The sequence below is a fragment of the Lepeophtheirus salmonis genome, chromosome 6 (assembly GCF_016086655.4).
Source record: "Lepeophtheirus salmonis chromosome 6, UVic_Lsal_1.4, whole genome shotgun sequence".
Taxonomy (NCBI): Eukaryota; Metazoa; Arthropoda; class Copepoda; order Siphonostomatoida; family Caligidae; genus Lepeophtheirus; species Lepeophtheirus salmonis.
This window is the reverse complement of record NC_052136.2, coordinates 29695064-29761843: the sequence shown is the minus strand read 5'-3', so window position 1 is coordinate 29761843 and position 66780 is coordinate 29695064. Positions and strand designations below refer to the sequence as shown.

The following is a 66780-nucleotide window of genomic DNA, read 5'->3' as shown; positions in this document are numbered from 1 at the left end:
ATTCACTTAGACGCCTCAAATTTTAACACGAAAAGCATTTATATGTCAGTTATTGTTTTAATATATTTAAAAGTTATACCTTCAAAAACAATTATTTAATGAGAGCTCAATACTCTATTTTGTCCATTTTTACAAAAAAAAAATCACATGAACTCAATCAAACGACTGTTACATAACAACTATTAGTCCAATCTGAAAATTTGGTAAGGATCTGGCAACAGATGCCAGATAGATGTGACTAAGATACTTGGAGAGAAGGTATATCAGAGACGCTATTTTTATTGATAAATACGCCCAATTCTGTGACGTAATATATCAAAATTTTATCAAGACAAACAATCATTTTTAGTATTTCTATGTAGAAAATATCAAAATTTGATTGGATCAGATGATGACTTATGCCTATGCTTAGTGATTTAATTAATTATTCGACCATATGGCTTTTTATTTGGGACTATATCTTATGTGTTCATGAGAAACGTTCTTTTGCTATGAATCCACCTATTCGTTTCCTTGTTTCTTTTTTTCTGTTTCATCGGAAAGAGTTTCTAAATGAGTTTCGACTGCTCTCATCCTCATTTAGTTAGAGCATGGTAATTTCAAAGAAGTTAAACCCACAAAAAAATTGTATTTTTAGTGATCAAGAACTGACTCAAGAAGGTGCTGAAGAGTTCACACCGTTTCGAATCCGGATCTTTCTAGAAAATATAAATATAGTCAATTCATGAATCTCTTTGGTCGTAATGATGGATGAATAATTTAAGAGGAGTTCGAAGAAGTCTTAATTGCACAAGGATTGATTTCCTACAATTATGCTTTTTTAACGTTAATATAATTAAGTTGAAGTCTTTGCATGACAAGTCATTTCGAGGAGTTTGAAGAAAATGACCAACATTTCTTCTCACAAAAGTCAAGATAAAATTCACTCTTTGAGTACTCAACTACGGCTAAATATCATAATTCAGCAAACTATTGCACATATTTGATATTGTGGTTACGCCTATTGGCTAGTAATATTATTCCTAATTATATCATTAATAAACTTGCAAAAAAAAAAAACTGACTATATTATGTTTTATTCAGGGAGTAATTTTATTCATCGCCTTGACGCTGTTAAAAATGATGACTGACCTACCTTGTCTCTAAGTATCTTGGATGTGACTAGCTTTTATTTACGAGTGCTGTTATCTTCATGTTGATGTTGGAAACTATTCAGACCCCGTCGTATATATAATATATATACAATATACATACAATCACTAAAACAAAAAGGTGCTAAAATTATATATCACGCAAAAATAAATCCGAACTTGTCAAAAATACTGAATGGTAGAGTTTGTTTATAAAATGATTTTATGTATGTTTTAAAACATGTTGGTGAAGTTTCACCAGGGATAAGACACCGGGGATATCATAGTCCAGGGAAACAGATTTTGCATCCAAAATATGATGAGCTGCAAGAACAATATTTTCCTTTATTCCAGAGTTAAGCGCTAAGAAATCATCTTTCTTTAAGTTATGAAAAACAAAATGCTCTTTTCTGTTAATATCTCAGAAACACAAATGAAGTTGTTTTTGTTATTGTTGCAGGTTTATGTTTTTAACATTGACAACGAGAATGTTCTTTCTTTTTACTTTATCCTACTCCAAGAAGACCCATTGATCGAAGTGTTTGAGTGCCATCATACGCAATAACTTTTGTAAATTCTTCCCTCCACAGAAACTTACAAAATTGAGACGAAATCTGACAAGAGCCTCAGTTTATCCTGCTAGACTTCTTCCATTTGATTTTAAGCAACACTTTGGTGAGTAATGAAACCTTATAATAACATCCTTCATCTTTTAATGTTTATTATATGAAAATGTCTCTGAAATTAACCTCATTGAAAATCATCTTATCAAAATAAATCCTACTTCAAATTAATGTTCACCTCAAAAACGATATGTTAAGAAACTTCAAAAATTATTTTATAAAATAATCCAAAAATTTGCTTTATTGAAGAAAATAGCAAAATTGATTCTTGGAGAAGGTGTGAGGCACATATTTTTAAAACTGTCTGAAAGGGACATAACTCAAAAAGATGACGAAGCAATGATTTTAAACATAAGAAGGTATTTTTTTTTAATACTCGACAAAATAAAAAAAAAGTTACAACTTTTTTCGTCAATATCGATCCAAATTCTTATAAGAATATAATTGAACAAAAGCTCAAGTAAATTGCTTGAAACTAGGTTCCTTGACAACATTAATAAATAACACAAACATAGACTCCCTTATTCTAAATATTTAATGTATTTACAATGTATGTACTGTACATGTTCAAATAATATGTGAAATAAATTAGTCCCAGTCTTACAATCTAACCTTTCAAACGTATACTTTCTTATCCGTACACCTACTATTTATTTCATTTATGTCCTTTCTCGTGAGAACAGGCTAAAATTTAAAAAAATACTTACATTTTCATTTCCTACGTTGGATACAAATATCTATAGATGTAAAAAGAACCTTTCGAAATGTTAAATCTACCTTTAAAATATTATATTAAAATATGTATAAAATAACCCTGAGAGTGAATATGGGCATTTTGTAGAGAAAAATAAAACAATTTTTGATTAGAAAAGAAAAAAAATATCATTGAAACATGTCCCTTTTAAAAGAAGCGTTGGGACATTCATTTTTTTTAAATGAATAATAGAATTATAATACATCTTATATATATATATATTTTATTTTTTTAACTGGTCTTATGTTTTGGAATTGGTAATCTGAATAATGAATTTTCTTTTCCGTAGTAGTTGTCATTATTATTTAATTCCTGAGTAGTGAACATCCTATCCTAAATAGATTCAATTATATTCAAAACCTGATTCAACATTCGTGTGTGCCCATAAAAGACGGAACGTAACCCCGAGGATTTGTTGCAGAATTATAATTATAAGTCATTGTTGGACTCAGAGCAGAATTGTGTATCGACATTGAAGTAATTCTAGCAAATGTACTGGCGTATATCATTTTCTCCTTCTTCCCTTATTACAACTGATTGTATTTGATCTAATGAAACGTCATGAGCATTACTCTTTCTCTCTTCAAAAACATTTTTAAATTATCAGGGTTACCATGTTAATTTTTGAGGGTTTTTTTTTAACATTCCCATTGTAAACAGGATTTTTATCACGAGGTATAAAACTCATTTTGTTAGCTTTTGGAGCAACAACTTGTAACCTTTATCCTTTCCAAATTTGAATCCAATGGGTTTTGAAATCTGGTCAATTTTGGAAGAAACGCTCTGCAAGAAGCCCCGACATAATTTGGATGTACTGAAAGCCTCTTTAATTACGGAATGGGGCCTCATTCCCAAGAAAATAGCCCGTACCTAATGAGACGTCTTGCCTAATAGACTCAAGGCCGTAAAAGTCGACCATTTTGATTTTGTTTCTTCTTCCATTCAATAATATTTATGTAAATTTTTCAGTTATTAACTATAGAAATAAAAAAGTTATGTCTGATTATTCATTTTACAGTATTTAAGGTCCACCCTGTATATAAGGGTATCCTTCTTAGAGTATTAATACATTTTATTGTCCCAAAATCATATAACAGAACAGATGATGCTAAAAAGAGGTGGTAATTCCGTAACGCTATAAATATTGCTTCCACTAGCACATAGCCTTCATTTTTTTACTGTTTAATTTTAATGCAGCTTTTATTTCCTGCAATTAAGCGCATCATTACGAAAATGAAATATGAGGCCACTCCTCACAAAATATGTATGCATTTTGTGACATATACTTTTTTGGCAAGTAGATTATTTGGACATGTTTCAACTAAATCATATTTATTAAAGTTGAAATGTCCTCCAATGAAAAAAGACGACAGCTTAAAAAAATCAAACCTACATACATATAATGTGTACTTTATACAGCTTGTCATCTGACATGATTTTGGGGTGATCACTGATCAGAGTACTTTTTCCAAGACAAAGAAAATATCAAAATGACTTTAAAAAGGATAAAATGATCTCATTTTTTATAGGTTTTTTTTTTTTAAATTACTTTGGCTTTGCCCATGACAAGGAAACCAAAAGATTGCAGAGTAGATACTACGATAAGACAAAGACTTGAAAATATATATGGCACCATCGTTTAAGTAGCATATCAGCCATTGGTTTTTGAGTGTTTGAATTTTGTATAGATGGTGCGTAATAACAATTATTCTAGAAGGACTAATAAGTCATAACAAATAAGATAAACAAAGTATGTATGAAAATCTGAAAATCATATTTATTTATAATTAATTAATATAATACCTATAATCCATACATAAATAGAGGCAAAACTATTAGCTCGATAAAAAAAGTGTATGGTTATAATAAAAAGATACAGATTATCTATCACGGGATAAGTTTTGTTTTTGAAAATGATATCAAATTTATTAAATATTTTTTACACTTCTTCTTAGGAACTTAATTCATGAACAAATATAATTTGTAGATCTTTTTTGATGTTAACATCTTGAAAAAAAAAATTAGGCTCATATTGTTTTCACACATGATCAATCTTCATTTCATCCATCAACCTTTCTTTCAAAAAAAGAAAGAAAAAGAACCGAAATCAATTAGTTGTTAGTCGATTAGTTCATTCTCATCAACTGTAGGCCTATTTTCTATTCTAGTAGGACTATCCCGGCTAATATATTGACAAGTTGATAAATTAATCGATTTTTGGCAGTTTTAAATTATTCGGTTATCAAACGATGTTGGTCCATTTAAAAAAAAAAACGAAACCAGGTATTTTGTATATAAATAAATAAAGTTGTTTTTTTTGTTAACCCATTTTTTACTATGACAATCAATGTAATTTAACAATTGTGTGACGTAACGTAACTGTCACACAAATTTGTATTATTTTTACTCAGAGGGGAAGGAGATTATATAACAATCATAGATTTTTCTTAAAATTTGTTATTTCTTAAAAAGAAGAGGTCCTGTGCATCAGATGCAAAGAACCTCATTTAAAAATAGTGAGTAGAACTAATTTAATAAAAGATTTTCTGAAGCACATCGATGTATATATTTTTTTCTCCTAGTTTGGTACAAATAGTTGGTAAGGTGTATGAGTATGTACCTTTCGATTTGATTTTATGTAACTATGGAATCTTACAGACTTTCTAACATTTAATAAACTGCCCCACTCTCCCCACTTTTGCTCATATGAGCAAATCAAAATTCTATTATTGCATTTTTTTTTTTAAATATATACTTTTTGTCTCTGATGAAGTCATAGATATAAATATTTGAATACAGAATTTGGTAAAAGTTAAAGAAAAAAAAATCATTCACTATGTGATCCAGTGGATCCTCTTTCTTTTTGTGAGAATTAGGACGGGTGTGGGTGGTAAGGGGATAGGACAAATGTATGCCCTACATTAGATGAAATCAAACACCTGCAAGACAAGTAGTTTGATTTCATCCAAAGTCTTGTGAGAGTGTCTTGATTGGAGTCTTCTTGGGAGAGGTTAATGTGAATGGACTCACTCTCGAAGCCACTCAGGAAAATTTTCCCGTGTCCAGAACACCCGCTTTCGCTTTATCAGGTCCTACGATTTTGCAATCAAGCTGTGTACTGTTGGACTGATGTTAATCTATCTATCATCAAAGCTGTTAAGGACAAAAGTAAGGAGATCTTATATTGTTGATCTTTGTTTTGTTGGTATACAATCCAAGAATAACCCACGGCTTCTCTAGAACTTCAAGGAATGTATTCCTGTGATGCTTAGGGACAAGACCAACAAGAACGTCTTTATAGTTTATATACAGTCTCTGATAGACATCTCCTTTATCAATAGTTCATCCACGACCAACAAAGTCTACACCATTCATGGTTATGTCCCTTTAGCTCTTGATCTCTTCTTTGCTTCCTGTTAGTCCCAATATGATTGGCACTCTTTAGGTAGTATAACAGTTGATGTACTATACCAAAGCAACACATAATGTCGTGTAGAGGAAGCATTTGTGACTTAAGAGCAGTCTGATCCTTCACCAAGGGTGGCTATGTAACAACATCCCTTTCATTGTAGTCACCAGGTTCTGTAAAGGCCTTTCCACTCGGTCTTTTCTTCTGACAGTTGAAAGTCTCTTTCAGCTTTGGACCCGTCCTTTTAATGTAAAAAATGGTTCAAGGCCTTGGTTTTGGTCTAGCTGACCTTTTCCGCACACCCTGTCTTTGTCCACGTAGCAACAAACGTTATATGCTCTATCTAACTCTGTAAGTAACTTTCTCATCTTCCCATCGACAAGCGTAAGTTTTGGCACAAATGTTGTAACGTGTTGGCCATTTTGTTCTTGTCTTGAAGTGTAATTCTCTCTTGGTCAATCCTCTTGATCTCTTGGCCTATCGTATCTATATCTTCTTACCCATTAGGATGAAAAGTGGGCAGTGTGTGTGCAGTGAACCAGGCTTTTCCTTTACATAGAGGGGTGTCCCATTGGGAGTATCATTAACACACATGATGTAGGATTTGTATATAAATATATTATGTGCTGAGACATTGGCAAACTAACAGTATTTAACATGTGAACCTGATCCACAACCGCCTTCCTTATAAGCCACAGCAATCCCTAATTACGATGGAAATTGCAGTAATTCTTTCAATGGGAACCCAATGCCAAGAAATTGTAAAGAAAATTAAATGGTTGGAAAATGGGTATAGATGGAAGTGTAAGGGGTTTTTGAAATTTTCAAAATTTTTGCCAATTGATCATTGCTACAATATAAGACATGATTTTCCTCGTTTGTCGTCGAGTCCTTTCTCCAGCAGTTAATTTTGCTGTATGAAAGTGTATCCTCCCTTCTCCATAACAGAAACACCAAACTTTTCAATGGTTAAGCTTCTCTGTATCATAGAACAGGCCTGATTTTTTTTTTTTTTTTAGAAAATAAATACTGAAAAAAAAAAAATCCTCGATTTTTTAAGTCCTTACATAAAAAATTTTAAGGGAAAATCGATTTTTTTTCTTATTTACCTTTTTTTAGAAAACAAATCCTTAAATTGATTTATTTTTAATTTCTCCTTTTTTTTTTTTTTTAAGGGGGAGGCTACAGCCCCTATGGACGCCCCTGTAGCCTCTCCTTGAAATGTAACAAAGAGAAATATATTCATATAAATTGAATATGTCTGCATTAGTGTTGAGACTCGGTCCAAAATTGAGCTTTTTTTTCGGTTCGGTTTTAAGTATTTTTTTTACTCTTGAGTGTAGACCGATACTTAATCACTTTCAAAAAGTGGACCAATTTTTTGGGTCTCAGTTTTTGACTGATGTTCTCCCTTCTCCTGATTTGTACAAATATGATCTATACATAGTGATGCTAATCAGGAGTATTTTGGGCATGTTAAAGAAAAAAGAAACCGAAAATGAATATGCTAACCCAGCAATGGGAAGAATGTCTTGGAGGAGAGTAGCTTAGCTGTCATGACCTATCTTTAGATCAGCTACAATCAGCTGTGACGAGGGAGGAGAAGGAAATGAAAAAGGACGTAGGCAAGAATTCTCCCATGTCGTTCAAGTCCAACAATGACTTACAATTATTACCCCGCTAAATATCATCAAGGTTACTCCCTCTCTATTATGAGCACATGTTTAATCAGGGGTTTGAATATAATTGAATGAGATAGAAAATGAAGATCACCCTTCAGGAATTGAATAATAATGACAGCAGCCAAGGCTATTCTCATCAAGTTATCCATTTAACAAATATATCTTTATATACTGTTATTGTATGATGTACCAATGTTAATAATTTTGAACCATATGTTATTTGTGTATCAAAAAATTATCTATAGAATCGATTGGACAAAATTTTAAATGGGATTAATTTTTTCTTTGTAGTCGAAGTAATTTAAAATATCAAGTTCAAAAATCTAAAAATCCCAACGGTCTCAGACCGGTCTTGGATTTTCGGACCGAACCCCAACCCTAGTCTGCATATTCTATTCATTTAATTGTCAACGTCGATAAAAGGATCACACGTGTTTATTTATTAAGTGCTGATTCCCAAATAGGAATTAAAAAATAAAACCCTGAAAATAAATAATAAAATAGGTAAAAAAAACTATTGGAGCGATGTAGCTTAATGGATAACGTGCTCTAGTTTAAAAAAATTTCATTTTCTTTAACTCAATGAGCGTAGTTTCGATACTCACTTGGTCCTGGAGAAGAAAATATACATTAGGATTTATGTATATGGACTTTAAAGACAATTACTAGGCCAAATGTAGTAATTTTAATAATATACACGGCATTACCTCACTAACACAAAAACTCCGGTGTCCGGTCAAATGATTCTGGTAAAAAGGTTGCGGACAAAAACGTTGGGGTAATATCGTTGCGTGGTAATATCGTTGTGCATATTATCTTTGTAGGAAAAAAACGTTGGAGTAATATCGTTGTGTACATTATCATTGTAAGACAAAAACGTTGTGGGTAATATCATCGAAAAGCAATATCATTGTAAGTAATGTTATTGCAAGACAATAATATCGCGTGCAATTTCGTTACAATTTATATTATATTCAGAAGATAAAACTATTGCATGATGAAGAAACATGCCAGGATAGAACCCTTCTAATCTATAATAACCCCGGCCCACAGGTTGTATAGGTAAATTACTGGGCCCGGGACGTATTTTGAGATATAAGAAGGGTACATTGATGCTCAGGGAAGCCACGTCAGATAAATGCAACTTTCCTCGGGGCCCGGGACTTCACCTGTATAACCTGCGGGCCAGGGTACATTTTGGAATATTATAAGGGTACATTGATGTTCAAAGAAGCGGTGGCAGATAAATTCAATTTGTCTTGAGACCCAGTTCTTCGCCTATACAGTCTGCAGGCTGGGGTACATTATAGCATGTTTGAAGGGTCCCTTGGTGCTTATAAACGTGGCGGCGGTGGAGTTTAAACTACCTCGGGACCCAGCAGTTCACCTACACAACCTGTGGGCCAGGGTGTATAAATAGATTAGAAGGGTTCTATCCTGGGATTTTGCAGTATGTATTTTGGTTTTCAGGTGTTGATTGCTTCGTCTCACTCGATATATCATGGCTATTTCATAATTTAATATTTTTGATAAATTATCAAAGTAATAAGTTACTATGGAATTATAGAGACCTGGAATAATCACTCAGAATTTGTATTCCACAATCCACATGAGGTGAACATTAAACAAGTGATTGGTTGAAATAAAGGAGAACATGGCGTTAACCCGTTAACAAAAAAATATCCTATGTATTTTGTCGTCAGCTGTTGTCAATTTCATCCTCTCGCAGGATACGTAATGTCCATTTCATAATGTATTATTTTTGATAAATAAATAAAGTAATAAGTTATTCTATACTTATACTCCGTTTCCAAAAGAACAAGAATACAAACTCTTGTTGATCCCTTGTCGTTTATATAAAATATATATATTGACCATTTTATTATTTATATAAAGAAATTTTGGTTATCATATAAAAATACAAATTTATAGCTACATTTTCAATAGAATATTAGTGAGCAATATTATAATACAATTAATTTTAAAAATGGTGACAAAATAATATGACGGTGATAGTCTGGGAGTACAATAGAGATATACAGCAGTTGGTAGGATTTACTTACTTGGCTAACTATCAGAGGATTTTGGCCCCTTTTTCTGTTTCTTTTCAGGTGAAAGGTTACGTGATACCTTAGAGGTAACAACGTGGGGAGGGAAGGTAAACTTCATGTTTTACTCCATTCCCTCAAGAGGGTAAATAAAGAAAAAACAATCAAGCTGCATGCCTGATTATTTCATCTATCTAGAATTCCATGAGTGTACATTATCAAGTGAAAGTATTGACTGGTATGGCCTTTAAATAGATACAAACAGTAGCAAACTTATGTAGGTATGTTCTTTAATCTTTGGCAAGTCTAAATCAAACCAGCTTGAAGTAATAGAGCCAAAAACAAAAAAGTGTTGCAACTGTTCCTGGTCTCGCCTACTACTACTACTTGTATTTCGTACATGGTTATATCCTACTCTTTGGATAAATGTGTGCCTTCCAGTCCCACCTTTATAGGATGGCCATGCATTGCTTGGTAAGGATTTCGCCCACTAACAAAGTGAAAGCGGTGATTATTGGCATATTGAATAAACCACTATACATCAGCCCACTTACTGGTCTTTTAGTCACGCTGCCACATCATAAGAATGTCATCAATGTCTCCATTGCTTCTCTCCTATGATTTCTGTGATTGTGAATGTTATTGCTTTCCATGTATAAGTTCACTTGCACAACTTGTGGGCCGAAGTCTATTATAGATTATTAGAAGCGGTCCTTCATGCTCAGGGAATTGGTGGGGGTCAGTAACGATCCACAGTTTTGAACAGTAGTTCAGTAGAACAACCTGTGGTTGGGGTGTATTATAAGATAATAAAAAGGGTACTTGATACTCAGGGAAGCGGTAGCGGTAGGTAATGATCCAACTTTTGGACCATAAATTCATTTGCAGAATCCGTGGGCTTGGATGTATCATAATATCTAATAGGGATCCTTGATACTCAGGATAATGGTGGCGATAGGGTTTGACCCCCCTTAAGGATCAGCTGTCCACCTTCACAACCTGTTGGCCGATATATATTTTGTAAAATAAAATTGAGTCTCTCTTGACAATTTCTTATCATATAATAGTTTGATTGTGTAAATACAATATAAATTTCAATGAAAATAAACTAGAGTATCAAATTGCTTGCATAGAAATTGTATCATAATCAAATCCTTAATGATCAAATTGCTTGCAATGAATTGTTTAATGATCAAATTACCAAAAATCATTTACCTTATAATCTAAATGTAAGTAAAATGACGTCTTCATTGGAAATTTTATGGATTACCCGTAACATATTTATGTGTAATTCTGAATTCATTTTAAAAATTGTGAAGAAATTATATGACAATATAGTCTCGTTGTAATTAAGAGAAAAATAACAGTCGGCTCACTACAAGATGATTTCGAGCCTTTTTTCTCTTTCCTTTGGGAAAAAAGTTTGCGTGATACAATAAGGGTTACGGCGTGCTTTATTTACATAAAATTGTAGAGGTAGATGGAATATTAAAAGGTCATGAACCAAGATCAATAACCAATATTGTGTGTTCTAGGTTCGACTTGGTCGGATACGGCTCTAGCAGTTTTATTTATTTAAATATATTTAAATAACACTCAAGATTCAATTTTAATTATTTAAAATAATTATTCTGATGAATATTTTGAACATAATACCATTTCTGTAAAATTGGCTAAATATGAAAGAAAATAACATTGATAGATGGAAGTATACAATTTTAGTAGCGTGGTCCGTGCACCTAAATGTTTCTCTTTACCCGTAAACCCGTTATAACATGTATATTTAAACTATTCATAAATATAATTAAGTTGACTTTTAAAAACTAAGAGTGAAATCTTGCAAATTGTACCCAATAAAATGAATCTCTGTTATTTTTATGAAAAAAAATTATTTTAGTATGGGAAAAAAAAATTAAATATTTTTAAATATTTAACCCAACCTGCAGATTAAAAGTCAACCTTGAGTAAAGATACTTAAAATAAATAAGTATGTATTTTATAACCCTTCAATTATTACTTTTTTTCTTTTATAATGTCCTTACTTAAAAAAAAAAAAACTAGACACATTTTTCTCTGCCGATAATTCAATTTCTTCAAAATTTATCTAAAGAAGAAACTTCAGTACTGGAAAATTACAATTTTTGTTTCAATCTAAATATGAGAATGTCCTTTTAATTGGTTAGATGGAGTTGCACAGATTGAGTGTAAGTAAACATTATAGTATTACAATTACTCCAACTAACCTAGGAATCTTGTGTGAATTCCATGATTTTAGGAAAAAATGGTAAGGAAAAAAAGACAGGAGAAAAAAAAAAAGGAAAAGTGTATAAATGTAAAAAATGTCAAGATTATTTTAAACTAATATAATCCCTATCACCAATATAATATATATTATGATGAAAGAAAAATGAACAAACACGACAGAGATTCCAATGGACAAATTGTTAATCACTTAATTCTCCACTATCAGTTATAATATCATTAGACATGATAAATTATTCATATCTCGGAATTATGGGAGAAGCATTTGCATAATACTAGGCAAGAGCAGCAATTTCCAGTCCGTTATCATCCAGGATGTTTAAGAAGAAGAGGTGGGGGGGATGTCGTACGATAAATTATCGAGGGGATTCATACAGGTAGTCAAAGGTCAAGTCGTGAATGGAGAGTACGAGGAAAACTGAAAAGCTCAACACAGTTGTAACAATCTGAAATTGCAATAGAACATGGTCTTCGTCCCTTCATAAACCTTCTTTCTTGTCCAAAGAGAACGAAACAGGATGCATTACGTAATTACGGAAAGGACTTCAATTATCGAAGTTGTTTATCTAGGACTGTGATTTCATACTTCCAGTGTATCAAGTCATGTTATGAGAACCATAACAAGAGACTTATAGGCTATTTCAACGAATCATACTATATTCATGACAGTAATTATATCAGTTTAAAATGAGTATAGAATAAAGAAATTTCATCTGTTCCTTTGTCTTCTACTAATTGTAATAAAATAAATTTATAATGAACGGAACTTTTTGGATTTCAACATCGTTCAACCTCTCTCTACATAGAAACAATATAAAACTACATATATTATTTTAAATATAAATATGGAGGATGATTCTAATATCGACCCAACAAGGGGTATGAAATGGGAAACCATCACCTACAGCAAGTTGGGGAAGGGGGTTAGATCTCAATACAATGTACTAAAGAAGAAATCAAAAAGGGACTCGAAAGAGGTCAATAACAAGAAAAATCCTTATACAAAAAAGAAGGATTCAAAGCAAGCCCCTAGCATTATGAAACGAGGGAGAGGGGGCCCAATTAATGAAACCCCTCTTTCAAAGAGAAGTCATATTCCTCAAACGCCTACTGAGGACAATGAAGAATATACAAAAGAAACTAGGCCCAAAAAGAAGTTTCTTTACGCCGACATTGCTAAGGTGGCAAACGAAATTATCATTATAAGATAGAACGGTAACAACATTTCCGTCCTTGAATGGAACAAAGTTACTGAAATACTTGACACAGACTACGTACGTCGTCTGTCTGCACCAATCGGAGACCTAATTCCTAACTACGAAGGGCGTCACTATATGTAAAAGAGCGGTCATTCACGTAAATGATGATGCTTCTAGACAATATGTCCGAAAAAGCATAATTGCAACTACACCTCTCCTTGCGACCTCAAGGGTGAAGTGGAGCGAATGAGGCAACTCAGAAAAAAGAAGAAATACCTCACGGGTTTCGTTCGTGGGGTGACTGGTAACATTGGAGACAAGGTTCATGCTCACATTATAGTATATCAATGCGATACTCGTCAGAATAAAGGTAAGGTGGAATTTGGAAAATCTGAAATTACTAACTTTGGTAAGATTCTCTACATATGCGTACAACCACTAGTATTTGGATAGGATTCCCTATCAGAATAGCCTCAACAGGAAAGGTACGTTTCCAAGACGCAAGGAAAACACACATTATCCAACAAGAGGACGAAGAAGTAGAGGGGGACACCACAAAACTAAACCAAGGGATTGATAATAAATGAAAAATAACTTGTGACATTAACATAAAAGATTATACTGCCACTAGCAAAAAAGATAATACTGAAGTTAGTAAATAAACTGAGAATGATAGTGGTGGCAACAAATCAATAGATATTGATGGTGCCACTCATGCCAATTGTAGAGAGAGACTGAAACTCTCAATTAAGATGACAGACCAAGAGAACAAGCAACCGGCCAGCCACGTACAGAGAAAGCTGATCAGGACCCAAAGACGGAAGTTAAGAAACCAACTAGGAAGAGTCCAAAAAGGCAATCCAAAATAGCCATGTTCTTTGATAGTGCTGCAGAAGAATGGATCAAGCTACAAAAACCACCCAAAAAATAGTTATGATTAGCTGCTTGTATAGTAACACTCAACACTCTAAAGCAGCAAACTCGAAGCTTAAATTGCGAACATCACAAATATCCCTTATCACTGAGACATATCTCAGTAATGGCACAACGAAAAGTAGCGTTCTTAGTGGTTTTACAATCCACGACTCACCCAGGTCAAATATAAGGGCTTGTATACGATCTACTAACCTTTTGCATGCATGGGCAGTTCCAGAATTTTCAGACAGAGACCTCTGCATGATATGTATGAAAATAGATGGGATAGTAACGTATATCGTTGTTGCTTACCTTGACTAATGATTACCTATTGAGAATGAAGCATTGTTACTTCTCATTAAGCATTGTGGACAAGAACATAAACCACTTCTCTTAGCTATGGACTCAAATGCCAACTATCAAGTGTGGGGTAGTAGATAAACTGACATAAGAGGAGAGTCTCTAGAAAACATCATTGATAAAACCAATTTGACTGTTATAAACGAAGAGAATGAGCCTACTTTCATCACCCAACGAGCCAGATCAACCATCGACATCAGCATTCCTTCAAAAGTTCGAAATAATAGGGTGGCATGTAGATCTTAGACTTTCCACAATTACAAATGGATAGCAAAGTGATGGAATATGCCACACATATGATGTACCTTGGTGTGACTTTCATCAAGGACTCACCTGGACAGAGCATTTGAAAAAAAAGCCTCCAAGTGTTCTTAGATATGGAATATGCCAAGGTAAACATAGGAAAAAAATGGGGGCTGACCTCAGACAAGGTTATCTGGTTTTATGAAGCTATGATCATCTCCTATGTGTGTCTAGTATGGGGACATGCAATCAATACAAAAAAAAGTGCAAGGAAAATATTAAATACCAATTAAATGAAAGCATTCTTGGCAATGACTCATACATTTCGATCTACACCAACTGCAGGAATGGACGCAGTTTTGGGTATTGCTCCTCTGGACATATACATTAAGGAACAAGCAACGAAATAAAGATGGAGAATGAATAATTTCTTACGTCATACCTGGGATGGAATTGGGGATCACCTTTGGTGATGACCTCAATTTTTCAAGCAATGGCTTCATTGAATAAAGAGGCTTTGTGTTTCCAGCAGAGATTTTTCAATAACACAAGGTGTAGAAGCTCTTCTCAAGCTTGAAAAAATACTAAACAATGTAATAATCAGATCGGACTCCCAATCAGCAATTGCTGCAGTCTTTAATCCACTTACTACTAGTAAATAATGTTTAAAATGTAAAGAAACCATTGTAAAGACTAGTAGACAGTATAATTCGGAAATCTACCTCGGTAACCTTGTTTATGAATAGCAGCCCTTGACAATGAATATGATAAATATTATTACCTCAATATATAAATAAAAACAACAATATTTGTGATGAGAATAAGACTATTTTATTTAGAACAGAATGCAATTTCGACCTCTTCCTGATAATCGCAACAAAATAGCATTGACTGAAAAAAGGGAGAATTATTCACAGTGCAGAACTCCTTTTGTGGCGTACATTTATAGCGCGCCAAGTTAGAACTCTTTCTCTCTGTTGGCCCTAATAGACAAAAGGAGAACATTGGACAAGTTCAAACTTGTAATTATTAATTATACAAACGTGGTTTGTATAATTCAAAATGCAATATCATGCTAAAATAATAGATTTGCCGCGACAATCCCCCATGAGACATTTAGCGATCTTAAGAGATATAAAGGTGGCATAATGAAAGATAAATTCATTTTAAGGAATATGCAGATCCCTAGAGGTTGTTGAGTTAACATGCGCATCGTTACCTAAAGGTGGGATTATGTATCATTTCTTTAATTGGACCAATGACGTTGTCCATTCATTAGGCTTTGATAAAATCGTGCTGGTAGTTGCGAACTTTCCCACAAAGCTTTTACTCGGTACCCAACTGTATAAGTACGAAATACAACTCGACTATCGATCCGATGAAACCCAAAAACACGTAATATTACATGCTCGAAAGAAAAAAAATATATATATATAAATACTCCCCCATCATCGGAAAACAATCGAAATACATCTAAAACCAGATGGTTGATCCTCAAAACCTTGCCATCCTTGTTGAAACAGACCGAAGTAAGATACCTCTCAGGAGTCTCCTGGCTGAGGTGAAAAACTTCACACTCCAATTAAAACCGATAGCTCGGAAAAACGGAGCATATGTAAATGGGGAACGCCTGCTTGTCCTGTAGCTTCCAGCAACCTGAGTCTCAGCCGGAGTTGAAATTCATTCAGCTGTACTGAAGATCAAGGAGTTTGGATTCCATAGGGTTGTAAATCCCTTATAGACCCTCTGGTCAAGAAGGTTGTAAGGCTTCTGGTACCTCGGCATGTCCGACTACTGCTGGGGTTTCCAACATGATTTGAATTTATCCGTGCGTTTCTGTCGGCTGTTCACGGATGTGAACTATATGTCAGAATGAAAAGTTATGCCATAAAAAACCTCTCTTTGGGGGGGGATGTAAAACCTCTGAAAAAATGTGGCCCAACTCCCTTCCGAAGCTATTTCATGGGTATTTATTAGATTTTTGATTCTATGTATATGAGGAAAAAATACTCGCAGTAATGATGAAAAGCTCTTCAGAATTTTCCTTTACTACGGATTTTATAATAACCTGGGTGGTGCCTTCTCCTTCCTGCCCCTACAAGGCTTTCACTGTTAGCAGTCTTTCTTTGAAAGGTCCTCAGTGAAGCCTGTAGAGGACTCTTCAGCATCCTCTAAGCGCTAAGGTGGAATGAGAACAGACTCAGTGGTTGTAGTTATTTACTCCTTGCCTGGGTCAGTGTCATTGGTTTCTCCTTCATCATCAGAGTCCTGGACGGGTTCACCTAAGACGGAAGATTGGTTGGTCCCTTCCTCGGGAGTGATCAATCCCTTTGTTTGGGTGACCTTCAATATACGCCGTCCACTTCCGACATATTCATTATCTGAATTCAGATTTCCCAAGTCTTAACTCTTATCGTCCATCTCGACGGGATATTGCGAAGACTCAAGCAAAGCAGATCTTATGATAACCGTTATTCCTTATTTTCTTGAGTTTGTCAGCCATGCCTCAATATATGGCTGAACCCACGGTGTTTCGGGAAGAGCCTAACTCATTCATCGTCAATTTATGGTTATTTTTCCCCTGTTCATTTAAATGTATCTTTCAAAATATAATTATAAGCTTTTTCTTAAATTAATATACATATATTAATTTATACTTTTTACACGATATCCATTCGATCCTCCGTCCGTTCGACACTTATTTTATGCAGCGTAATTTATGCTAGACTCAAGAAAAGTCTTAAGACTCGAATCAACAAATAAGTTGTCAGACTAGAAGTGAACTCTAATTAAATATGAGGACTTGATAAAAACATTTTTTGAAATTTGTTTAAAAAAAAAAATTAGGAATTCCTACTTGTGAGCAATGGCTTGAGATAAAAAAAAAAGACTTTGAACTTGTAATATAAGAACTTTATCCGCCTTTGTCGATTCCTCAACCTTAAAAACCAAGTTGTTTAAGCTTTTGAGTAAAATCAAATAGTATAGGTATTTTATAAAAAATAATTTAATAAATGTGTTAATTTTTAAGATTTAATTACCTTATGATATTTAATGGCTGCACTACCTATTATGATTATCAATCAATGCCCCATTAAATATTTTTAGGCAGTTCACAAGTTTTGTCTCGAATTACTTAAAAATATAATGTTGCAACATAATATGTGTACTGTATTTTTCTTTATTATTAGGAACTATAAAAAATTACACAAATATCTCAGTTTCCTTCAGATGATTTGTCCGTTTCAGAAGAAGTTTTCCGATATCTATTTAACTAATGGTATACAAAAAAAAAAAAAAACTTAAGAGGAACTATCCAAAACACGGTTTGAAATAAAATAGTAATAAAATAAATCAACTTAAACAATTTATATTTGACAAATAACAGATTTCTAGAGACATATAATGAGCAAAGCTATACATTATTTTGAGTGTCAACAAATAGCAATAATAGTAGTAGTAATAATAATAGTAGCGGAAAGTGTCGTGGAAAATATAAATTCAATGAGCAAATTCCTCGTCGTTTACCTTTTCCAAAAATTTCTTTTTCATTGTTGATCTTTCTGTCTTTTTGGTATACGACTTCTTGCTACTCTCGTTGTAGGAGAATGGCTTTGTAAAAAATGATCAAGGGTAAATTAGCATTAACATGAGGAATTAAAAAGGCTCATTTATTAATTACCTTTCCCTTGGTCACTTTTTTCTTAGCCATAGCCTTTCCTCGAGGAAATGGTCCAGGATGAAGAAAGTTTGATTTATGAAACGATCTTCCTCCCTCAAGGAATCCATAATAACCATTTTCACCCATAATATTTCTTTTTGGATACCTAATTAAATATTCATTGTTCATCAATTCTGGAATGATGACCGATTTCATGATTTCGACACGAGATACTAAGAGCTCATCATTATCACACAACTCGTATAAATTTTGAACTGAAGCTGCTTTTTGTAGATACATATGGAACAAAACACCATCGAAGAACGTCCATGGCAACGTCATATGAAGAGGAAAAGGCGCACCACAGGCATCGTTGGCAAATAAAGCCATTTCAACACCTTCCATGAATAATGAGGCCAATTGTACTCCTCTAGGAGTAACTGCATCCAATTGGGAGGGATCTGAATACGTTCCTACCTGAAGACTAGTCAGTAAGAATACATCCAACTCAGATTTTTTAAGTACCGGATAATTGGAGCTAACCATGATGTACCTTAGAATACATGCCATGAAAACAAAATTAGGAGGAATTAAGTGGGGTTGGAGAAGAAGGGGTTTCACATCATCACATCTCATACAAGACATGAAAGCTCGTATTCTTTTTTCTTTGTCTTCCATAGAAGTTCCAAACCAAAGCCTTTGAACAGTAGGAACTCCCCAAGGAACTTCAACTCCCTCAACAATACATGGTTTTTGGTAGGAGTTATATGGCAACCATTCTCGGATCTTAACTTCATGGCTTTCAGGGAGGTCGAGTTTTTCCAGATCTTTTTTGAGCTTTTTTACTTTTTCGGATGCGATAACTGTATCTTCCTCTGAAAGGTTTGCAGTTTCTGACTTTTGGAGCAATCCTGAGATTTTGGATTCCAAAGTACGCTTCGTCTCTTGATTTTGCTTTCTAGTGAATTTATGATGATGAAGATTAAATAGAATAGCGTATACATATTGTCTTAAAGGTCGATAAAATTCATAAATTCTAGGGAGTTCAAGATTGTTTGGTTTCATATTTTCTAAAATGACTGGGAATTTTATTTCACCATAACAAAGGACCTGATAGATGTAAGACGACATGGCTCCAAGTCTATGTCGTTCTGTTGCGGTACGCCTCACTTCATATGGAATTGGAATAGTTTTAACGTCTTCATTGGTATGTGATTCTTCTTTGGCAGGACTCTTCACATATAAAGATTAATTATAAATCACGTTAATTACAATATTCATAAAATCCTCACCTTTCTTTCATTTGAATATGAAATATTATTAACAACGGAGGGACCTTTTTCGCTCTCGGAGAGGACTGAAATGCTAGCTTTCTCGTCAAAGCAAGGGGTTAATTCATTAGCCAAATGATTTTCTATATTGCCCCCATTACTCAGAGTATGACACCCTGACACATTAGTACTATCATGCGAACAAAACTCAATTCCTTCTTCTGGCAAACTGTGTAGTTTTTGTGCAATAAGTAAGGGCTCAGTCTTTCTGTGTTTCCTAGAACCTTCTAGAGTTCCTCGAAAGTAATATTCCATACTTTCCTTAATTTTTTTAACACGCGGATCTGGCCCTTCACTGGTGGATCCAAACAAATGATGTCCTATTTTTTCATAGTTGTAAACTGACGATAGACCTCGAATGTAATAGACAATCTCTTTAACTAATTTATGAATAATCTTAATTTTTTTAACTTGCTTTAACTGAGGAACAAGTTGGTTATGAAAATTTGATAAGTCATCAACAGTTAAAATATGATTTCCCAATAGTGCGCCTAGTAAGCAAAATTCTGCAGGATTCAAACCCAGGGACTTTCCTATACCCTTTACATCATACTCTCTTGTAATGATATTAAAATCTAAGGAAGGTCCAACAAAGGGAGGTGCAAATAGCCTAGGACATTTAAAGAAGAAAAAGTCTTGAGAGCCTCCCAACACCCCATGGAAATTGTTTTTCCAATAAAAGTCCATAATATCAATTATATAATCGTCCAGAGAACAAAAAGCTGGGGTATTTAGAGTCGCAAGTCCAAGTCTCAATACACTTTTTAAGCCACAGGGTGGAACCCACCATGATGCCGGAGGAGCTAAACCAGATTTTTAAGGCGTCTAAATATTTTATTTGCATTATCCTTCATCTGTTCTTGACGCCTAACCCATTCCTTAAATCTGAAAAAAAAAAGAAGAGAATAAGAAATGATGTGAAACTTTTAGTTCAATTTAATTTCATTCAAATATCATCAATTCTGGAAACAGAATTGGTGTTTATGAATCCATGTAGTGTTCTTCGGTATACCGGTACAATATATAGTAGTACCATTGTACTGACACGTTTCAAACGGTTCTAGCACTAAATTAATGCTAGAACCGGTATTAACAACGCCACTACGTCATATTCATATCTTGTGTGGCAATATTACATCTATGTATTAGCAATAATGTAAGAACAACCTTTTGGGTTCATGACTTCCGTTAAGACAGACGGCTAATAAAACATGATAATCACGCAGTTTGGCCATAAAAACATCCAACCCCTTCATCATGGAACCCCATTGACCACCACAGACCCAATCTAGAATTAAATTAAATAGTTTAATGATATTTAAAACAAGCGTTGAATGAAAGTGAAATTACCAGAGTAATGGCTCCCATAAAGGATATGCAAATGATCTTCCCCATTGAGAAGGAGTTTAAAGGGCTGATGAGAATGATCACGTTTGTACTTGTATGCATCCGGTCCGGTGAGGCTCAGAGTTCGGATGTTTCGATGGTCAGTGAAATGCTGCTCAAGGAATCGGGTTAAGTCATATGGATGTGGAAAGAGAGACATGGAGGAGATCTCCTTATGAAACTTGTTCACGCTGTTAGTAGTATTGTTCTTTCCCATTTCAACTCATGAGGATTTTTTACTAGCTGTTTGATGGGGAAAAAAAGATGATTCTCCGGCCTCGTGAAGAGCAAGAATAATAACAAAAGTGTTTTGTTTTTCTACCGAAATAGACAACACTGGAGCCAAACCAAAACAAGAGCAGCTAGAAACAGAAAATAATAAAAAAGGAAGGAACAATAAATAAATAACAAAAAAAAGGAAGAACAAAAAAGGGAAATGAAGGAGGATTGAACGATATCTAGCTCTGAAATCGAGCTATGTAATAAGTTGGATATTAATTATTAAAAATTCCATATTATAACGGCATGCTACAAAGTCAGAACTCCCATTTGTCACAGAATAAAGAGTCCTACTCACATAAAAAAGTCATGAGTCACGAGCATCTTAGAAGAACTTATGTCACTCATTATAGAATAAACCATTCAAAATTCTTAAAATATAATCAGTAGCAATTAAATATTTGTGTAATTATCTACTTATTATATTATTTTTTATTTTTTTAACCCTTGTTTCTAAATAATTATTTAGATTTTGTTTGCCTCCGATAACATTTCCCCTACAAATATTTAGGAATGAAATTAAAATAAATATCTCCGGAATTAGGTGTTATATTATACAGATCAGCTAAGGATCAAATATCACATATTCATAAAGCTTTCATACGAGTTTACTAAAAGCTTGAAAGGAAGAAAAACATCACAGTAGTTTTTAGCAACAAAAATAGAAAATTTTGAGATTAACATTACATTTTCATGGGATCTAACTTAAAATAAAATAAAAAACCTATTTGAAATCAACAATTAATTTTTTTCGTATTTCTTAATTCTCACCAAGTATAAAAGCCTCCCTAAATTATGCTAAATTTTGCTTTTATATTGTATATTTAAATATATTATAGTATCATACATATTTGCAAGGATAATAGAATACAAGATTATACCATAATGCTTTTTAATAGTGACGACATAAAATAGGATTGGTTGTGTGTTTTGTCAAAACCTCTCCGTCATGCCCAGCAGTCGGTACGATACATCAAATTGAAAATTCTAGCAAACCCGATTACATGATGGTCTAACATTGTATTTTTAAAGTAAAGAAAGAGTATTTACCAAAAAAATAACCTTCAGTCTCCAATGAAAATTTTCATTGGAGACCATCTTCCTTCCGTGACTACACATTTTATCCACGAAAAATAAAAATTAGAAATTCAGTTTTAATAAAAATACAAAATTCCCGTTGTAAAGTGCTCTTTTTTTTTGCTTAAACAAACGTTCAAAAATCTCTTGCATGAAATGTTACAATTTACAAATGTTCTCATTTCTAAAAATTGTGTCACTTTGCCACTGGCCCTGGGGAAATGCATCGCCTAAAACTTGTACTGGCTATGACACACATTTTAATTGACATATCCACAGCATAAAATTAGATTGTAAAAATTTGACTAACTTAATATTAATAGCAATAACTATTGCAAATATGCTATTAACAAGTCAAATACTAATTTAATTTTGAACACTTTACTTTAGCAGTCAAAAATAGAGATAATCGATTTTGACGTGAAGCGTATTGTTGATAAAAAGTAGTATAACTTTTGTAGACTTTTGTTATATTATTGGACCAATGTGATAACATACTAAGTGCCAAAAACATAAAAAATTGAGATTTTTATTTTGCATATTTCTTTATCTGCTAAATCAGTGGCGTCCGCAGTATTTGCCTCTACGAATGCAATGTGTTATAAATATATTAAGTACAAAATCTTGGTATATGGCTATGACAATTCTATCTGCAATGTAGTGTTGCATTCCTTCATAGAAATTGTGACTATTTTACACTAACTAGTAGCTGTAGTGGAGTGCAATTCATATTAGTAGCTTTTAATAAATATATTTTTAACAATATTTTACTAGTGAACTGTATAATTCCAACCAGATAGCACAGTTACGTGCATAATTTATATATTTTGCCTGCAAAAATGTACTCTCTGGTAAATGCATTTTATAAATTCGGTATTTATAACATGCAAACATAACTTAAAACATACAATCCAGTGACTAGATTATATTAATGGTAATAGCAAACTTTGAATCTCTTAGCTTCAATATCGACAAAGATATGGACACCCAAATATTGAAAGTTAAATGTCTCAGTTCAGCTTTTTGTCCCAATTGCATGTTTTGCGCTAGGTAAACGATATATTAATTACACAAACCAACAAAATTATACTTTCAAATTATTTTTTTTTGTCGACTCGTGTTATTATTGAATGTTAAAAATGGATAAGTACCACGTTTAACAAATGCAAAAAAATTAAATATTAATGTTAGTACTTATCATATTTATACTATGTAACTGACAATTGTATACACGGGATCAGTTATGAAGAGTCCATTTTGATAAAGATTTACACATAATTTAATTGCTATTTACGCTCCGGAGACTTCTTGACCTAATTTTAAATATAATTAATTATATATACCTATATAATATTAATCAATAATATGTACTATATCAATGAGGTCTTCTTAAAATGTGTGTTTGAGATTGAGTTTGAAAATAAAGCTAGTAGTGCATCTCCAAGAGAGAAGAGGAAAAGAGAGAGAAAAAGAAGGAATTTTTAAATACCCGTCAACTCGCAGGGACTGAATCTACAGACTATAATATTGAATGCAGTGTTTTGAGTGGAGGAATGTATCATGGAAACAAGAAACACCTTTTGGATCATTTAAATGGATTTAGTCATCAACTTGATGCGATTCGTGATAATTTAGAGGTGTTGACTCTGCGTAGCTATCGACAGAATTCAATTTGCCTTGAGGCGGAAGAGGATCCCTCTGAGCCCACGTACACTCTTCGTTTCTATCCGCGTGAAGGAGAGAAAGAGAGCCTCCTTGCCATAGGGAAAGAGGAAGGACAAGTCCGGCTAGAGGATGTTAACACCAACAAGACTCTCTTCAACATTCGTGCTCATACTAATGCCATTTTTGACCTGGATTGGTCTCCCAGCGGAGATGTGATATGTACGGGATCGGGGGACGAGACTCTTGGTCTATGGGACTCTTCTAATTTCAAATCTATTCAGTTTCTTCGGGGAGGTCATGAACGCACTGTGAAAACTCTTCAGTTTGCTCCAGGGTCCGATAAAGTGATTGCATCTGGATCCAGAGATAATTCTATCATTCTTTGGGATGTTCGATCTCCTGTGCCCATGCTCAATCGTATTAAAAATGCTCATGTATCCAAAGCACATCGCTCTTGCTCGGTTACATCCATTAAATTCCTACAGAAAGACAATTGTCTTGTCTCAGTTGGAGAAATGGATGGTCTCATCAAAGTTTGGGATCTACGAAAGAATTACTCCTTGTATAAACGGGATCCTATTCCAAGCTATAGTCTCCCACATCCAGGAGGATCCTCTTCTCTAGGATTCACTTGTTTAGCCGTTGACTCCTCCAATACGGTTTTTGTTTCTTGTATGGATGACAAGATTTATCGATACAATCTAGCTAGCAACAGTGATCTTCCCGTAAATACCTATACAGGATATGAAAACAATAGTTTCTTTGTTCGTATTTCTCTAAGTCCAGATGAAGAATATCTTGCATCAGGCTCTAGTGATTCATTTTCATACATTTGGCGTGTCAATTCACTCGCATATGGACAAGAAACGTATCCAATATGCAAGCTTCAAGGACATTTAGCAGAAGTTACATGTGTTGAATGGTGTAAAGGTAATTGGACTCTAGTTACCTGCAGTGATGATGTCCAGCACTGTATATGGAGACCTGATCGAAGGGATATTGAGAATCCAAGTGACGTCTTTGGTGAAACAGTTCCTTATAAGCAACCCATTCCTTTGACCCCACCAAGTAGATATACATCTTTAATTCCTAACACGACTCAAACACCGCCAATTCATTTTACTCCTTCTTCTTTAAACAAAAGAAATAGATCCGATAGAACGCCGGGAAATTCTACTTCCAAAAAAAGGAAGTTGACTCCATCCATCTTGAACTTTTTCCCTAAAAGTGGTAGTAAACGTAGCTTAAGCGATAATGAGAGCTGTGCTTCGACTCCTCCGTGTAAAAAAAGTAACATTGAAAATGTTTCTCCGCAAAAGGAATCCCTTAAGACACTTGTGACTATACAGGAACGTGAGCCTCTTATGCACAAATCTAGAAATAAGAATGTTAAGAAGTTATTTGACGAAGTCACTGAACAAAGCAGTACATCCTCATCACCTTTTAAGTTTGACAGGTATCCATGCTCTCCGACCAAAATGCTCATATTATCAAACAAAGATCTAGAATCTCCGAAAAGACTTCATATATCTCCAATGAAGCCATTTTCGCCCACGTTAAACCTTCCCAACTCTGTAATAGATCGTCAAACTCCTACATCTTCCTCTAAAAAGCGGGACAGACCTATTAATTGGCTAACTTCACTTACCAATAAAAAGAAGAGTAAAGCAGCTAAGAAATTGTAATCAAAAGGATCAACAAAATGATACGTTGTTTTTTACTCTAAAGGCATTATATTTTTATCATCGTGTGTATTTATTTTTTTAAAGCCATTTTTGATTATATTTATATTCATTTTTAATAACAATAGCAATTTATGAAATAATAAATAATTCCATTTGTCTATAGGGAAATTTAATAAGATATATTTTTTTTTTTTTGGGGGGTTAAATGAATTACTGGCCTTCTTCAACATTATTTCATACGACTGGTTCATTTCAATATATTCATAATATTGTAATTTGTTAATGCAAGTGCAACCTATGAGATCAGGTGTAGAAATTGTATTGCATATTTAGGGGGAGGGGAATGTCACCCTTGCATTTTTGCCCTTATAATAGGAACAGTAGATATATACAAGAGTATTTACTTCTTATTTACATCTTGGTAATAGGCTATTACTTCATAATAGCTCTATGGTATGAACAGTAATAATTCTAAAATATTGTCCTTTAAACGGAACATTTTAAAATCACATAACCTACTCATTCGAAAGTTCCCAACGCAAAGTTACTTTCCAACCATTGAGATACTCTATATTTCCAACCCTTTGTCACTCTAATCTAAATGAAGAAGAATGTTGCAATGTTTTTATAAACTTATTTTACGTTATTTAGTCCGGGGAGTACTAAAGTTATGTTAACACGTAGATGCACAGTAGAATTAAATACATCCTGGTAGTAGTTTAAAGATTCACTACTCATTAACCTAGGATTTTCAATATTGATACTTTTATTTTCGTTTATTTATAGATTGCTGGTTTCAATTATCAACTCTGTTAGAACAGGGGTTGGTTTTATCGTGATTGACGTCATAGAAAAGCGACATCTTACGAAAATATTATGACAAACATTGATCATACTATTTCCTCACACTACCGTTCCTCGATGCACTACTTGGTTTAATGCTTTAGTATTGTCAATAATTGTCATAATATTTTCGCAAGATGTCGCTTTTCTATGGCGTCCCTCATTTATTTATTGTACGTAGTACAATACTAATAAGTTTGAATAAGTTATAACATGTATTTAATTTTTTCTTGTCTTAAATATTTTATAATTTACATATTATAAAGCAAATTTGAAACAAATTACTACAAAATAATGGGTCATTGTAGTCTCCGAGGATGCAAAAATAGAATTGGGTCAAATTTACAAAAGCTTTAAGGAAACGTTCGCTCTTTTAAATTTCCCATTCCCAAAGATCCAAAAGAAGTCGCAAGAGGAAACAAATAGATATCAAATCTTTTATTCCTTCCTTATTTGAAACCTACTGACCATTCTGTATGTGAAACTCATTTTGAATCATTGTTCAAGCAAAATGTATATGAATAATGAAGTTAATAAAAGTAAAATAGTACAGTACTTGACTAATTCATGAGAGAACAGGAAATTATTATCCAAAATGCTTGAAATAATAATATCTCTAGCGGACAAAAAAAGTAAATTTTAACCAAGATATTTTTTTGGCTAATAGTGACGTTAGCCTTCGATGCGCTACATGGTTTAATGCTTTAGACAATACTATTTCCTCAGGCTAACGGTGTTCGATGCGCTACTTGGTTTTATTCTTTAGTCCGCTCAATAAATCCTGATCGAGTTCTCGCTCGGTTACTATTTTGTAATTTTTTGAGATTTCTTAAAGCAATGAGCGCGCTCCAGTTCAACTAAGAATGAGTGGTGCTCATTTTTTCGCTCTTATAAGAGTATTTGAATTTGACAAATCTTTATGATCGTAAATAATTTCCTAAAATTTATATAACATATTAATTAATTGACCAGTTTTAGAAAATTCTCTCTCAAACAGTAGCTGAGCACATCAGTGTAAAAATCAGAAAGTAAAACTTGTGCTTCACTAGATCTAACGAAATTCTGCCAAATATTCAAATATCTTTGAAAAATAATTATTAAATTGACAAAATTCACGTTACCAGATGCAAATTTGATAATATGGAGTTCTTATGGTTAGTGGTTCTCAAACAGTGTGGTTGGAGGGAAGTTCAAGTATGCCGTACAATTTTTGATAACCATACATTTATTGTAATAGCTTATAATAATCCAAATAATTGGTTTAATTAAAATAGGTATGTCAATAAATTAGCATTTGTCTTTTGGTGTGACTTGTGGGAAAAAAAATTGGGAACCACCATCTTAGGGGATATGTTATTACGAGGTTTCGTCCAGTATCATCCAGATAATTAGTTTGACCTTAAGCCCAGGGATCTCAAGTTTTGTAATTTATGCTTGTGTGAGATTTTGAGATCTTATGTCAATTTACCACATAAAAATATAAGAAAATCGTATTTCAGTTGGCTAAAGTGCCTTTACAAAAAAGAAACGATTTATCTTTCAACGTAATCTCCGCACACGAAGGAGCTAGTGTTGTGGAGTTGTGATGCCTTGATTCTTTGCTATCAATTTTAATATCATTAGACATGATGGAGTATTCATATTGGATAAGACACATGGATTGACGAACAAGCATTAGCATTACATTGAGAAATATAGAGGAGCTGATATTTCTGAGGGCCCAAAATCATCCCATAGAGTTGGCCCAACCATAACCATTGTAATATATATTCACGCAACCTAACCAGCATATTATATTTAATTTTTTTAATAAATATTATAAATTGAATTGCCCATAAATCAATCAAAATCTACTTTTTTTAAAGTAATTTTTTTTAAATTGAAATATAAAGTCTATTCTTTAAGTTCAGCTATGATATAAAGCATTTAAAGAAAAATAAAAAATAAATTAGCATCTAAGTAAGGTCTTTCATTTTAATCGTATTTTTGGGGGTTATATACATTTTTTATTAAATGCAATAAAGATAACGTAATAAATAATTCATTTTTTAAATGATGAAATGTTTTTATCAACTATTTATTTACTTTGATTTTCATATATATCGTTTTTTTTTATGTCTAAATATCGCACTGAATCTTAGGTATAACCTAAAAACTTGATTTTTTTTAAAAGCCTTTAAAGGTCAAACCTTCATGGATTGAAAGTTTTAATGATCATATTCGTGTTCACCGGCTTAAATAATATTTATATATTTGGAGTTGAGCCTGAGGGCGTTCCAAGACCTTAATTTTTGTTGCATAGTGTTATTGTTTGTAATCCAAGACAAGAAAGTCTCAAAATAAATACGTTACAACTTACAAGGTAGAATAAGCAGAATGCAAAAATGTCACAAGGTAAAAGCTTTTCAAGGCAGAATTTATTCATCATTTTTTTTTCTTATTTTTTTAATTTTATATATGTGAGTATATAAGAGAGTTACAATAGATTTTCTCAAAATTGAGTGTGGATTACGTTTATATTCATCGACAAATTTTCTAGTAGATACGGGAGAGCAAGTATCTGTTATCCCATTTAAAAAAATATAAGTCTTGTTCAAGAAAAACTGTCCCTATTATTGAATACCTCGTTGATGTTATTTCTATTTAAATCTAAATCTAGAAAATCTAGGAGATTTTGAATGGAAATTTATTGTGGTACAAAGTAGTTGTACAATTTTGGGTTCAGTTTTTTGTATATAATTTCAGATTTAGAATTAATATCTCCAATAAGAAGTTATTCCGAGATGAACCGTGCTTCATTTCAGAACTATCGAAGACTCAAGAAATCAAATCGAAATATAATGATGTCTTTGATATTAAAAGTTTCATTGAAACTTATCCAGCTCATGGAGTTGAACACTATATCGAGACGAAAGGTCCTCCTTGCTTTGAGAAATCACACAAGTTAGATGGTAAGAAGTTAAATTTTGTACGAGATGAAATCAACGAATTGGTGAAGAAAGGAATGCTACAATAGTCTTCTTCTAATTTTTCTTGTGCTATTCACTTCGTTCCAAACCCCAAATGAGGTTTGCGAATGTGCGGCTAATATCGTCTATTAAATAGGATAGTGTAATTAGACACAACGTATAACCAAATACCTATCAATAACTCTTCTATAAATATAACTGAAATCATTGCAACATTTGGTTTATATGAACATTTAAGTGTGCCTTTGGGTCTTAAAAATGTAGCTCAAATATTTAAGAGACTTATCGATTCAATTCTACGATGAATTCCAAATGTGTTTTTGTACCTTAAGGATATCCTTGTCGCTTTGGAGTCAATAGATGAGCATTGGAAAACGTTGAACGTGGTTTTATCCAGACTTACAACAGATGGTATGATCTTTTCTACTGAAAATGTGAGTTTTTTTATAAAAATCTGTAGACTTCCTTGACATTCTATTTCCTCCTAAAGTTTTAGGCCTCTAGAATGTAAGATAAGGTCAATACAAAAAATACCAACTCTAATATCAAAAGATAAACTGCATAGATTTTTGGGCATTGATCAATATTACTCTCAGTTCATTGAAAGATTGTCTCAATGTACATTTCATTTGTACCCCCTTTTAAAAAAAAGTGTAAAGTTCAATTATCTGATACAAAAATGAGAGCCTCTCTCGAGCAAAAGGTAAATAGGCACTGACAACCGTTAGCTTTTGCGCCTCGGGCACTTTCAACGACACTACAGAAACATTCTACGTTTGATAAGGAATTATTGAGTGTTAAGGAAACCATCAAAAGTTTTCTATGGGCTTTGGATGGACCAGTTTTTAAAGTGTTCACGGACCACAAGCCTTTAGTCACTGCAATTGACATTCGAAATCCTTCCTGGACACCAAGGCAGTTCCGTACTTTTGCATTCTTAGCAGAATTCCATTGTGATATCGAAAACGTTTCTGGAAAATTAAATCATACTGCACACATTCTTTCTAGAAGTGTAAATAACATCACAATAGGCCCAACCTTCATTGAAGATATAATTGAGGAACAAAAGAAACAGGATTCTAATTTACATAAGTGTAAAAATTATACCTTCTTTTAAATACATTGCAGGAACCCTACTTACTGGTTTTGGCAATGTTGACTCATTCCGTGTGGCTGTGTCATCTCCGTAATTGCGTCAAAGAATCGTGCATTCTGTAACCAAGATCAATCATCCTGGATTAAAAGAAACGTTAAGGAGGGGTTCACATTTTCATGGTTGGCCTAATTTGTAAGCCGATTTCAGAAACTTCACTAGAGAGTGTTTAGCGTGTCAGAAAACCAAACCTTTCAGGACATCAAAACCAACGTCGTCTTTCGATCCTCCATCTGAAAGACTTTCCTTTATTAACGTAGACATAATCTGTTCATTCCCACTAATTCAGGGACTGTGCTATGGCCTAACTATTATGGATAGTTTCACAAGGTGGCTAGAAGTGATTCCTATTCCAGATATAACCTCCAAGACAATAGTCAATAATTTTTTGAGTGTTTAAATGTCGAGGTTTGGAGTTCCAGAAATCATTGTGTCTGACCGAGGAACACAATTCCCAAGTTCATTATTGATGGGTATTTGCAGGACACTTGGGATTGCAAGCAAAACCACAACCTCGGCCTTAATGAAAAAACCGAATTCCTCAATTGCTGAGATGGTCAGGAAGATGAACAAATCCCCAATCAACAGTGTCTAGGGTTCTAAAAAATGCTGGAGGAAAGACTTTACGGTGTATTCCGCAACCTCTGTTTACATAACAGATGAGAAAAGTCCGTATGGAGCGTGCAAAAAAGATCCTGAACCACCTCAAGGGAACCTGTGGACTGATTGTTATCGTTTCTGATGAGAAGACATTAACTGTTAACCCTTTCTTCAACAGGCAAAATTATAGAGTAGTGACATTTAGGGATGTCACTGAGGAGCACCGATATGCCTTCACCACCCAACACCCTGCTTTATTGATGATGGTAAGCCTAGTTGCATCCAACAGGAAGGCATGAGCCCTGTGTAGTTTTCATTAGGATACAGAGTGAAGGCTGATGAGTACATCAAAATTATGGACACTTAAGTCAATCGTTGGCAATTCTCCCTGTGTATTACAACAAGGTGGACCACCTTCATACACTACAAAGAAACCCCAAAATTGGCTGCAGGCCAACATGGACTTCTGGACGAAGTTAACACTTCATCATTCTCCTGTTTACAAAGAAGGGAAGTCTTGAAATGAAGGCTATCCGTATCAGTTTGGACTTACCTGACATACCCATAAGACCGAATAGGTTCTTTGACTTCGCCAGAAATACCTCAACGGTTCCTTTCGAATTCTATCTTCTGGTTCTTAAAGCGCTCCTCAGTACAATAAAAATTTATTTTGTTTCCCTTTCTCCTTCTCATCCAGTTGATCATATACTGAGAATGCTTTTCAATTCAACAATAATAGAAGTACTCCTGCCATATATACTATATCTAGGATATCCCTCACCAACTCTGCCAGTCGAATTTCGTCATTATATCGATATTTTTTAAGGTATTCATGGCCGTGAAAGCTGAAAATTTATTTTTCCTTGACATAGAATAAATAACACATATACTACTTATGTACTAGCCTCCTTTGATTCAACTGAGTATATATATCTAGGGTGTCTGGAAAAAATGGCAAGACTCTTTTAAACTGATATCATACCTATCACTAATATAATATATATTACGATAAAAGAAAAATAATTTGACACAACAGTAGTTTGAAGGGAAGAAGTGCTAATCACTTATTTCTCCCGTTACTCTTGGATTGACATACAAGCATTACCATAATATCAGATAAGAGCAGTTATTTCCACTTTATTGTGATCCAGAATGTGTTGGGTGAAGAGGTGGTTGGCTCTTACGCAACAAACTACTGGGAGGATTCGGGGAGGTGGTCAAAGGTCGATTCATTGGAGAGTGCAAAGAAAACTGTAAAGATATGAAGATTTGGAATAATCTGAAACTGCAAAAGAACAATGGTCTTCGTCTCTATATAAGCTTTATTTCTTGTCCAAACAGAACGAAACAGGCTCCAAATTGTTTAGTCATACGCTCTTTTCCAGACTCTACAATTCTTATAGAATAAAATAAGAGACTTAAGGTTGTATAGTGTAAATTAAAGTAAAATATGTTTACTTAGGATTATCACAACATGAAATTGATACATTAGTTATTATATTAATGTTGAAATATATTAGACTCAAACATTTGAATAAATGGAGCGACACATTTTTAATATAGACGTGCTTTTCATTTGCATAGATTGATCTTTAATCATTAAAAACAAAAATATATCAATGTTCTTCAAAAATTAGAACAGAAGAAGAGATCCGAGATACTTTATTCTCAACAAGAGATGCTCGAATTCAAATATATACGGGAATGATGACAGATTGAAAATTTATCTGAAAAAGAAAAGCAAACCAAGCTATGCATCAAAAGAGAATAGTCAATTCCTTCCATTAATATTAATTCATATATAACAATGAATATATTCATGAATTGAAACTATGAAGGGATCATCCATTCACAGAGAGCTTGGAATTTAAATATTTCATATATATATAAGTATTTATTACTGGGTCATTATAAGATATAGAAATCGAAAACAATAACATAATTTTGTTGTGTGTTTGCTTGTACAGCTCCATAAAATATAGTATAACTCAAGAAATAAAAAAATTGAACAAAAATATTTATAGAGACATATTTTTAATAGGTTTTTTTTAATGTAAAATATGTGATAATTTTCTATGATATTCCTTATCACAATGAATGATAAATAACTCTAAGGTATACAGAAAAGAGTGTCATTCTTCCTCAATTTTCACCCAAAAAAAGAAAATATCTCGAGTTCAAAATAAGATACAGGATCAATAATAAACAAAACACACTTTAATATATACTTTATAAATTGTTCTTTTGTTGGTAAAAAAAATCAACAAATTTTCTCCTTGTGTTAGTCTTGAAAGTGGATATTGGTGACCACAACCTGATAGGAACTGGGATCTAGTTTTATTCCCAGCCACATAACTTTTGCATTAGCTAATAAGCCTTTTGGTTGTTGCTCAATGAATATAATTTACGCTTTTTTTTAGGAAGTTGACAAATTACTTCTTAAACACGGGTGGTGGAAACTGTCGATTCTTTCAATTGAAATGTCTGTATGTACTTCCAAACTGATGGGTGTCGAACGAGATGAAGGAGTTCCATCCCTCACACTAGCTGTTAGTCATCGGGGAGAGGAAATCGAGGAGGAATATGCTGCAATATACCTCTGAAATCTTTCGAGAAGTTGAAACAAGCAATGCAATTGATACTCCTCACGTTTGTAGCATCAAAATGCCAAAGCATTAGGTAGACATTGTCCACGAAAATATGCCATACGATTGGGAACATCTTCAATTAGAAGTCAGGCAAAGGCTCACCACAAAACTGTCGAAATTCTTGATTTTCCTCAAAAGTATTTGTGAGACACAGTTCTTGAACTTTTTCAAATACTCTGGGTCAGACGGTAAAAGCAAACTTGTATTTGTAACTCCAGACCCAGATAAACCTGATGGCTTGGACTGCTGCTTGCTTGAATGCCAGGATTATAGTGGAAGAATCTGGTATGAAAAAGTTCCTGGTATTTATTTTGAAGTGGGCAAATGATGTCAAGGCCAGAATATGTAACAAAAACAAGGAGCATAAAACAGAGATCGATCCCTCTTGACGATTATATCTATTCACCTTCCACTCATAACTCCAGAAGGGAAGACGGCACAGGTGGAAAAGGTTTGGCTCTTTAATTTTGAAGAGTTCTTTTGATAGAATCTTGGTTTTTGAGTTGCACTTAAGTAAAGTTATTCAAAATTTGGACAAAATTTTCCTTAAATTGTTGAAGACTTATTCTAGTTTTGGACGTGTTTTTTTTCAAGTCATTCACAGCTTTTATTACAGAGTCTGAACCATTTTTGGAACTGTGATTATGAGGGTGGCTGTTATCAGGCTCACCCATTTCGAGGTTTGTAGCCACCGTTCCCTTGCACAAATGTTCTTGGATTTCGTAACTACTTGTTTTGTATACATAAATCCCTCAAACAACAGAGCTTTAGTCCTCCCTTACTGGTCTTCATTAATCATTGAATCAAGGAACCTATCTTGGACTGCAAGACAACACAGAGCCTTTTCCTTTATTGTCGAGTTTTATTGCAGTATTACAGTCTGGAAAGTCAAACTTCGTGTCTGACACATTAAGTAGACTCCTAGCTCCACTGAGAGTAGATACTTTAAACCTTTTTTAAAGACGTAGTTCAAGATCAAGAAGCAATCGATCCCTTGAGCCCTTAATTCAAGTCAAAACATTTCACAACAAAACATTAAGGAGCACATACTCTGGTGGTATGCCAATTAAAGTGGATCAAAACCTATCGCCACAGCAATCGTGAGTATAAAGGACCCCTTCTAATATCCGATGATTAAGGGTGATAATTTTGGAAGAATCAAAGCGATCGAGGATAGAGAAGAAATACTTATGGCATCATTGATTAAATCATATAACATCTTCTTTTCAATCATGAACGTTATCATTCACCGCCTTTATTATTCAATATAATATAATAATATTAGATGGGGATAGTCGATAGAGAACTGAATAAAATGCAAAAATAACGTCGAGTTCTGTCTGGATATCTAAAATGGAGGCCTAGGGTTTGGAAAATACTTACCATATGAGAAACAGATGGTTTGGGGGATTTGTCGATATAAATGTGCCTTTAGTACCCTGTCTAAATTACACGCCACTCAATATCCTCATCTCATAACAAGATTCATGTATAAAATCAAGTTTACGATGAATACATCAAGTCAGACTTTAACATTTGATCTCACAAAGATGCTTATTTAACTGACTTAGTATGTTAGAACAAGAAAAAATTATCTGGAGTTTCAATCTATTATTCCAATATTCTGTATTTATAATTTATTATTATTATTTTTCGTCTTCGTCTGATAGTTATATGATTTTAATTGTTTAATTTTGTATATTTAACTTAAATGTTTAATGGTTTATTTTTAGTATGTAGATTATATTTAATTAAAGCCTTCTTTTTTAAACTTTGAGCTTCAAATATATTTCAAATACGTCTACTTTGTCTTTTCATTAGCTATTATTCTGAGAATAAGGTTCATAATGAATTACAATTTCATGGAGTGTGACTTTTTCAAATCTACTGTAACAGATAAAAAACGTCGAAGACCAGCTATACGTAGTATATCTTCATTAAACATTTTGCTAATAAATAAGTTAACCCTCAAAAATCATAATAAAGCAGGCAGATGATAATCACATCAGTATTTTAAACAATGATACCATATGTCTTTTTTCCCCTTTCCTCCTTGCACGAAGATTTTTCTCTACAATATTATCAACTATACCGATGATACACCACTGCCCATGTAGGAAGTCAAATAGATCATATAAGTAAAAATTTTAGTTATACTCAAGAGGTCATATAAAAGTAAACTTTGAATTAACGTTGGGTAATGAGCACACTACGTGCTCGCTGTTATATTGCACAATTGATGGGCAGAAAAAGTAAATAAAATTTCGAATAAGGAGTTCTTTTGCAATTTACAATTAGTTGGTGATGGGTTATGTTCCTACTCTGGACCATACTGACATAGTGACAACTTATGGGGGGGGATGAAATATATAAATATACACACAAACACTTAATTATAAATTAATTTTTATACGTTTTAAGAAAAGTTGTATGTTATGAGTTTGTTGTAAGACCATGAGGGCATGTTCCACAAACCATCAGCATCTGTAATAGCATTGATTTTTTTTTTTTTCTTAGTAATTGTAAGTCATTATTTTTTGGTTTGGAAAGTTTTATTTGAAACTATAAAGATTTCTTCCCTCTTATTAGATAGAATTTCAAATACGAAAAAAAAAAAAAAAGAGAGCCGAATCATATTCCTGATATTTTTATCATTCGAATAATAGATTTTTTGAATAAAATGGAGGACGTTGTGAAATTGCGAACCCCAAACATAATGAAAAAAAACTTTTACCCTCTGCTAAAAAAATAGATCCGAAGAGCTTAACAGCTTTTAACAACTGAAAATAAAAAAGGATGAATATTGATTTATTTATACTATTTCATATGATTTTGTACAAACAATAATATTTAATTTATTTTTCTTGTTATATTATGTATTAAACTACATTATATGTATGGATATTTAAGAAACTATTTGAAAGGAGATCATATCAAAATATTATATAGTACATATATATCATGACCAAAATATTATATATGACCAAAATATTATATGAACCTTACAGTTAAGGAAAATGTCGTAAAAACATTTGAAACCCAAACTGACATAAATTTTTCAAAAGTGTTATATTTTCCTATCATGCCCCGCTGAGAAAAATATCAAAAAATGTTATATCATGGTGAAAATATAATAAACATACACTTGACTCTAACTCTAAAAGATAAATGCTTCCATTTTTAAATTGTTCTATGATTCAAGAAACCTTTGGACGCGAGAAGGTGATAATTTGAATTTCATTATTGAACGGAAGAAATAGCCTTTATTTAGGATCCAGGGTGGGGGAGAAATAACCTTTTGTTTAAAATTCGGTAGAGGGTAATTCTATCATTAATATCACGTCCATGGGACAAAGTGATGAGGCTATTTTGTTGATGCATTCATAGTTCTGGTTATCTCCTAATGATGTAAAAAATGACACAAACTGGCTTGCACCTTCTCAAAGAACTAAATCAAGTAGTTTTTATAAGGATTCCAGATCTCATATCTGAACGTTAAAATTGGAAGACTTAAAATTTTAAAAATCTTAGCATTAACAAAGGGTCTGAGTTTTGTTTTATTTAAAATAATTTTTATTGACTCCAAAATGGTCTTTTAAAGAAAATGTATCAATTTATTACTATTTTATTATGACAATACATTTAGGCTATTTTAAGTACAATTTGCGGCACACCCAAAGAGTTATTAAAATCATTTGTTGATGGTAATGGACCATAATTTGTCGGTGAATATGTACGTAATCCCCACTCAATTTTGAGAAAATTCATTCTCGCATGCCTTTGTCTTGACGGGCTACATGTATAAAATTAATAAAATAATGAATGTGACTTTATGAGACTTGGCAAAAAGCGTGTGTAGCTAAAGCCAAGCACATCATATTTAAATAAAAAGAAGGGAAGTAATCCTACATATCTCCATTTTTAAAAGCAAACTACATTGACCAATGTAGGGTACTCCCTCAAGTACACTTATTTTGACAAGCTCTGACTATTGTATTTGTTGCCATGTTGTGGGAACATAAGTTTTTATCGTTCCCACAATTTTGTATTCATTTCTATGCCTTTTTTTGACAGAGTTCAAAAAAACTAATGAACGGAGGAAAAGTGCAAGAATGAACGACGAATGAAACTTTTCAGAAAATGAATGAAAGAACGGAAAAGAGCGAAGGTGTCCAAGCATTTATCGGTTTAGGGGTTCCGTTTCTTGAACCGCTAGAACCGGAACCGACAAATTTGAACCGAGACCGCAATATATTGATTATCGGTCCGGTTTTTAAAAGCTTTTGTTCCTGTATGACCAATATAAAGAAAATACAATATATCATATTAAAAAAAAATAGCTTTAAACAATAATTCAATTTTGCCGAGGTTTTTTCCTGCAACATAGCGTTTTCTATGATTTTACAACGTCGCCAGGTTGATAGAGTTGTATCTGTGTTCCAAATAGCATAAGGGTTTTTATGGATCTGGAAAAGTGGTTTTAAGCACCAGACGGTGTAAATAAAAGAGGGAAGGGTGGGGTAGATTATGGAATCAGGCCCGCTACGAAGTTTGTCGGGGCCCTATAGTATCATAACTATAATATTTCTTAAGCTATGGTTTCCTTAACTTTACTATAGCAAGGCCTACACTAACACATTTTTAGTTGAGGTTCCTTTATACAAACTATGTGTACTATGTTTGTGTACACCGAAAACAATTCTCAATTATCCATCTTCCAGTGACCTCCCTCGCCTCCCCTCACGGTCTTCACTTTAAAAACTAATTTGTTAGGCAACCTTTTCTTTTTGGTCCCCTGCTGGAATTTGGGTACTACGCACTCTGCGTATAAGGTAGCTACGGCATGTTTGTATCTAATATAATTTTCTATGCCCGAATTTTCTAGCGAATCCCCTTGTTTCAAGTGCATATTACCAAATGGTGCCTGTTTAAAAACGAACCGAGACCGAAGATCGGAACCAAGACAGAGACCGAAAACGTTGAAATGAAAGAACTAAGACAAGGACCAATAAAACTGCCGAACCTGAACCGTGTGCAACCTTACTCATTAGGAGTGATGAATGTTATAGGTATCACCGGTATGCTAAAAAAATACCCATAAAATTAACATGGTAACATTGAATAATGTTTGAGAGGAGAGCAGCTTAGCTGTCGTGATGATTTATTAAATTAGCTGTGATTCTTGAGAGAGTTGGAATGGAAGTTAATACAAATCCCACTCCGTATATAGGACGAACATAGCAAAAATTACTCCGATGTATATCCTTAATTCAATTCTGAGTCCAATGAGGACTTACAAGTTTGTAGTTACACATGTAACTCCCAAAAGATCATCAGTATTACTTTGCTTCTTTCATAAGCAGGCGCAAATATTCAATCCGACTCAATTCGATAGACACTGGTATATCAATGGTGTATATGTAGGAATGGTTTCACTATGCTATCAACTATTAACTAACTCCCAGTCACCTACTGTTGATTTCTTTGTTTCCCTTAAAACAAACTTTTATCTACCATTATTACCACATGATATTCATTTTATATTGGCAAACGTGTATTTACATGCTTCCAGATTTCTATAACATCCTTAAAAAAATAGTGTGGTAATCTCATAATATTTTGCATTAGGCTTAATTTTTCAAGAAAAAAGCTACATTTAATAACTTGATGGATGGTAGGAAGCTCAGTTGTATTAAGAGGACAAGGATGAATAACAATTTTATTTATCATTCATTTTTAATTTCCCCAATGTCTTTGAAAAATGGAGGTTTTGAAAGTTTAGTTATTTTATTGTTCCGAAACCTTAAATTGTTTTAAGGATAGAAGATTATTCCATTCGTAAATTTTTGATTATCCTCAAATAGTGAGTTACTATTAATGAGTAAGGGTGATAATTTTGGTAAGAAAAGAAAAGCGTGTGAGGAGAAATAAAAAAATACGCATGGCATCATTGACTAAATAATATATATCTTCTTCTATCAATCAAGAACGTTATCATTCCCGCCTTTATTATTCAATATTAATATAATATTAGATGCTGATGGTCCATAAAGAACTGAATGAAATGCCTAAAATAACGTCGGTCTGGATTTATGAAAATGGAGGCCCAGGAATTTGGAAAATACTTTCCGGATGAGAAACAGATGGCTTGTCGGATTTGTCGATATGTACCTTTTGTCCCTTGTCTAGAATTACACGCCACTCATTATCCTCATCTCATATCAAGAGCATGGATATTCATCTAAAAAATCAAGTTAATGATGAATACATCAAGTCAGACTTTCACTCTGATCTCACAAAGATGCTTATTGCATGTATATACCCTTATCCATTGCTAATCATCTACGTTCAAAAAATTTATGGAGAAATTCACGGGTAAACCTATCCCTTCCCGAGGAATTATCATTAAATTAATGGAGGATGTTGGTACTGATGTCATTTATAGAAATACATGTAAAAATGTTTCGAGTCATTCACACCAAATGACGATCAAGTTATCAGTAAAGAGTATAAAATATTTACTAATTTCGAAATGGAACTCTGAATGTTGTACTATTTAGCAGTAAGTATTCAATTTTTTTAAAAATCTAACCATAAAATATGATTCGATTTTAACTAAACATATCAAGAATTATGATACACAACTCATTAAATGGCAAAAAGAACTGCTTAAATGGTCACACCAACGGGGGTAGTAGCTTTGGATGGTTTGCAACTAGTTTGTCTGATACTACTTACTTCGCTTTAATACTTGGGTATGATAATTAGGTTTTTCAATATTACATAGTCAATAAATATTACTTTTTTATCACTTAAGGCTTAGCTATGGTTGATGGGCTCCAAGAAATGGTGTTCAGAAAACTCATAAAAGGCAAAAACAACTGTTTAAATGGGCACAACAACGAGGGTAGTTGCATTGGGTGTAGCATTATAATTAGCAATTGTGTATATCCTTCATGATAATAGTATGTTGTTATATAAGCATAAATAACGGGGAAAAATCTTTTTTGATGCTCTTAATAAGGAGTAATATCGCCGGACATTACTACATAATTAGCTTTTGGTCTAAATTTTTAAGATAGATTTGTTTCTAACATTTTTTTTATTAGTATATTTATTGTCTAATTTTATGATTTTGACATTTACTTTATTATTAATAATTAGTTAGATCTTATCGGTAGAGATATATCTATCCTGTGCACAATTGTATATAGCAACTTCCACTTGAAGAAGAGGGGTGATGATCTTTTTGATTAAATTCGACGTCTTGCTTGTGTTATGCAAACTAAAGTTATGACATATTTAACTGGATTCCGATGTCAGAACAAGAAAATATTATTAGGATCAATCTATTATTTCAATATTCTGTATTTATAATTTATTGTTATTATTAGTTACATGATTCTAACTGTTTAATTTTGTATATTTAACATAAATTTATGATAGTTTATTTTTTAGTATGTAGATTCTATTTAATTTAAGCTTTTTCTTTAAAACTTGGAACTTCCAATATATTCCGAAATACTCTACTTTGTCGTTTCCTTAACTATTGTTCTAAGAATAAGGTTCATAATGAATTACAATTTCATGGAGTGTGACGTTTTCAAATCTACTATAACGGATAAAAAACGTCTAAGTCAATTATACGTAGTATATCTTCATTAAACATTTTGCTAATAAATACTTTCGTTATACCCTCAAAAATCATTATAAAGCGTGCAGATGATAATCATATCAGTATTTTAAACAATGATACCATATATCTTCCCCCCTTCTCCTTGCACACGTTTTTCTCTACAATATTATCAACTTTATTAATAAATCCTAGTTACGCCAATGGTACGTACTATTAATGAGCCCCAGTGCCCCTTTTTTCGGGGGGGAGCAGGAGGCTCAAGCTAGTATAGTAGATAAAATTAATTAAAGAAAATATAACCTTTTTTTTCTAATGGATCTCAGCTACACGAATATAAAATTTCATCTCTCTTTAGAACAAGGATAACAGGTCCCCACTTGAGCTTAAACTTTAAATATGACTTGACTATGGTTAGGATCGGTATATTGCATACTTAAATGCTAAGTACAAAATTTGCTATGTCTAATCCGAATCGTCTTCGAGTAATTGAACAGAACTTGAGGAGTTTCAATTACTAATGATTCCCAACAGTATTATAAAGAAAAGATATTGAGTTTATTTTATTCATTATCATGGTAATTCAATAAGTCTTCAATTTAAAAAAAAACCATTCGAATTAAGTGGACAGAAGATTGGAATGAGTCATATTTGAAGACATTAATGTTGTATCAATTAATTAATTATCTTATCAAATTTGAACGAGAAAAATCTTGGAACCTATTGCTACTTGTTTTATTTTAAGTTCGGAAACATTGTTCAATTATTTGTCCAAATTGATTTTTTTTTATATTTTAAGATTCACCTATTGCAATTAAGGAAGACAGACAAGTTATTTCTGTTTTTGTTTTGATATAGTTATCTTCTACATATATTAATAAAGGAAAGTTTGTCTGTAGACCGGGTTTATAATAAGTCCGAGCAATTCCAGGTACTATTGTTAGTAATTAATAAGAACATTATTGTCTTGCTCATGTCAATTTTTCTTTTTTTACAAATCGAAAATGCTTACGATTTACAACCCTAGATATTATCATAAATTAGTTTTAAATATTTAACATTAAAAGAGTTAAAAAATGGTATCTCTAATGTCCTAATGGAATAATTGTTAATAAAATTTTGACAAATCTGTATTTTGTCTTTTCATAAATGGACATATGACGAAAAATAAAAGGTTTAGTACAGAAAAAGAAAAAACACAGTTTTATTAATCTATCATATACACAATACTTAAAAAAGAAATAAATGTATAATTCAATAATCTAGGGAAACTTTGCTGAGTATATATAAAAAAATTATATAATCCAAAATTAAGTAACACAATAAAAAATATACATATAATTAAATAATATTGATTTCAAATATGAGTTTAAAAAAAGGTAACATAAAATAACCATGTATTAAAATGATGATACATACGAATAATGTACCTGCAAAATCAAAATAATTGACTTTAATAGTAATGCAACTTGTTTTCCAAAAAGTGCATTTTGAGATCCCAATGGATAAGATATTTTTATTATCTTTTATGAATGAGTTCTTATGACTGAATTAGAATTGATGAATATCAGGAGGGTTCTCTAAAAGTTTTTCAGTTGTCAATGCTGTCATTTCAGCTGTTTTCTTCTCATTCGCCTCCTTTGCTTCAATTTCTTTGAGTCCAAAATAGACCACAATGAAAATATTAACTGAAAAATAAAAATAAATACATATTCATGATTTAAGTAAAGGTAATCTTACTTAAAACTGTATAAATGCCAGCAGTAAATAGTAGAAAAGCTCCAGGGAATGTTTCAATTGTACTTTTATACATAAAGCTATAGACTGGACTTGCCACAAGGGGTACCAGAGCTTGACAGGCTGCCATGACACTAAACACTTTGCCAACTTCAAAAGGACTCACACATTTTGTTACAAGAGATCTTGAAACTGTTGTGATGCATACTCCGAGGAAGGCAATGATTCCTGCAAAATAAAGAAGCCAATCTACTTTTGCATATGCAGCAATAATTTGTTGAACAATGCATCCAGCGATAGCAATTATGGCAATTGTGGAATCATGGAGTTTAAGTCTATTTATCAAAAAAGGAACCACTACATACTGAGTGGCTAAACCCAAAAAACCAAATATGGCAGAATATTGGCCAAATAAAACTTCATCCCATTTAAACTGTTTTCTTAGATACAAAAACATGATTGGACCTTTTCCATTCATGAGGAATATCTCGATGACAAAGCAAACAACAAGAAGTACGAGATATTTTCTTTTTCCATAAGGCCTTTCCTTAAATGTGCATTGGAAGGCTTCCTTTACATTTTGGACATCAAAAATGCTCTGGCAAATATTTTTATTTTTATGGGATAAATCTCTCTCTTTTAAATGAGTTTTATATTCTTCACTCTCAGTCACTTCTTTAGGTCTCATTTGTTGGCTGTCTTTCACAAAAAATATGACGTAGAAAAGAGAGCAAAGAGCTAACGTTAAGCCACCCCCAAAATTGTAGAGAAAACCAAGTTTGTTCTTTATCACCCCACTTAAAGCCATTCCAATGAACCATCCAACGGGGAAGAGTCCATCTAAAAATGCTAGTCTCTTTGTACGGGTTTGGACGTCGGTTATATCGGAGATATAAGAGTAGGCTGCCATAAAAAATGTAACATAGCCACCTGTGCAATCCTATAATGAGAAGTTGAGCACAAATTTAATAGAGTTTCTCGTACCAGGAATACTCAATACTTGAAACACACTCAATTTTTCCCTTTCCCTTTTTTGACCGAATAAAGGTTATTTTTTTCTATTAGAAGAAAAGTTATGAAGTGAAAGAGATAATTTAATTAAAACATCATGTAATAAATGTTTTAAAGAATAAAAATAACTTTATATATTAAGTATTGTTCTGATAAGATAAAATAACTGGATCAACAAACAAAATCCTATTAATTACATGATTGTTTTAATTAAATTCCCTCATTCATTACATATATATTTTACTCTAACAAATAAATAAACCAGTTGGTCTAACTTAATAAATAAGTATCTCTACCTGTAGACATTCGAAAAGAAGATATTCTGCTTTGAGTTCGTAAAAGTAGATTGTATTGAGGATAAATACTAAATTATTGAAAACATAACCGAAAATAGAAAGCATCATTAGAACCCTTCTTCCATTTTTATCCGACCAGGGACCAGCGAATAAAGCGTAGAAAACTGGAGGAATGCCTTGAAGAATACCATTGTAAGCTTGTAGAGTTGACACGTCTTTCTGTACTGCATATAAAAAAAGAACACCTCTTTAATAGAAGATATGTATTTTATAGTACAATTTAATACCTTCGATTTGTACACTTGGATGTTGATAAATATCGTCACAAATTGTTTTACTATAATTTAAGTTTACTTCACATACTTTACTTATGTATAAACTTTGAGCAATGATCATATAAAGTCCATAGCTAAAAGAAAACATGAACAAAACTGGCTCAATCGTAATTTTCGAGCGGAGTCGAGAGAGTTTGCATTTGAAGCTTTCCTTAGGAGCAGACATCTTAGAATTTATTGGTCTGAAAAAAAAAAAAAAATACAGAAATGAAATCAGAATATTTTTTTAACAGCAAAGTAATATATAGCTATATAATAAATAAACTCAGGTAATACAAGTTGAACTGAACTTTAGTGGTTGAGAAGCTTATTTTTATTACCTTGAAACAAATGATAATATATTTTAAATTGGATAGAGCAAGGAATATTCTATACATGGAACTTGGACTCTTTTTCCCCTTCCTCTTTTTGACCCACTAAGGGTTATTTTTTCTATTTCACTCAGAGTGGAAAAGCTATGAAATGTAGTGATAATTTAAACAAAATGATCGTGTACTGAATGTCTTAAGAAATTCATAATTTTTTTAAATTATTTATTATTCTGGTGACATAAAACAAATAGATCAGTCAAAAAATATATATTGATTCCTTAAGATATTAATTACACGATTATTTAAATTTCATAAATATTATTATAACTAATTGTAAAAAATATAATTATGCCCAAAAGAATGAATAGAAACTTGGTATCCTGACAATTTTTTTTTTTTTTTTTTTTTTTTTAAAGAGAAGTTTAGCTGTCATGATGTTTCATTAGATTAGTTGCGAGGAGCATGAGAAGAAAGAAATAAAAACAAATCGCACTTCATATCTAACAAGCACATACGTTTTCGATCTGCAATTCTACCCAAAGTCCAACAAGGACTTATAAAGCAAATCAGCGTTATTCTCCGTCATTCATGAGCCCACACACTCCTGGTTACACCTTATGCTTAGATGTTATCAGCTAAGATTTGAAATAATAATAACGACAGCTTTAGAAAATTTAAAAAATAATGTTCCGCTTATAAAAAAAAAAAAAAAAAAAAAATCAGCACACTTAAAAATGCTTAGGATTTACTACCTTAAACCCTATTGTTGCCTTTATTATTTCACGTAACCTTTCATAGGAAAAGAAACGGAAATAAGCTCAAAATTAGTTGGTAGCAGTTCTTCCCAACTATAGAATTATTATTCAATAGTTGTTGAGAATTGTTCACAGCTTAAACGGACCAGTTCTAATTCAACCAATCAAGATTCAGATGAGGAGAAATGAACAAGAAACATCGACAGCTGACAACAACATATTTTTTGTTTATTTTTGTGTTGTCGAGGTAACGCCGTGAAGTATAAGGCCAACTAGGTGTAAAAAAAGGAAGAGTATTTCTAGGCTATATAGATAGTGGTATTGCCCAACACACTAATGAAAGATGATATTATTTTTATATAACATATTATTGCATAAGTGTTGACCCCTCAGCAACGCAACGGATGAAGCTTTAATGAAATGATTGAAATCCTTCAAATGATGTTTGGCATAAATTTATAGAGTTAAAAGGGGCATAACTATGAATCCGAAATGATTAATTATATTTTTTATATGCATGAACTGAAAAACAATTTTTACCCTTAAATTAAGGAATATTTGACTTTGAGAATGGTTCATGTCTCTATTTGTCTTTTGAACATGATTGATAGTATATACTATGTACATATTCAAGAGAACATACCTATCAAATGTGTCAAGTCAGCACAAATGTGATTTTTAACAAAAATAATTCAAAGTTTCCTTAAAGGTTGCATTAATTAGCGATCATAAATATAAGAAAATAATATGAAACTGACATATTAGAGGGTAATAAGGTCTCATAAATCTAATAAAAGATTTAAATAGTGTTGGATTCGAGTAAAAATATTCAACTTAAACATTCAAAGGTCTGCAATGTTGGTTTGCGAACCACAGGTTGGACATCCCTGCATTAGATTATCAAATTATTTGCAATGTAATTCTATCTTAATCAAATCCTTAATGCTCAAATTGCTTGCATTTAATTGTTTAATAATCAAATTACTCACTATTATTTTACCTAACTATCTAAATGAAGTTAAAATTACCATTGACCACTTTATTAGAAATTTTATAAAGGGCATTTTGCAAAATGCCTGATTTTTCATATTGCCCATAACATATGCACTCATAAATGCAAGAAATATATTCATATTTTGCATAGTTTCATCTCAAAGATGGAATCATTCAAATCATCAGAAATAATTGGAAAATTACATGATTATGAGCGTCATAAAAATAAAAAGACGGTCCTTGATTTAAGAGGTGAAACGTTTGCACAAATGGTGGCTGTCAACATAAAAATAATCTAAATAAAAAATTATGGAGGTATGGAGAAAACCCCAATTTATACAGACCTATATTTTATAGATATATACCAGTCAATTCAAGGCTTTGTATTTATATTAGCATCGATACCTAATTGTTTTAACTTTAGTTTAAAACCTACATTTTATTTAAAATACTTATATTGTTCCCGGTATGACTTTTCAAATAAAATAAGTCAATTTTTTATTCTTTTAATCAATTTCGACCACTTTAAGAAGAATTTACGACACACTCAAAGGGTTAATAAAAATTTTGTTGATAGAAGAATAAAAAGGTAATAATTCACAATCAAATATCTTGATTTTGTGTTAACGGGCCATATATGTATAAGGTAGTCTTTAAATAATCACACATTTATCAAATTTATTAAATCAAATAACTATTATTTAACACAACAAAACTATGTCTTTTATCAGTTTATCAACTCCTGAGCAAATAGAGCACTATGTGATACGTCAACATAAAAACAATCTGGAACAAAAATCAAGAGAAGGAAACAATCCTCATGTTTATTTTACTTTGTATATAACAGGGGCGTCCGCAGGACTATATATTTTTTTGGAGGGGCTTGGTTTTTGGATTTTTTGTGAAAAAAATCCAAAATATAAAAAGTTTTTAGAAAAAAAATTTCAAATATGAATTTTTTTTGATTTTTTTTTGTAAAATCTACCGTTGTTGACAAAAAATTTAATTTTTTGGAAAAAAATTTGAACAAACCATAGTTGTTCACTGAAATTTTTTTTTGTTCAATATGCTGTTGGAAACAATATATTTTTTAAAAAAGGAATTTGAAAAATGAAATTTTTTTTTAATTTTCTGTTAAAAAGTAATAATCAAGATGAATTTTCCCTACTTTCAGTGAAATTTACAGCATCTCCAAAAGATTGATTAATACAATTTGTGAATAGAAATTGACGATTTATCGTAGACAAATACAAATGTAATGCGCAATTAATTTTAAGAAAAATCATTCCAACTTATTTTTATGTTGAAGGGCAACATATTTGGTTTGATATGATATATTATTAATCCTCGTCTGGTCTTTACTTTTTATGTACACCTGTTGTCTTAAGGGTGAAAATAATGCGTTTTCAAAATTTTCCCATAAACAACTTGTATATTTGAAGTTTGAGATACATTATATTGTACATAATTAATTAATGAACTAAAACCTAACTTTTCATTTAAATATGTAGTAATTTTACGTGTACAATTATTATAAAAATATCCGATATAAATCTAAATAACATGGAAAAATATATACTCCAATAAGCTATCGTATAACTTATTCGATGAAAACTCTCTGCGTCTTAAAGATTGGACGCCTGTCAATAGCAACAGCTCAAATTAGTTTGAAAGTCAGTCATATACAGAGTTTTAAAATTACGACTTTACCTGCAAAAACTTTCTTAGGAGTGATTAATTCACAAAGCGATGAAAAGATTTACAAATAGGCCATGATATATTATGTGGGACCCGTAGTATTTGGTTTTAGCTATGTACAGCAGTTCATTTCATCTTCATTTTGTGTCAACAAGGACCATTATTTCTTACAGTTTAAAAAACAACAACAACTTATTTTTCGTTTGAAGATAAATCAAGTCCTGGGCTCCATTCATCGACATAATTTTCCCCTACATACATACATCTTTGACGAATTCTTGATTTTGAATTATCCCTTTCAAGTAAATTTCAGCAAAATACTTTTTGAATTCATTCTTTCACAAAGGTAATATTCGATATACTGACTATGAAGTTAATCTGTAACCTAAAATAATTATTCATATATTTTCTCAAAACCAAAAAATATGTCTTCATTTTTTCTGTGTATTTTGTTAATTATTTTGAAATGTAGTGGCTAATGCTAATCATGTCTTTGTCCTTCTTGGATCCAAAAAGTTCTGAGTAACGTTCATGTTCATAAATATATCTTGGGAGCTATAAAGCTAATTTTTCGTTTTTTGTTGTTGGAAACGGGTCATTTTTACGTATGTATAAGACGACACGAGGGTTGTACAAACAAGATCCTGTAAATTTGTACAATAGCTTATTAAAATATCAAGTATATCAAACACAAATAAGTCGACATAATGATTTCCCTTTAAAATAGGCTTGTGTCAATTTTAATAATATGTAAATAAATCAAATCTAATTGATGTATCACTTCAGCTTCCTCAACTTAAATAATGCTCTGCAACACATATTTTTGTTTGTATGTAAATTATTTTGCTGTAATAGTGAGTAATGGACTATAGTTTTTACTCTTAGAAGTGGTTACTAAAAAGTAAAATAATACAAATAAAGCACTTACTACTTACAAATTAAACTGAATGAAATCCTTGGTCAATCCTGTTCTGAGAGTATAGACGCACAAACATACACTGACAAATACACTATCGATTGATGTCACAACAGGGACTACGACTCATAAATAAAGAAGCTCTATAAAGGAAATTGAAGGCTCGTTGAATGTGATGTGACTTCTCCGGATTCTTTTTTACACCTCAAACTAGTTTAAGGAACAAAAAGACAAAAAAATGAAAATAAATAAGGAATTATTTATTTATGAAGAACAAGATAAGGAAGATGTGAACTCTTCGGGCCAGTATTTGTTGAATTTTTTAAAATAGATTATGTACATTGTAATTAGTGTTGTGTTAGTCCTTATGTATTCGATCCAGTCCCGTCTTAGGACCGGTACTATCAGTTCTTAAGACCGTCGGTCATTCGGACTGCCATTTAAAAAAAAGGGAAAATAAAGATGAGTGATCACCAAGAACAGAACTTTAAAAGTTTGAGTACTGATACGCATGACTGAACTGAACGGGACTCCAACCTTCAGTCCTAAATATGGATCGACATAACAATAATTCTGTATAATATGCATATATAGTTCATTTCCAATTTACTAACTAAAGAGATAACGGATGGGATTGAGTTATATAAGTAGTAAATAGTCGCAGTTAAGTTCAAAGAATGGGAAGATAATTATTATTGGTCAGAATAGTTATTATTAAAGTTATGACTGCATCTCTCCGATGCATTAATGAGACTTTAAAGACCAAATTCTTAGACAATATAAGTAGGATGAAGGAACAACAAAAAACGTATTTTCTTTAAAAAATCATAACAATTTATTTTATTAAAAAAATGTCAACACCTAGATAGAAAAACTAGTAAAAGAAAAGGTAATTTTTGGGGAATGGATAATTGAAATGATTAAATCGGATAATAGCGGGAAAATATTCAGAACGATTGATCTATGGCCAACAAAATTTAATATTATTCTCTTAAATTATTTTATTTAAGATTAAAAATTTACAGATTTATTGAGTATAATGATCAAAAAGGGTACATTAATTATACTCGTAGTATATCATATGTAACAACAATAAAGGCGACTCTCTATGTTCAATCTTTGTTATACTTTATCAAAAATAATTTGTTATTATATTTGGGCAATGCTCAGAAATTTGTGGAGCTCATCATAGATTTATTTATCTGTGTTCTTGTTTCCTCTTTTCTCTCAGCTAAAGTACACTGGTAGGTAGAAAAAACGATAATAAGTAACTTTGAATAAAACATTTTCGTATAAGGACATTTTTTATAAATTTATGAGGAAACGGGGCATAGACTCTATGATTTTTTTTTGTACCCCGAATGTTGGGGGTGTTGGGGTACCACTGACACTTAAGTAACTACTAAGAGCTCCTTAAGCACCCCCCTTTGTACCCCGAATTTTGGGGGTGTTTTCGGACTGCCGGGTCCCAAAACAGGATTCAACCCACCGTTGATATTTGAAGTAACTGCTAAGAGCCTCTTACAACCCTCGATTGTACACAGTGTTTTCAGGGTGTTTTCGGGTAACGCCAAAACGGGATGCAACCCACAACTGATACTTGAAGAAACTACTAAGAGCCCCTCACAATCTCCCAATTGTACCCCGAACATATAGGAGGAACTACTAAACCCGGAAAACACACCCAACATTTGGGAGGTGGTGAGGGGCTCTTAGTTGTTTTTCAAGTATTGGTGGTAAGTTGCATCCCGTTTTGGAACCTGATGACACCCAAAAACACCACCAAACATTCGGCATACAGTTGGGGGGTTATGAGGGGCTCTTAATTGTTTATAAAGTATTGGCTGTAAATTGCATCCTATTTTGGGACCTGGCAGTACCCGAAAGCACCACCAAACATTCAGGTACAATTGGAGGGTTGTGAGGGGCTGTTAATTTTTATCAAGTTTTACAGTAAGTTGCATCCCGTTTTGTACCTGGCGGTACACCCCCCCCAACATTCGGTGTACAATCAAGGAGTGGTAAGAGGCTCTTAGTAGTTACTTCAAGTATCAAAGGTAGGTTGTATCCTGTTTCGGGATCCGGCAGTATCTGAAAACACTCCCAACATTCGGAGTAAAATCGGGGGATGGTAAGGGGCTCTTAGTAGTTTCTTCAAGTATTGGCGGTGGGTTGCATTCTGTTTTGGACCCTGTGGCACATGAAAACACCACAACATTCGGGGTACAATTGGGGGGGTTTTAAGGGGCTCTTAGTAGTTACTTAAGTGTCAGTGGTATCCCAAAACATCCCCAATATTCGGGGTATAAAAAAACCGAAAATGTTTTATACGAAGTTACCGTACACCAAAAAAACTACGGTTCGAATTCATCATATTAAGAAACAAAATTCATTTAACATGAGTGCTATACATCCAAATTGAATTAAAATGCTCTCATTTCAATTTATTCCATGCAGAAAATGAATTACAAAAGACTATAAGTGAAGGACAACCCATTTCCTTCACGGGGAAAAATAAGCACGAAGATACATTTATGCTACAATATACATTATTTTTCAATATTTATTGATAATTCCAAAAGGAATTTATTTATTATGATATAGAGCAGTTATCTATTCTATGTAGCTTCCGTCTGCGTCCAAAACCCGCTCGATGCGGCTGCGAAACCGCGAACAGGCATTTTTAATCTGCGCCGGTTCTAGCTCACTGAACTTCATCTTGAATGAGAGATGAGAGACTCCTTGGTGTTAGAGGAGGAGCGGTTAGTCATGTTCTCGACGTAGGACCACACAAAGTAGTCGAACGGATACAAATCTGGCGATGAGGGAGACCAACAGGAGAACGGTACGAACTCAAAAGCTTTGCCGTTCAGCCAATCTTGCGTCCGGCTGGCTTTGTGGGCCGGAACCGAGTCCTGCTACCACATCCACGGCCTGTCGCCAGCAACGGACTTTATCCACGGACACACCACGTCCTGTAGGACCTTCAGGTAGACCTTAGTACCCACCCTGAGGACTTTTTTGAAGATGTGGGGCGACTTCTTGATGAAGTTCGCCGTCCCAAACGTTCCTGGTGCTCTTCTCCTCCTTGGTCTTCATCTCAACATAAATCAATATGTTGGTTATGCTGTAATAGGCGAAGAAGTTGGAGAAAACGATACAATACATCTGCAAGGATACATTATATTAAAACCTGTTTTTTTAAGGCAAATAATGGATTGCTTAGGTTTTGGAAAGCAGTACCTGGTCTAGCTTGAGCTCATTTTGAGGAGGCAAAGGGATCAGATATAGATAATTTTTAATATTGTACTAAAGATAATATATTTATTGAAATAGGGGGAAAGGCAAAACATTAGTAGTGGGGATGAATGGGCTATAATAGTATCAGGTATATTAATACAGGGATGGGACAACATTTTGTATATTATGTATGGGCATTGGTCCATCGGGTTCGACGACTCCGCCAGCTGCTTCCTAAGACTGCTCACAATTCTAACTCGCATTTTCAGAATGCCAGCGATGTCAGAATTGCTTAATTTCAATTGATCACTAAGCATAATCTGAATTGCGGTGCACCTTCGATCTCTCTCATTGAACCTATCGGCTTTTCTTGGGCACTTAGAGTGATGCTATCACTACAACTGGTAAACAATAATTAATGCCTTCGACGCGCTAAATATTTTGACACCAATAGCAGACGGATCAACAATTTAGGAATGTGTTCTGTATTTGAATATAATAATATTGAAGAAAGTAATTGCAAGCCTTTCTTGATGTTGCTTGCTTTAATTTTTTTATATCGAGGTAATTCGGAAGGAATATTATGTTCCCCTCAGGGGATATGTTCTAAATCTAATAAGAGGCACCATTCATTATTGTATTATGAAGAATCACAGGACAAATAACTTTCAAACGTTGGAGTACGAAATCAATTTCTAACTTTTAGTAATTCTTACGATGAAACCATTTTTACTATGTTAATAACCGATCGTATATCGACCATGAGTAATAATTTGGAAGTGGGAGTACGTATTATTTTCAATAAAGGTACAAAAGTCAATTGAGTCTCGTCTTCTTTATTTAAGGCAATTCAATTAAAAGGCATAAGGAACTATTCAAAATCACTGGAGTAGACGATATGTATGGGTCGACAAGTGAATACAATCTACCCTTTTTGTCGATCAAAGACTCGTCGGAAAATTTGACAAATTTTCAGATAATGAAGTTAGTAAATTGTCGGATTATAATATAGGTGTAGGACATTGTTTGAGATTCGACCCTGGTTTCACTGCCAAAATTGGTTTTCAAGTTTCGAATTCTTATTAGTATATGTTTTCTAAACTAAAATTTTATGTAAAATTGAAATCTGAAGTCAGAAATACAAAATATGCAATGGTTTTTTAGATATGATCATTTTTTGTAAAGATATGTCTAATCTGAAGGAAATAAAAATATCTCTTCAGCATTTTCAAGTTCTAAAAAACGAATCAATTAGTCAAACACCTGTGATTTCGAGAACCTGTAGTTTTTTTTTTGTGACAAATTGGACCTTGATTTAGTCAATATCAAGTAGGTGCTGGTCATATGAGTGCGCAATATAACACGTTCCGAAACATGAACTTTTCATTTCGGTTGGAAACCACAAGGAAGGAGATGACATCATCACAACATCCATACAGCATCAGTGATGAGTCTTAGATTTGTAGCTTCTTCTAAAATTGGCATGCCTCTCATCTGTTACTCGATGACGTACTGCATCACAGCATTCAAATAGGTGGCCAAGATATCACGTCCGATCTCCTTCCTTGAATCGATGAGAAATTACATAAGGTGGGGGGGGGGATGTATTGCCCCAGCAGGATGGAGCACCTGCTCATACTCCCTTTCTCACAAACATTTCATGCAGTAAAGCCTCCCATTCTGGGCCCTATGCAGCTTCAACCTCAATCCCTTGGACTTTACTGTGTGGCCGGTGGTTGAGTCTAAGGTCTATTGCCTTTGTAACCCAAATATCGCCTCCTTGAAGGCCTCTGTCGAGGAACACTGTACCTCAACGACTAAAAAAATGTTAATGCACAGTTGTAGGGCCTTCAAAACGACTGGAGGCTGTGATCTAGATTGACAAATGCTGCACTGATAAGTAAGATGGAGGACGTTCGTGGAAAAAAATTAAGAAATTTTAAGCAGAATTCTACAAGAATGAGCCGAAATATTATTAAATTAAATCAAATGAATATTGCACTTATTTCGTTAGACCCTGTGTATAAGGTCTATAAATATATTTTTGAGGAAGTCGAAGATCGATTGCAGTTGTTTGTATTAGAAATTTTCATGTAAAAGTTTTATTACACTGAGTAAGCACAGAAATGATCTGCAGCCTACTTATTGAGAGGCACTGGTTTTTCACGGTGTAGCTTACCTAGTTATGGCTAAAGATTTCAAATACCAGAAAAAAAAATGAAAAATCAAACTAATTAAATTTTCAAATTTGGTCGAAAAATAATCGAATCATTTTGATCCTCATTAATATTTTCTGGAAAAAATAATATTTTGATGACCTTAAAAAAAAAAAAAAAGAGACATTTATTATCTTTATTAAATTAATTTATCAAATACGATTAATTGAAATTTCCTAATGATACATTTGCAGATTGAGTAAAAAAGAAAAGAAATGTCACTCATTGAAATTATTTTGCTTAAAATTTGGCTCATACATAACATTTTATCTTTATAAGTAATTTTTGTGGACTTCTCACAAAATGGAATTTCAATTATCGTAACCTTTGTAATAATAAAAGATAAGAACTAAATTGGTCGCAATTATAAGCAAAAAAACAAGTAAAGGAGTCGGAAATAGAGGAATAAACTCTGTACTTTTATAATTAATCTTTGAAGGATGGCGAAAGTAGATTTAAACGGGAGTTTTAGAACTCTCGAAGAGTTAGTGATATCTTATCTTACGTTGTATCAGGAGGACTCGAAGTTGATCAGTAGAGGGCAAATGAAGAACATGACTCTCCATTCACTAAATTACCAGAGTTGGGACTTGGATGCAGCACATGAGATTCGATTTGTATTTGAACCCATATTTTGAAGACTTTCTACTCGATTTGGACTCGAAAGCAAATAAATAAACATGAATACTATGGACCCTATATTATGATTGTGGACTTGAAATGAACTTATATATATATATATAAATATGAGGTTCGAACTGGGTTCGATGAAAATATTCAAGGAATCATGGCTTTTGGGAAAACAATCAGAGTTGTAGTAATAGTACTTTTGCTCACCTCTATGAATTAAAAAGACTTAAATGTATTACAAGGTGACAAAACTAAACTTATAATTTTAGATATACAGGTACATACTCGTATAATCATTAGTGAAATATTAGATCAGTTTGGTAAAAAAGTATTAATGATATGAGTAATCGGATCTAAGAATATTTTTATATCAGCCTTCTCTATTAACAATCTATATTTTTGTTTTATGTTTAATCAATGCAATTTTGAGAAAAATTTGAATAAGTAATTTGCCAAAAACCGTTAATTTGTTCTTTTCCCCCAATCAATATTACATGGTATCTAAAAAAGAAAAAAAACCTACTAATCTCGATTTTTCAGAGTGGATACTATAAAAACATAATACATTCTCCTTACATATAAAAATATTACCTATTGTTCCATAAAAAGTTAGTAAGACACGATCTAAGAAATTCATGATTATTATTTTTGTATGTTGAAAAATGTATCGTAAAGGCAATGCTTTTATTATTTAAAAAAAATTAAGGATTGCATCATCACGATGAAGTGGAAATCTTTGAAAAACTCTTTGACAAAAGATTTACAATATTTAAAAATAAATAATAAACTGTATCGAGCAAATATAGATTTTTACCACTGGGTCCCATTTATTTTATATGGCAGATGAATATAGATTCTGATTTGGGATTTTAATCCTTTTATATAGAAAAATATTGTACAACTATACAAAGACCTAAATATCATTAAACTGCTATTTTATACTCGAATCTTGACTTGTATCATAAAAAAATAAAAAATGAACGTAAACTGCATTGCAGACATATCAAATTCAACAAAGTATTCATAGTTCATATCGACAAACAATATTTTATTTTGGAGATGTTGATTTTTTTTTTTTTGATCTATAATACGGTTTTTACTTCATGAATAATTAATAAAATAATATAAAACGAATGAAATATTATTTTCTAGTACTGACAGACGCCTTAAGTGTCATGTAGTTCCTTAGGTTAAAAGAAACAAAAGGTTAGACCATCATGTTAATGGGGCTTGCTAGAATTTTCAATCTGATATATTGCCGACTGCTGGACAAGACAGGCAGATTTTGATAAATCACGCAAACACTCATGATGTCAATCTTAAAAGCGTGGGGGAAGTCAAACATCTGTGGTACACGTGTTATGGTATGGTAAAACATTGTATTTCTATTAGCCTTGGTTCCTTATATCTGTGGAAATAATTATCAGGAGAAAATACAAAAGGGGTCCCCTTGGTTTTCGCCAAAAAACATGATTACACCTAGTAAGGTGTGCGATTCATAATTTCTTGGTTTCTTTGTAGTTAAAATTAACAGCCAAATTTATTTAATTTTTTTCTATTTTATTTGAAAACCATGGTGTCCCCAGTACATGTCAACATAAAAGTTTGACCGAAAATGTCCTAAGGCCTCGCAACCTTGAAAATACGTCATCAACTTTTTGGTTTTTTGGAATTTGACAAATGATATCAAAACCTGAAATTAGTAGGTGTAAACTTTATTAGAAGGGGAAGTCCTAAGGTCACGCAATTTCGAAATTACTTGCTTAACTTTTTTGTTTATTACGCCATTTTGAATTCGACAAGTCACATAAAAAGCTAAAATAAGTAGGGTAATATTTTATGTTATTTTTTTTTTACCTAATCCTTCTTCCTTCATTTATTTCTTATGTCATTTGCGTATATAAAATGAAAACCTCAATTACAATAATAAAAATGAGTAAAAAAGAGCAATAGTACCAACCTTTTTTCTTTTCTAATCTTAACCCGATATTTTTTTATCTATTTTTCTTATCCCTTCAGTTATCTCTAGATCACTTTTGGTATGTAAAATAAGAAGGAACCGAAAACTGTTAGTCTTAGGAATTAGAAAAATGATTGGAAGGATAGCAGCTTAGCTGTCATTGAGTTTTATTAGAATATCTATAAGTAGTGATAAAAAGGGTGTGTATTTTGGACATGTTTAAAAAAAAAAAGGGAAATTAAACATGGTAACCCTGACTGAGCATGTTTTGGAGGAGAGCAGGTTAGCTAGCATACCGTTTCATTAGATCAGCTACAATCAGCTGTCACAAGGAAGAAAAAGGAAGAAAACAATGACGTTGGCAAGAATTACTCTGATGTCGATTCTCAATTTTACTCTGAGTCTAACAAGGACTTACAATTATAACTCTGCAACAAATCCTCAATTTACTCTACATCTTTTATGGACCATGTGCTGAATATAATTTAAAATAGTAGAAAAGGAAGTTTACTACACAAAGAGATTAATAATAATGATATCAGCTAAGGAAAAGAAAATTCATTCTACAGTTACCAATTCCAAAAAACGGATCAGCTAAAAAAAAAACATCATTAGCTATAAGTATTTATGTGAGGAAGGGAATAGACACCAATTCCAGAAAGTATCTATCTAGGACATAGGCTGGATTTACTTTTATGTCGATCTTCAATTCTGCTCAGTATCCAACGAGGAATTAATCATATAACTACACGTCAAATCATCATTCTTATTTTTGTCTTTCATAATACATCCACTTTATACAAAGATTTTCTGAATATTGATAACAGCTCAGATTCTTACAACTCTACTTATCTAATCAAAGTAACGTAATAAAACATCTTCATATGCAGTATATCTAAATTTAACTATGAATAATTAATCATTTAAAGTTCAGTTATTGATTCAAATTGTATTAATCTTGAGATTTATTTAACTAGATTCTGAATAGATACATAGGCATTCTTAACCGGATTTCTTCAACGTATGAATGAGAAAAAAGAAAAGACGTTGCTGGGTGTTCGGAACGTTGATTGGTTGAACTGAACTACACTATTGTAAGTTTTGAAGAATTCTCTATACATATAAGTACTATGACATAAATAATAATTATACAATTGAGAAGAATTGATTGACTACCAACTGATTTATTTTAGACTTTAGGATGGTATTTTTGTAGAGTGCGAGGAGAAAGCGGGAGTGATATTTATGGTATTACTTAATTAAGACCACTGGAAGCATCAGCTTCTTGCTATATAATTTGGGCAGGGGAGAATATGAATTACTGCTATAACGAGGAGAACCTTTTACAAATATATATAAGGATGAGTGCAAGGAAAATATTATAGTTATATATATATACTAATATATTTCTTATTTAATTCTGCTTTTTTTTTTAAGACAACAAGGATAACAGCAATTTTCCTTCAAAAATAGATGTTAACATCACAAAAATCTATTTAAGAATGGACAAAAAAAGAAAAAGGACAACACACACCAACCGTTTTACCTTTTCTAATATCTAATTGTGGGGTTTATCTACAAAAATACCACCCCTTTTTATTACTTCATTTACCTATTTAAATAAATACATTATGAAACAAAAATGGCACATCAAGTCAGACGAAATAATCGATAGCTAAGAACCAAATACACAGTGATTTTTTATGTTAGTGAGGTAACGCCGTGATTAGAAAATTAAAACAAAAAACAAAATCTACATATTAATTAAATAATAATTTATGTAAAGTATCAAAATGTGATTGATAAGAAGTACAAATTAGAATATTCTTATTTTATTTACATTACTTATAAGAGTTGTATAAATATCAGACAAAATACCTTCAATAAAATATTTCAATCTAAAGTAGATGTAATTTCACCTTTTGATTAGATATATGTAGCTTCAAAATGCATAATATGTCTCCCAATTTATTTTCAAATAACTTACGTAAATGCTTATTCAAAAACTACAAGTAATTACGTAAAAACTCGAAAATGAATTGATTGCCTAACTACCTATGTAACCTGTAAAATATATTTCCAGATGAACAAAAGTTTGTTTGTCTCACGATTTTGTAACTTGATTTTGTGAGGGAATATTTATTAATCTTTTTTGAACTTAGTTTTGACAGAAAGCGTTTTACCTACTTAAACAACTATTAGTTTTCCTTCCAAGTAAAAAAAAGTTTGAGATGCAATGAGCTATCCAATTTATGTAGAAATAAGAACACTACTTTCATTGCTTCAGAAAACAACTTTAAAATTACTTTACCTCCAAATAAACTAGTATCCTACGTAATATCCAATGCTTCAATAGAATGCTCGTAAGTGATCATTTGAATTGAGGCAATCCAAGACAAATTAACTGGTTAATGCAATCTCCCATTCATTTTTAATGCCTGAAAAATTATTGAACAGATGGAATTATCATAAGTGTTCATCCAAGACGAATCAACCTAGCTAATACACATAGACAAAAGGTATCTAAACCCGGTCTTTAACCTTGATTATAATCAGTAAAGAAATGTGAAACTTATCTTAACTATCAATAAAAACTATCCTTGAAATCAAAGGAGAACATATCTAATTATGTAAGGCATTAAGACTTTTTATTATATCTACCATAATCATGACATTAGAATTCATTTGAGGAATACATTGCACGGGATTCATAGTTTGCAAATTCGTACTATATTCTTCCTTTCACTTCGTGTCCCTACACTTGACGTACTAAATTTATTATCTTATTATTAAAAGGTTGCAAGAATTGAATTTCAAGCATCCTCTATGGCTGTCTCCAATTTGGGGATAGAAAGGGAAAGTGTGACGTGTGGGCCAACTTATACAGGATACCCGATTTCAAGGATAGTTTTTTATTGATAATTAAGATAACTTTCACATTTCTTTACTGATTATAATCAAGGTCATATTAATTAAATCTTGCATGCGTTTTGCATGTAGCATCGAGCATAAATATAGGATTTATACAATGCTCCCTAATATTACAGGGAAATATATACATATATTTCATCTAAGAAATAACAATGTAGTCATACTCATTAAATCTCTCAATCGTTTTGTATGTTATATTAAGCGTATATACCAGGTGCATTGTATAAAGTGCTCCCTGATGTATATCATATTTTTGATAAAATCTCACAGGTTTTAGACAACTCTATACTTGAAATTATGATTTGAAGAATCATTTTTAATATCGAGTGTGTGTAGCTCAGCAAGGTAGCGCTCTATAGACTAAATTACTCTCTGGCTCATCATATTATACTGCTGTTATTCTTCTTCTTTTATTTTTAAGGAGAGTACATTGAGTAACCAGATGTGAGTGCGCTCATAAAAACGGTGAGTAAGAATGAGGATTTCTTAGGTAGTTATCTTCTTTATTTTGTAAACAACGTGTGTTTGTTCCACACTGTTTGATAACTCTGGGCAATGCCGAGTACTATTGCTAGCAATAGATATGATCATACATCTAAATCTGGTCTGTTTTTTAGCTGGCCTGTTAATTTGTAATTGGTAGTATAAAGAACAAATTTTATTTTCCTTAATAGTTGTAATTATTATTAAATTCCTGAGTAGTCAAAATCCTTTTCTAAATATATTCAAAGCTGATTGAACGTTCTTGTATACTCATAAAAGACGGAGAGCAACCTTGATGATTTGTTGTGGAGTTATAATTGTAAGTCCCTGTTGGACTTAGAGTAGAATTGGGGACTAAAATCGGAGTAATCCTAGGAAATTCCTATTTTTCCTTCCTCTCTTGTCACAGCTGATTGTAGCTGATCTAATGATACGTCATGAGCATTATCTTTCTCTCCTCCTAAACATTATTCAAATTGTTAGGGTTAAAATGTTGATTTTCGGTGGTTTTTTTTAACATGCCCATATTTTGAATATATATCCAAATTTTGATAAAATTTATTTAGTACATGTACCTATTAGGCTGGATAGTACTTTCCATTTTTTCGAAAATCAAAAACCGGTAGTGGTTTTTTACTGTGTTTTTACACGTAGATTTCAAAAATGCAATTTTTTAGACTAGGATAACCCTTAGCCACATTAATTTCTCTTTGAAAATCAGAGAACCTGCGGTTTTTCCCCCTATATTTTCCAGTGCTGGCTTTCTTTTGTAATTTATAGGTATTTATATTAAGGGAATGTATATCTATTGTCCTTGATGGGAAGAGTTAAAATATTTAGCAATTTTAATCATAATTTAACATGAAGTTAAGTAAGTTTAAGATTTGGTGATGCTATACTTAGTGTAGATATAAAATTCATAATTAAGCCCATTTTATAAATCCATAGACAAAATCTATTTTTACATAATTTACACGACCTCTAAATTAGTTAACACCCATAATAACAGAGTCATAAATTAATTCAATAAAACGTTAACGTAAATCATTGACAAAAATAAGATTAGAATAGTGCAGGAGAAGTTGATGAAGGAGATGAGATACGTGTTTGAGAAGAGGTGTAGAGAGGAGGAGCCAATCTCCTGTATTATCTTTGATGGAATAATCAACTTGACTAATGTGGTGAATGAGTCAATTGGCAGTGAATAGTCATTTATGGTTTCGATCAAGCAAGGGCACTATTTATTGTACCTGGGAGTAATTACTTATTCCACTTTATACCAGAGAAATCAAACAAGGAATAGTCATAATCTACAAAAATTGCAAAGTTTATATTTAAATAGTTAAAGGAGATGGGTTTTGATAAAAGAGTCACGGCCATTGGAGGGGACTCAAGAAATGTGAACCCTTGAGTTATACGAAAACTTCAAATGAAGTTTGGGAGATAACTGCTCTGGTTGGTGTGTAGTCTGCATACTTATGAGTTTCCATTACGCCGTCTAATTATTGACCTTGATGGCCCATCTCTCTCAGATAATAAATTAACCAATAAGAAAGCTACTAGACTTAGTTTAGGCTATCAATTCAAACTTTTTCAAAATCCTTATTGGCCCACCACAAGGCAAATTTTGTGATTAGGTTATTCAATATTTTTCTACAGATTAACACTACAGTTAAATGATAGTGTGTGCTATCAGGGAACGAGTTTTTCCTAGAAGGATGGCTTTCTTGGAGATTGGACCTGTTTACAACAGCTGCTGGCTCACCACTCCTAACATACTTTTAAGACTCTGGGTATTAAAGAATGTACTGAAGGTGGAAAATCATAAAAATCTGCAATTCATAGTTACGTTTATAATTTGTGTATATTATCCATCTTGGCTCAATACAAAGGTGAAGTAATAGTGGATAGAATTGCCAAGGCACGTCATATTTCAACTTAATAATCTCAAGTCTCAGAAAAAATAGGCGCATGACCTCGTGATGCCAATAGTCAAAATGTCTGTTTAGTATGCTTAAAGTTAAATGATCTTACAAAGTCTAGTTTGCTTTGATGACCAGAAGGAGATAATCATAGGGGTAGAACGAATCCTGGCTATCAGGGGAGAGAGTGGACCAAATGGACAACCGATAGCATATCTGTCAAAATCAGAAAATGCCTGCTATAAACATTGGGGCTTTTAGAACTATTGACCTGATCAACTGGGTAGAAGGAGTATTTAAGGCACCTCTTAACTACTCTTAATAACTTCCGAGTTTAAGAACTCTATCCAAACACTAATGAAAGTGTTGGAATGACCATGCCACACACAAAGTTGTGAAAGGGGTTTTAAAGTGGCCACACCAGCTTCTTCCCAGTACTTCACACAAGAAAAGAGAGATTGAGTAATTAGAAAACAGGAGGCAAGCAGGAGAGATATGTCAAAGAATGACTCCAAGCAAGACTTCTATAACCTTCTAAAATTAAATATATCATAAGAAAGATATACTGAAAGAAAATTTTGAAACTCTTTAATTGATTCAAATGTAATTTAAATATTTTCATCATTTAATGAAACATAATTTTTGCAAATAAATTATTCTGGATTGTGATATAGACTTTCTCTTATTATATATTTAGAATAAAATAAAAAAAACTAATAAAATATAGCCTCAACAGATATGCATCTTCAGGTTAATAAATAAAAGTATATGTTTCTAAGTATTCTCCAAATAAAACAGAATTGAGATTATTGCTTATTTATCTATTTCAAAGTGCACAAATAACTAGGTTAGAATGATTTAATGATTGAAATTTCTTCATATTTGAACTCTTCACATCAAGGATAATACATTTACATTCCCTTAATATGAATATATATAAATTATGTAAAAAAAGTCAGTACTAGAAAATATAGAAAAAAATGTATTTTCTCTAATTTTCAAAAATAAATTTATGTAGCTTAGGGTTATCTATCTTTTTGAAAATGACATTGAAATTTTAGATTTTCGAAAAAATGAAGAGAACGACTCACCTTAGTTCTTAAGTTTATTACGACGACTAATGTATTAGTTTATTCTTGATGTTTCATCCCTTATTATTGTATGCCATGATACCTGAACAATGAATGAAGCATTAATATTTTAATTGAATCTCGAAACTTTTCCGTTAAAAAGGAAAAAAAATCCGGAAAACATATCAATACGCTGTTGTAGAACTCCAGAACTCTACCACCTCAGTACTCGAAATTTTCAGTGTTTGATTCAAAATGGCGAAAAAAATGCATTTTATCTGAAACAAAACTTTGGAACAATAAAACAGTTTGACATCTTCACGAAAATTAAATTCTAAAGTTTAATAAACGGTTTTTAAAAATAATCAATTAATTTATTCAATTTATAGTAAATTTAGTTTATTAATCATTAAGTTATATGTCGAAAAGAAGAAGGGAAGGCTATTTTAACTAATGTATACATGAATTACAATACTATATATCGATGATCACTATGCACGCAACCTTTGAAGCTCACCTTTTCAGTTAGTTATTAAAATGATATTGTAATTAACCGTTGAGATCCTTAAAAACCTTTAATAATGCCATTAACTACATGTGTGCTACTCATCGAAAGTAAAGGAACTAGCCTTTGAACATCAGCAAGTCTTTGGGAGTCCTTATTTCTTCCAATATATTAATTAAATTTTATTAGACTTGCATAGTTTTTCATTCTGAATAAAAATTGAGCCTCATTTTCAAGCCAAATAACTTGAATTCCTTTTGGAACGCAATTCAAATGTAATTTTCCCTTCAATTCTAATAAAGATGAAACATTATCATCGTCAAAAAAAAAAATGAAGACATTCGATCAAGCTTATAATTGTTTTCTTCCTTTTTGCTTAAGCACAAGAAAATTTTGATGTTCTTCTTGTGTCCTGCTTAATCATGGAAGTACTATGATTTAATTACGGAAATACATCTTTCTTCCGTGAATGATATTTGATAGGTTTTTCTGAGCAAATATGTTCTGTGCGAAAAACTTTGTCTTTGAAATGAAGGGAATAAATAAGTAATTTTTTACTATCAACTAATTTTTCATCTAAAAATATTACAAAAAATTGATGGGTGAGGTATTTTAAGATGTATTTAGAAAATATTTGTCAAATATATTTCTTAAATAACTTTCCATAAGCATTGTTTCCAGGTTCAAAGTCAAAACCAAATTAATTACAGTTATTATGTCTCCTGAATTTTGAATGTAGTTGTTTCAAGTAAATTTAGTTTTCAAAGTACAATTCGATTCAATATTTGAGTGTAATTCTGTTTATTACAAAATTAAGAGATGTATCAAAATAGAATTAATGATCATCTAATTTCAAGGTAAAATAGACTTCCATTTTTTAAAATTTTTGATAGGAAATCGATGAAAAGAAGATTCTTTATGCTGTTTAACATCTTTTCCAGAAATTTTTCCAATTTTACAAAATAGAACACCTGGCACCTATATTAAATAAAAATAAAAATTAAATTAAGTATAAAGTGAATTTGGAAAACTTATAGGGATACCTATATTGTTTAAAATATTTACATTAATTTTTTAAATCCACATTATTGCAATGTAAGACTTGTAGATCACTCACTGTTTAAAAATTCAAACACAACTATTTTTTTTTAAATGTTCCTTTAATTGGTCAGATGGAGTTACACTGATTAAGTATAAGTAAACATTTTAGTATTACAATTACTCCACCTAACCTATGAATCTTTTTGTAAAATCCATATTCATACATAAAGTATTAAATATTTCTTTCTCTGGGAATTACCGGGAATCGAACGCACAACTATTTGTTTACCTCGTACCTAGTAATTCATGATGTATAGCTAGCAGATGAATGATTTCATTTTTCTTATATTTTTTTTTTTGTGTAATCCTTGCATTTTGACAAGTTTATATATTACATATATATAGGTGAACAGTGTATACTATGGTCAGATAATTATATTGGGGTATAAATAATCATTTGTTTATCTGTCTAAAAATACATAAAATATTAATTTATTAGATATTACTTAATTATAATTTTGTAATGATAGTCATTAATATAATGCCAACTAAATGGTATAATCAATGTTCGATCAGATTATAAAATATACTTTCTTCAATATATAAGATCCTTGGTATTTTATAATACAACAACAACCATGTATTGACAATCCCCTAAGTCGTTTTCAGGATAGAGATTTGGTATATAAACTGTATAAGATATAAGCTTAACACATGCGAGATTTTTTTCTAGCTGATAGTCTGAAGTGTTTTATTTTAATTTTATATAAGTTGTTAACACTATTATCAAATTATTGAAGAGAGAACAACGAAGTATATAGTAGTCACTAGTGTTCGTGCTTATGAAGGACGAAGAGTGATAAAGAGGAGGGAATTATCTGTATATATGTATACAATAGAGTCTGCGTTAGTGTGCCCTTTATGGGTGACACATCCTTGGGCCTAGGAGACTGATACTTTGCCTGGGCCTTCTACTAATTTCTGATTATAATTCCTCTTTATATTATGTCAAAATCCCTTAAATCCTCATGAATGTAAATCAAAAAGAAAAGTATATGTTGACAACTTTGATAGACGACATATCAGCTGACAGAGATGACTGTCAAAACTACCGTTTTCCATGCATACTAATACGTTAGGAGTTTTCAAAATAGGGAGAAATAATTAATACGAAC

General features: G+C 32.4%; 3 protein-coding genes and 1 long non-coding RNA gene across 10 annotated transcripts; 1 reads left to right on the top strand and 3 right to left on the bottom strand.

Annotated features, from left to right (window-relative positions):
• Window positions 1–17979: 17979 nt before the first annotated feature.
• LOC121119265 (constitutive coactivator of PPAR-gamma-like protein 1 homolog) lies at window positions 17980–21469 on the bottom strand. Of its 2 annotated transcripts, none has more exons than XM_040713890.2 (5): window positions 20968–21469; window positions 20785–20905; window positions 19579–20502; window positions 18308–19519; window positions 17980–18237 (listed from the first exon to the last, which is right to left on the bottom strand). In XM_040713890.2, exons 3-5 carry the CDS (start codon window positions 20302–20304, stop codon window positions 18127–18129), a joined length of 2049 nt encoding a protein of 682 aa, XP_040569824.1. In that variant the 5' UTR covers window positions 20305–20502; window positions 20785–20905; window positions 20968–21469; the 3' UTR covers window positions 17980–18126. The 2 variants fall into 2 exon arrangements, with proteins under 2 accessions (XP_040569824.1, XP_040569825.1); XM_040713891.2 differs by having other exon boundaries at window positions 20630–20905; window positions 20968–21372.
• A 2328-nt stretch (window positions 21470–23797) lies between these two features.
• Window positions 23798–25887, top strand: l(2)dtl (WD40 domain-containing protein denticleless). The gene has a single exon (XM_040713889.2). It carries the CDS (start codon window positions 23913–23915, stop codon window positions 25707–25709), a length of 1797 nt encoding a protein of 598 aa, XP_040569823.1. The 5' UTR covers window positions 23798–23912; the 3' UTR covers window positions 25710–25887.
• Window positions 25888–29224: 3337 nt separating this feature from the next.
• Window positions 29225–32017, bottom strand: LOC121120366 (uncharacterized). Of its 2 annotated transcripts, none has more exons than XR_011780510.1 (5): window positions 31828–32017; window positions 30834–31769; window positions 30629–30754; window positions 29848–30559; window positions 29225–29646 (listed from the first exon to the last, which is right to left on the bottom strand). It is a non-coding gene; the product is annotated as an uncharacterized lncRNA (long non-coding RNA). The 2 variants fall into 2 exon arrangements; XR_011780511.1 differs by having other exon boundaries at window positions 29848–30525; window positions 31828–31984.
• A 10729-nt stretch (window positions 32018–42746) lies between these two features.
• Window positions 42747–50010, bottom strand: LOC121119937 (lysosomal proton-coupled steroid conjugate and bile acid symporter SLC46A3). Of its 5 annotated transcripts, none has more exons than XM_040714779.2 (6): window positions 49627–49839; window positions 48704–49335; window positions 44887–45116; window positions 44600–44823; window positions 43296–44232; window positions 42747–43243 (listed from the first exon to the last, which is right to left on the bottom strand). In XM_040714779.2, the coding sequence occupies exons 3-6, from the start codon at window positions 45098–45100 to the stop codon at window positions 43107–43109; spliced, it is 1512 nt and encodes a 503-aa protein (XP_040570713.1). In that variant the 5' UTR covers window positions 45101–45116; window positions 48704–49335; window positions 49627–49839; the 3' UTR covers window positions 42747–43106. The 5 variants fall into 5 exon arrangements, with proteins under 5 accessions (XP_040570713.1, XP_071745146.1, XP_040570712.1 ...); XM_071889045.1 differs by lacking the exons at window positions 48704–49335; window positions 49627–49839 and adding exons at window positions 45761–45880; window positions 45998–46027; XM_040714778.2 differs by lacking the exon at window positions 48704–49335 and having other exon boundaries at window positions 49620–50010.
• Window positions 50011–66780: the final 16770 nt, after the last annotated feature.

Bases quoted from the DNA above. Each gene is read 5' to 3' on its own strand.
- LOC121119265 (XM_040713890.2), bottom strand. From the start codon at position 20,304: ATGGACTTTTATTGGAAAAACAATTTCCATGGGGTGTTGGGAGGCTCT. The intron at 19,520-19,578 runs GTGAGGATTTTA...TTATATGTGAAG, and splicing joins CATATTCAAATGAAAGAAAG to AGTCCTGCCAAAGAAGAATC. The intron at 18,238-18,307 runs GTAATTAATAAA...TTTTTTACAAAG, and splicing joins AAAAAGTGACCAAGGGAAAG to CCATTCTCCTACAACGAGAG.
- LOC121119937 (XM_040714778.2), bottom strand. From the start codon at position 45,100: ATGTCTGCTCCTAAGGAAAGCTTCAAATGCAAACTCTCTCGACTCCGC. The intron at 44,824-44,886 runs GTATTAAATTGT...TTTTATATGCAG, and splicing joins TCCAAGTGTACAAATCGAAG to TACAGAAAGACGTGTCAACT. The intron at 43,244-43,295 runs GTAAGATTACCT...TTTATTTTTCAG, and splicing joins TGGCATTTATACAGTTTTAA to TTAATATTTTCATTGTGGTC.